General features: G+C 40.4%; 1 gene segment (V, D, J or C); it reads left to right on the top strand.

Moving 5' to 3' along the window:
• The first annotated feature begins 21,938 nt into the window (after positions 1 to 21,938).
• On the top strand, positions 21,939 to 52,785 carry LOC140562781 (T cell receptor alpha variable 3-like). The segment is given in 5 exon segments: positions 21,939 to 21,978; positions 22,059 to 22,357; positions 26,498 to 26,571; positions 52,525 to 52,561; positions 52,657 to 52,785. Coding segments are annotated over 5 exon segments (579 nt in total).
• Positions 52,786 to 72,089: the final 19,304 nt, after the last annotated feature.

The following is a 72,089-nucleotide window of genomic DNA, read 5'->3' on the forward strand; positions in this document are numbered from 1 at the left end:
GGAGTTGCTTGACTACCAGGCAAATCTACTTTCTTCGATAGGGCATAGCTTTTAATTCAGAAATAAAATGTTATCAGAGGTGTCCAAAAACCTTTGTTATTGTTTTAACCTAAATTAAATCCCTGTGTCACTAACCTCCCTAAGTCACTAAGTTTGCATCCCTGCTTAAATCCCATCTAATATCACTGAGCAGATCTGAAGATGGCAAACCACATACACCAAGCACTTGCAATAAAATCAAATAGAGTTTGACAACACATTCCATGGAAAAAGGGATTATTATACAAATCCAAGTGTGCACCGCTTATTAATGTCACCCCTTGTAGTCTCCACCAATACAAATGCAGGTAACACTGCATCTATAATCAGTTGTCACATTATTTAAAAAAAACAACAACTATGTGTTAGTTGTGCAACACAGTTCCATAATATACAGTGTGTTTGTGTCATCTGTATGGTATTGTAATTCATATGAGTTTATTATAGTTAGTAAACACACTTGTCTATTACAGGACAGTGCGCTGAAGTGTACACACCTCACAGCCTCTCTAACACAGTAGGAGGTAGGCAGATAACAGCACATTTGGGTTTCACATTACAAAAAAAAAAAACTCTCAGAGAGCTAAAATTGAAAAAAATATTGTCATACTGTGCAACTATGTACTTCATACAATTAAACTTAGACTTTCGCCTACACTGTACACACCTACACTGGGTGTGTTTTTGCACTTTTACTCACCATCAATGTATAGGAATTCCTTTTTATTGACTTTCCCCTATGTTTTTTTTTTTGAGTGTGGGTGGTGGGTTGTATTCTGCACATTTGGAATATGCTGCTATTTGATGAAAGCTGCTGGGAGTAATAGGATTATTTCTTGAATCCTGGTGTGCAAAGCTTGTTAGTCTCACATTTCACATCAGTGATATTGCAGCTGTAGAAATCATGACTAAACGTCTTAAAGTATTGTTTAAAAGGGCTGGAGATTTGTTATACATTTATAATAAACTACAATGTAATTTTAAACTATATCAGACGTAATGCAGAGCAGTCACATAGCATAGCATAGCAGCCTGCTATACAAGTGTTCGGTATTTGAATGTGGAAAGACAGAGTAGGCAAATAGGTTGTGCCAGGAGCCAATGGGAAAGTTGTGAGTTTTACTAAAATGTTATATTGAACAAATCTTCAGTGCATTACAGACCATCAGTGTGGTTTATTTTTTTGTGTATGCTGTTTTAAAAACAACTTAAGATTAGAGTATATTAAATTATATGTGACATTTGACAAATGCAACCATACAACCATAAGATAATCTACAAACTATTTCACATGAACACATAAACACACAAAAACATCTACAACACTTTATAACTAACTTCTGTACTTTTTAAACACTATTAAATTACTTTTTTTGGACTAGTGCAAAAAAAGCAACCACTTGTTTACAGAAGCTTTGATATCCGAGAAGTACTACACATTGACTACACATTAATGGTGAGTGAAGGGGGAAAGGACATAACCAGTATGCAAATAGGTGGTGCCAGGAGCCAATGAAAAAATTGTAAACTACTTTACTAGTTGTGAACAAACATTAAGTTGGCTTGTCAAAGAGTATGAGGTGCAAATTGCTGCTCTCTCTGCTGCAAAGTTTGGTCTTATGTCATTATGCTACACTGCACACTGTAGGGTAATAAAGTTTACCGTACTTATATCTAATTGTTTCTTCACTAAAATGTGGTCTTTATTTAAGAGGAAAATTATTATGAGCAGGTGTCCCATGTTTGCTTTTTATTGTTTCTACCTAATGTGAATCTCTCCATTTCCCTCCAATAAAGCAACTTCCTGGAATTTGTTTTTTGTATGTGTTATGTTGTTTTTTCTTGTTCTGTTACTGGATTCCTGTAAAGCTGCTTTGTGACAACATCAGTTGTAAAAAGGACTCCTGGTACTACCTATCTGCATACTGGGTGTGTCCTTTTCCCTTTACTCACCATCAATGTGCATCATAATGTTTTTCTGCATCGGTTTTCACATTATTAAAAAAAAACAAAAACAAAAAAACAATCTTGTGGCTGAAGTGTGCTAAACTTTATACGCAACAGTGCACTAAAGTGTCAGCTTAGCAACCACTTAGCAGCAAATTAGCGTTCACCTGAAATATCATAGAAACCCTCCTACCACATTATAGCAACCATGAAACATGTCTTTATGTTTTTTGTATGTTTATATTTTCTCTTGTCCTGTTACTGGATTCCTGTAAAGCTGCTTTGTGACAACATCAGTTGTAAAAAGGCTTCCTCTTGGCTTGTCTTGTTCTTCATTTTAATTTTAATATACATATTAAATACATTATATGTTTGCAAGATTTATTAAAATTGTTTATTTAAAACATTTTAAAAGAAAATTAACTTGATCACAAGAAATTATGCAAGCATGCTGCAATCTCAAAAGTTGTTTCTACCCAATTAAATTAAGTCTGTTGTAAATACAAATTCATATATTCCACAGATTCCTCGCATGAAAGCTTGTGAACAATTTTCTGATCTTTGAGTTCAATCAACTTGTACGAAATTAGTTAATATAGTTGCCATTTGCAGTTGCAATGTGTGTTTGTGTGTGAAATATAATCTATTTGAGTAAAATTTCCAATTTCCCCACTGGTTCCTGGCACCACCTATTTGCATACTGGCTGTGTCTTTCCCCCTTCACTCACCATCAGTGTGAAATCACTTTCCCCAAGCTACCTTCTCCTGTGTTTCACCCAGTAATCTATATAATGTTGTGATTGTTTAAAGCTGTAACAGAAAGTTGCTGTTTTTGTTTATGTTGTGTCTCTTCTGGAGAAAATAAAGTTTAGTGCTGGTTTGGTTATGTAATAGAAATGTTTCAGTACATAATACATGCTTTGTAAAAAAAAAATATATAGTTGCATTTGGTATGTACGGTATGTATAATATTTCTATTTCTAATATTTCTCATTTATAATATGTATATGTTTTGTTATATGGAGCAAACATCATGTAATACCATTTATATTTATTTCACAATTTTTCCTTTAAGATGGATTTGGAAGCTGGAAGCTTTTTTAGTGAACAAAACACTTAAATAAGAATAGATAAATCTTTTAAAACAACAGTATTAAATTTCTTAAAAAATAATTATTCCATTATTTCACACACAGAATACATTTTACTAATGAGATCCTAATGAGAATCTCTGCACCACTCCAAATCCCCCTACAACAAATTCCTCAAAGTCTCCACCAATACAGAAGGAACTATACAGGTACCACTGCATCTTCATTTGGGTGTCACATTATAAGAAATGCTAGTTAAAAGAAACTTATTATTATGCAACAGTGCTATAAAGTGTACTTGTAACCACACTAACAAAGAATGCACTCCGAATGCTACAATGGAACAACTATTATAACTGCATAAAAATTATACAGAAGTATATTTTAACAAAACAAAATACACTCAATACAATTCAAGTTAGACTTTTACTTACATTAATTCAAACATGATTTCATTATATATTTAAAAAGCACCTGCACAAAAAGCTTAGATCAGATTAACATCACCAACAGGTAGCAAGAACCTCACAAAGATTAGAAGAGAAGACATAGGGGAAGGGATCCTGGGAGAAACAACTACACATTGATGGTGAGTCAATGTTCACCTACACTGTACACACTGTACACACCTACACCTTAACTCACTGTCAATGTATAGGCATTCCTTTTTGGCTACCTTCTTCTATGTGTTTTATTTATGTAGTAAAGAGATCAATTTTAATTTATTGCTTTGTGTAATTTACATTGATTTCACCCACCCACTCACAACATTCTGTATGTAATATGATTGTTTCATGTTGTACAAAGCTTGTAAGTATTGGTGACTGTACTGAAGAAAGGTAACTCTATATTATCCCAAATGTCACAATGTCAATCCTATTCTAGCTGTGCTAGTCCAACAATATATAATTTGTGTATGGGTCGCAGCCTACCTAAGCCTAAACCTTTTCACACTTAACTAACCATCACGGTATAGTCTTTTACCCCAGTCTCGTTTCTCCTATGTTGTTACTTCTAAACTTCGTAACGTTTTTAACTGCTTAACTGTGTACTTCACTTAAATTCAAATTATTTGTGTTTAAGTTTGCTGTAACATTAAAACACAGATCAATTAATTGAACCTCAAAAACTTTAGGTGGATTTGCAATACAGTTTGGAATGTTTGGAATGTAACACAATCTATTTAAGCAAAATCTGTAAAAACTGTATTGCAAATGTTTGGTATGTGGAAAGACACTGTTTAGGCAAATATGTTGTGCCAGGAGAAATTGGGAAAGTTGAGTTTTACTTAAATATTGTATTTGTATTAAACAAACCCACAGTACATAATACATGCTTATTGTTTTAAAAAACAACTTTTGCGATTACAATATATTTAATAATATATATTTAATTTTAATAATGTGTAAAATAACATTTAACCTAAAATACACTTTATTTTCAGAAATTATATATACACATTTATAAAACTTCAGTATTGGAAAAAATATATATTACATTTCATACAAGAAAGACTAATGCAATTTTAAAACATTTCATATAAATACATAAACATACTAGACCATCTACAACACACTTTTTTAGAATAGTACAGCCTTTTCCAAAAAAAAAAAAAACACCCCAAAAAACACCCCTCCATTTTAACTAATCTATCTTAAAGGCATGTAAAAAGATATTGGTAAGGGAACTTGACAGAATTGACTACACATTAATGGTAAGTGAAGGGGAAAATAAACACCCAGAATGTAAATAGGTGGTGCCAGGAGCCAATGGAAAAGTTGTGAACTAATTTACTTGGCATGAACTAACAAAGTTGGCTTGTCAAACAATATGAGGTGCGTATAAGTGTATCCAAAAGGTTTGTTTTGGAGCTGCTTTGTGTAGGCATTCCCCCTTGGCTTTTTTTAAAACAATAAAATTATAATAATAATAATGATAATGTTTACAGCTGTAAGAGCACATTGCTGCTCTCTCTGCTGCAGAGTATGGCTTCATGTCATTTTGCTAAACTGCACACTGTAGGTGCTATAAAGTCTTTACTTTAATAAAGTTAACTGTACTTAAATCTATTTTTTTCACTAGGAAGTAGCCTTTATTTCAAGAAAAGTACCTAATAGGAATCTCTGCATTACTCCAAATTTCCCTCCAACAAAGCAACTACCTGGAATATATGTTTATGGTTTTTGTATGTTTTATGTTCTATTCTCTTGTCCTGCTACTAGATTCCTGTAAAGCTGCTTTGAGACCACATCAGTTGTAAAAAGGACCTCTGGCACTACCTATTTGCATACTGGGTGTCACTTTTTTCCTTTCCTTCACTTTACTTTGTATTTAAATTATCATGCAACTTGTCCATCAAGACTGTTTTGTTTTGTTTGTCTGTCCTACATGTTGAAAAAAATGCCAGGACTGAGATATTGCAGCTGTAGAAATCATGACTAAACGTCTTAAAGTATTGTTTAAAAGGGCTGGAGATTTGTTATACATTTATAATAAACTACAATGTAATTTTAAACTATATCAGACTTAATGCAGAGCAGTCACATAGCATAGCAGCCTGCTATACAAGTGTTCGGTATTTGAAGGTGGAAAGAGAGTAGGCAAATAGGTTGTGCCAGGAGCCAATGGGAAAGTTGTGTGTTTTACTAAAATGTTATATTGAACAAATCTTCAGTGCATTACAGACCCAGCACAACTGACTTGAAAAACACCATTTAAATAAACATCACAAAATAATTAAATCCAGCATCAGTGCATCCTATTTTAATGCATGTTGTTTTAAAAAACAACTTTTGGGATTAAGAGGGCGCCATCTTCATTGCAGGGGCCGACATGGAGGGCAGCGTAACCATCGCAGGAGCCTCGAGGGCAATGGGGTAGCAAGCATCACCTTCGTTGGACTTTGGGCAGCTGGTACCGCTCGCTTTGGGGCAGTCCTGGGTACCACCGCCAGACCAGACCTTGAACCTGGGACAGCTGGCCCTGCTTGCCCGACAGGGACACAGCCACTGCCCAGACACGAACAGAGGTGCACGGGGCCGCTGACGTGGCTTGAAAGGCGGATGGGGCCGCCTCCTTGACCCGTGAGGGCGCGCTGGGCCCCTCCTTGAGTTTACTGGGCGCGATGGGCGCCTCCGTGGCTTGATTGGCGGGCTGGGCTGCGTCCTTGACACTTGAGGGCGCGCTGGGCGCCTCCTTGACCCATGAGGGCACGCTGGGTGCCTCCTTGAGTTTACTGGGTGCGATGGGCACCTCCGTGGCTTGATTTGCGGGCTGGGCCACCTCCTTGAGTTTGGAGGGCGCGATGGGCGCCTCCGTGGCTTGACTGGCGGGCTGGGCCACCTCCGTGTCCTGTAAGGGCGCGCTGGGCGCCTCCTTGGCTTGACAGGCGGGCTGGGCCGCCTCCTTGGCTTGACAGGCGGGCCGGGCCGCCTCCTTGGCTTGACAGGCGGGCCGCATGATCCGGGGCCGCGAGCGCCGCCTTGACGTAATCCGGGGCTGCGAGCGCAGCCTTGACGTGATCCGGGGAGCTGGGCACAGTCACCATAGCAGAGACCCTAGGTGTAGGCCTAAGGCCATGCACTTCGGAAGCAGATGTCGGGTTGAGGTGGCACATGCCCACCTCCATGGGCTCGCTGACAGGTACCGCAGACGACGACGCCAACGACCCTGGACCCGTAAACCCACCCGGACCAGTCTGCCTTCCAGGCCCGGCAGCTAAACCCTCTCTCTGTGACTTAGGCTGTGACATGGTGGGGGTAGGGCGACCTGGGAGCTGGTCGAGCCCGATAGCGAGCGTTATGAGCTCATCCAGCTCAAGCGACTCACCTCGGCACGCCAACTCCTGCAGCAAACGGGGGGGCAAGCCCGTTGCGGAACTGGGCAGCAAGCACAGCGTGACTCCACCCACTACACACAGCTAAGGAGCAGAACTCCAGCGCATAGTGGGCCACCGACCTGCTGCCCTGCTCCAGCCACAGCAACAGGTCGCCCGGCATGAGCCCCCCTCGAGGACGCTGAAACACCGCCTTGAAGTGCTTCAGGTACGCCGAGAAGGGCTCCACGCTAAGCTCCTCCCAGGTGGCTATGGCCCAATCCAGAGCTTCTCCAGCGAGACGGGATACAAGAAAGGCGACCTTCGCCTGGTCAGTGCTGGTTCCTTGACTACATAAATAAACCGAGCACTGAAACAAGAACCCCTCGCAAAGCTCTGGATCGCCTGAATACGTATCCGGAATATCCATCGGATACGGACTGGTGACTTGGCTGGGAAGACTAGCAGGCTCCAACGAAGTCTGTAAACGATTCATGAGCCTCTGGATGTCACCCACTAGTTGGGCGACTAGCTGCCGTTGGTTCGCCTGTTGCTGCCTCAGAAACTGTAGAGAGTGCTGCTGCTGCTCCAAGACTTGTCCTTGGGCGCGAGCAGCTAGATCTCTGGCATCCATCCCTGCTGTTCGGGGGTATTCGGCCGAGAATTCTGTCATGATCCACTGGGTCAGACAATGAGGGAGAACACTCGCAGGGGACGGACCAAGGCGAGAGAGTTTATTAACTCAAACAGGGCAGAAAACAAGGAAAAAGCAGCAACAGACTAACAGGGTTAACGATAAACAAAAGACAAACGTGACAACCAAACTGGGCAAACAAAAGAGCACACCTGTGGCTGGTGAGGGACGAGGGCTAGGCTAGCATGCTTCCTCCGGAGCTGAGGGATCCGCTGCCGAACCCAAACAGAACCGATACAATGATGGGGCTAGCTTACCAGAACACAGGCGATAACTAGAGCGCGCACCAGAGCTGACTTCCTTGACGAGAGCTTCACAACCAAAGCGAGGAGAGTCCAGCGCACTCCCATGAACAAGCCCCTGATACTCCTTACGGTGCTCTTATGACCGAGGGTGAGCAGGCAGTAGCGGTTTGGCAGCCACACTTGAGTCCCTAGACCGAGGAGGTTTAGCTGACATTAGCAGAGGCTGTTGGAGAGCCCAACGGATAATGCCAGCACTACGAGACACCAGATCCAACCCAGTGTTGACCTGAGATAACCAGAGCTACTGAAAGTTAAGTCAACTAAAGTCAATTCTCAGCACTGGCTGCTTGCTCTAGCCCTCCTTAAATGCACCAGCCCACAGGTGTAGCACATAAACCAAACGATGAACAGACACATGTCAAACACAACCTAAAACCAAGATGGCGACGATGGGTGTCAACACAAGAGTCCTTTTCAACATAAAAGTCCAGAACATAACTAAACATGACATGCACATGACAAGACTTTGAAGGGGGAGTTCTTGATCTCCTGTGAGCCGCGGCCCGAGACCGCCCCTGGGGCGGGCACGGTGGCGCGGGCGTGACATAAACATACTAGACCATCTACAACACACTTTTTTGGACTAGTACAGCCTGTTCCAAAAAAAACAAACACCCCAAAAACAAACTAAATTTTAACTAATCTATCTTAAAGAGATTAAAAGATATTGGGAAGGGAACTTGACAGAATTGACTACACATTAATGGTAAGTGAAGGGGAAAATAAACACCCAGAATGCAAATAGGTGGTGCCAGGAGCCAATGGAAAAGTTGTGAACTACTTTACTTGGCATGAACTAACAAAGTTGGCTCGTCAAACAATATGAGGTGTGTATAAGAGTGTATCCAAAAGGTTTGTTCTGGAGCTGCTTTGTGTAGGCATTCCCCCTTGGCTTTTAAACAATAAAATTATAATAGTAATAATAATGATGATCATGTTGATCATGCACATTGCTGCTCTCTTTGCTGCAGAGTATGGCTTCATGTCATTATGCTAAACTGCACACTGTAGGTGCTATAAAGTTTTACTTATATAAAGTTTTTACTTTAATAAAGTTTACTGTACTTAAATCTACTTTTTTCACTAGGAAGTAGCCTTTATTTCAAGAAACGTACCTAATAGGAATCTCTGCATTACTCCAAATTTCCCTCCAACAAAGCAACTACCTGGAATATATGTTTATGGTTTATGTTCTATTCTCTTGTCCTGTTACTAGATTCCTGTAAAGCTGCTTTGAGACCACATCAGTTGTAAAAAGGACCTCTGGCTGTGAGCAGGCAGCATGTACCGCCAGCTGCCAGCAGGGGGCCCAGCCAGCAAAGTAGGAAAGCTGGTGGGGTTGGAGCAAAGAACTCCAAGCCCCAGAATTCCTAGCGATAATCAACGCTAACCAGACCCACCTGTGTGGCACGGTATAAATACACCTAGCCAAACACACTTCCCCGTCGCACCTTTGTAGAGGGGCGAATGGTAACAGTGGGTTTATGTTGAGAAGAGAGAAGAGAAAAGAGAAAAGTGAAGTTTAAGCTGTGAACAGAAAAGAGAAAAGTGAACAGCTGTGAAAAAAAAAAGAAAGAAGTGAAAAAGAAAAAAGAGAAGTTTAAGCTGTGAACAGAAAAGAGAAAAGTGAACAGCTGTGAAGAGAAAAGTGAAAAAGAGAAAAGGAAAAAAAGAAGTTCAAGCTGTGAACAGAAAAGAGAAAAGTGAACAGCTGTGAAGAGAAAAGAGAAAAGAATTTGAGTTGTCTTTAGTTTGGTTTTCCTTTGTTTGTTTTCCCGCCTTTTTGTGTTGCTTACGATCAGTGCTTATACTGCCACCCCTCACCGCTGTGGTGGCCCAGTGGAAATACACTGGGCTCCCATTACCAAGGTTGGGAGTTCAAGCCCAACAGTCACCAAGCACACACCACAAAAGGAGTTGTCTCATTTGACAATAATAAAACAAACTTTAACTGCACTTGAGTCCAAACCCCACACCACACCGTAACACTGGCACTACTTATTTGTATACTGGGTGTCACTTTTTTCCTTTACTCACCAATAATGTGAAACCATTCACCATACCTTTCTCCATTTGTGCACAAGGTATACAGGGTTATAGTTTTATCTGTATAAAATGTTGAAAGAAAGAAGTGATTAAAGAAAGAAAAATCAATTGTATTTAAATTATCATGCAACTTGTCCATGTAAGACAGTTTGTGATTAGTCCTGCAGTAGGGAAATCCACAATCACCATAGCAAAGGGAGAGTGTTTTTTTTTTTTATATTTTTTTTTTTACAAAAGGTAGTTTGCAGTGTATATAAACATAAAAGCAAATCTTCTGAAAAACAGTATTAGTTACATGTAATTACACATAGGGGATAGAAAGATATTGCACAATGTAATGTTATATTGAAAGAACTCTTCTTTCCTGTAATTGTGTAGAGTTTTTGTGTGTGTGTGTACATAGATTGCTGGAAGCAGGGCTGGTTAAGTATGATGACAGCAGGAAGGTAAGACCTGCAATACAGTTCCTTCACACAATTGGGGTATAGCAGTCTGTCACTGAAGGAGCTGCACAGTGCTGCCAGAGTCTAATGCATGGAGTGGGAGCTGTTCTCCATCATGGATGCCATGCCAAAACAGTATTAGTTACATGTAATTACACATAGGGGATAGAAAGATATTGCACAATGTAATGTTATATTGAAAGAACTCTTCTTTCCTGTAATTGTGTAGAGTTTGTGTGTGTGTGTGTGTGTGTGTGTGTACATAGATTGCTGGAAGCAGGGCTGGTTAAGTATGATGACAGCAGGAAGGTAAGACCTGCAATACAGTTCCTTCACACAATTGGGGTATAGCAGTCTGTCACTGAAGGAGCTGCACAGTGCTGCCAGAGTCTAATGCATGGAGTGGGAGCTGTTCTCCATCATGGATGCCATGCCAGCTTGGCTATCATCCTCCTGTCTCCCACCACCTGCACTGGGTCTAAGAGGCTTTCGAAGACAGAATCAACCTACAACTATAAAGTTGTTCTGTTTCTTCTTGTCTGCCGTTGCGAGCCACTGCCACAGCAAATCACTCCAAAAAAAAGATGACAGATTTTACCACTGTGTTGAAGAAAGTTCTCAGAAATGACTTAAATTTTCTCAGTAGGTAAAGGTTTCGTTTAGACTGCAGATGGGCATATTGTAATGTTACATTGAAGGAGCTTTATTTCCTGTAAGTGCGTAGAGTTAGTGTGTGTGTGTGTGTGTGTGTATGTGTACATACACTGCTTAAAAAAATAAAGCGAACACTTAAACAACACAATATAACTCCAAGTAAATCAAACTTCACACTGTCCACTTAGGAAGCAACACTGATTCACAATCAATGTCACATGCTGTTGTGCAAATGGAATAGACAACAGGTGGAAATTATTGGCAATTAGCAAGACACACTCAATAAAAGAGTGGACTCTACAACCCACACAAGTGGCTCAGGTAGTGCAGTTCATTCAGATGGCACAGTGATGCAAGCTGTGGCAAGAAGGTTTGCTGTGTCTGTCAGCGTAGTGTCCAGAGGCTGGAGGCGTTACCAGGAGACAGGCCAGTACATCAGGAGACGCAGAGGAGGCTGTAGGAGGGCAACAACCCAGCAGCAGGACCGCTACCTCCGCCTTTGTGCAAGGAGGAACAGGAGGAGCACTGCCAGAGCCCTGCAAAATGACCTCCAGCAGGCCACAAATGTGCATGTGCAACGGTTAGAAACTGACTTCATGAGGATGGTATGAGGGCCCAATGTCCACAGATGGGGGTTGTGCTCACAGCCCAACACCATGCAGGACGCTTGGCATTTGCCAGAGAACACTAGGATTGGCAAATTCGCCACTGGCGCCCTGTGCTCTTCACAGATGAAAGCAGGTTCACACTAAGCACATGTGACAGACGTGACAGAGTCTGGAGACGCCGTGGAGAGCGATCTGCTGCTTGCAGCATCCTTCAGCATGACCGGTTTGGCAGTGGGTCAATAATGGTGTGGGGTGGCATTTCTTTGGAGGGCCGCACAGCCCTCCATGTGCTCGCCAGAGGTAGCCTCACTGCCATTAGGTACCTAGATGAGATCCTCAGACCCCTTGTGAGACCGCTGGTGCGGTTGGCCCAGGGTTCCTCCTAATGCAGGACAATGCTAGACCTCATGTGGCTGGAGTGTGTCAGCAGTTCCTGCAAGATTAAGGCATTGAAGCTATGGACTGGCCCGCCCGTTCCCCAGACCTGAATCCAATTGAGCACATCTGGGACGTCATGTCTCGCTCCATCCACCAACATCACGTTGCACCACAGACTGTTGGATGCTTTAGTCCAGGTCTGGGAGGAGATCCCTCAGAAGACCATCCGCCACCTCATCAGGAGCATGCCCAGGCGTTGTACAGAGGCCATACAGGCAAGTGGAGGCCACACACAATACTGAGCCTCATTTTGACTTGTTTTAAGTACATTACTTCAAAGTTGGATCAGCCTGTAGTGTGTTTTTCCACTTTTATTTTTTTTTATTTTTGTGATTTTGTTGTCAGCACATTCAACTTTGTACAGAACAAAGTATTCAATGAGAATATTTCATTTATTCAGATCTAGGATGTGTTATGAGTGTTCCCTTTATTTTTTTTTGTGCAGTGTATATTGTACATATACTAGAAAATGTATGTATTTACTCAAAGTAAGTGAAACGTGTTAATGTTATGCGTCCATCATAAGCTTGTAAAGAAACTTTGATCACACTCTCAAACAATATAGGTTTATTTTTTAAAATAAATATATTGCTATGAAGTACACTTTTAGTCCAATTAAGTTTATTTTAATTTAATACTTATTATGCCCCTGAGGTGCAGCTCTCAGTCTAAGGGATAGTAGGGACTAGATGAAAGAAGAGCAATAGGTGAGGCGGTGCACAACCCCAAACAAGTATTACACTGCATTTTTAATTTAAATACCCACAAAAACAGAACAAAACCAACACGTGTACATACAACATCAAATAAGTGCATGAACAAGTAATGTGGGAGACAAACCTAAGGAGGGGGAACGTGGACAGTACCAAAGCAAAGAAAAGAAACAAGATATCATTAAGCTGTATTTAAACACCCTACACTAAGGATAATGAACATACATGGGGTGGTACCTACCCTATTAGCTAGTCTGTCTAATGCAGAGAGTAAAGCCTACGTGTGCACAATGTATGTGTGTGCACCTGATCTACCGTCCTAAGGGTCAAACATACAAACTAGCAAGTGATGTATAGGACAACAGCTAGACAAAACGGGTAACTAAAGCCAAAAACAAATATCAAAACAAAAAAGAAGAACAAGGTTACAATAACTAATGAGACAAAAGGCATTAAAACAACAACCAGTACCCAAGAAAACCAAATTCCAAAAAACAACCAAACCGATGAGCACATAAAAAAAGGCCAACAGGGTCAACAACGAATGGCAGACTCCTGCACCTATAGAGAGAGAGAGCACAAGTGGAAAGAAAGACAAAAAGAACAAAAGATTTAAAACAATCAACTTGAGTTTACTTGTTTACCATTGGCAACTTGGTTCACTAGGTTATTTTTAGCCCTAGTAAAAAATAATGTATTTAATTGCATATAAACATACTGACATTTGCTGTAAATATTCCAGTAAGTAAATTTGAATCACACATTAAATCCAGTACTTGAATCAGCTGTTCAACAACAAGTCCAACAACATACATTGGGTTTGTAAAACTCACAACATTCACTCACTGTCTTAAGTAGGTTGTTTCTATACATTAATATTGATTTAAAAAAATATATAAATAAAACAGTAAGTACACTAAAGCATAAAAATGCAAACATGAAGGCTGTCCAAACATTTCTCTAAACATACTATTTAATTTAAGTAACTATGAACAAATATTAAAAGTTTAATTAGTTGCAAATGTTCTGTTTGTCTATATTCTTTCAAAAGCCAACAGGGCTGTCCAAAATTTCTACATGAGTGTTTATATTTAGAATGCCCAGCAAAATCCAAACAAATGACCACTGTAAGAGTTAATTAAACACTTGAGATTTTGCCATGTTGTGTACATTGATAAAAATCTAAATATTTATATAAAACTTCAAAAAAGCTACTCTTCTTTCAGGTGTGTTTGCTGCTGATCAAATTGGACCAGATCAGGAGACTGATATAAAAGAGGTAGAACCGGTTAAAATGCTCTTATGACTCAAATAGTCAATATGTTCTGCTCTACTGGTACAGACAGTATCCTAACAGAGCTCTACAGTATTTACTGTTTGGAAGTGCTCGACAATGAAGTGATAGCCACACTGCAGACCATAGATTTCAGTCTACTACATCCATTTCATCCACTGAGCTCACTGTTAGAGTAAGACTCTCAGACACAGCTCTCTACTACTGTGCTCTTAGAGATATAGTCCAGTAATACAAAGTCTCTAAGAAGCTTTACAAGTGTGTGCATGGGCCCTGCTACAGTGGTCAGTAGGCGTCTGCTCTAAGAATCGGCATGCCACGTTTGACTGATCTACATAGGACCTGTGTGAGTTGTGGCATTATTTGGAGTCAGCCCTAACTAAACTACAGCTAAAAGATCTCAGGACATTAGGCCACATAAGTATTTCTTTAGTAAAAGTAAAAGTGATTGGTGCCTCAATCACTGGAAGTTGAAGGTGGTGAAGATGGTGTTTCTTCTGTTGGTTCTTTCATCTCCAAATAAACTAACAAAGCTCTAGTGTTAGTGTTTTCAATGCAGCAGCGGAGTGAATGAAAGAACGGCAGCATGCATGCGAGTAAAAGTAGAAGTAGGAGAAAAAATAATAATACTCCAGTAGAGTACAGATACAGCATTTTAGTATTTAAGTACAGTAGTAAAGTAGTTTTACTTCGTTACTATACATCTCTGGAACCATTTGATACCTCTTAATGGGGTTGAATACAATAAAGAACTGCATTCGTCTGTCAATATAACAGACACACTGACAAAGGTGGGGTCTTTGCATGTTTGGCAACCAGCACCTAAATCACAGCTAATTATCTACAGTCAACTGGAGTCACCATAATCCCTCTGTGCTCTCTGGCTGTATTCATGATAATACTTGGTAAGTGTAATTAAATTATTATCTATATATAATATATACTGATGTATATTTATTGTTTGTTTTTGACTTTGTGGTGATGTTTGTGCAGATCAGTGATAAATTAGGCTAAAGAAAACATTGAGATCTCTCATTTTTAGTAGCTTTGTCACACTCGCATTTAGCATTTTTTTCCCCACCTAAAATCAATCCAAACAAAAAAAACTGAATGATACTGGAAATTAAATTCAGTTATACATCAACCATAAGATCCACTTACAGGGATCATATTGCTCTGTTACAAATCTTAATTAAATTTCAGATTTTTCTCATTTTCTATTTCCTAATGACATTAATGTAATCCCATAAATTCTATATTGACTTTTTAAAATTACTACAGGGGTTTCCAAGCCAAGATTTTGGACTTGACTGTGGGATCTTCATGCTTAGGGTGCAACACGTTTTATTTAATTAATTTAGTTTCTAAATATCTGAACTACAGCACAGTGTCATGATCCACATGGTCTGACAAGAATGGGTGAACACTCGAAGGGGATGGACCAAAGTGAGAAGTTTATTGTGGGACATAAACCATAAAACAAACAGAAAAAGCAGCAAGAATTACGTGGGGAAAAGAGGAACAGAAACAACAACCGTGACAACCAAGAGGGGCAAAACAAAAGAACACACCTGGGGCTGGCGAGGCACTAGGGCTGTGCTAGCTGCAGGGACTGAGCCTGAACCGCTATACGGAAACATAAACCACCAGGCAGAGCCTGGGAAATACTTTCAACTGAGACAAAAGAGGTGCGCTAGTCAGGCGCGCTGAACTTACATGACATGTGGGAGTGGGGAGTCAGCCGCCAAACCTAGACGACCGAACCGGTCCGACGGAGGGGAAGCTACCTGCCAAAACGAGCGTACGAGTTGCTCACTACCGGAGCTCCTGAACCTGAGCACGCTAAAAATGTGAAGCCTGGCGAGATCGCCTCAAACCTGCAGCAGCCCCCAAACGGACCCTAAGAATACTACTGCCTAGCTAGTTAGCTTACTATGCTCAACTAGCTACGGCCAGAAGAGTCCTCTAGATACAGACGGACTCACAGACTAGACCAGTGAACACTGAGTACCCAAGGGACATGAGTGTCCTGAGTGCATTGGTTGCACTAAGAGTAATTCTCAGCAACTGGCAGTTGACACTAGCCCTACTTAAATACACCAGCCCACAGGTGATACACAGTAACCAAACAATGCACGGACACATGACGCTAACACAAACAAGACACAAGATGGCGACAATGAGTGTCAATGTAAAAGTCTGTGTCAACATAAAAGTCCTGAAACATGACATAACCATGAAGGGGGGCGTGACACACAGTTGTAATATATAATAGAAATGATTCAAATGCTTCATTTGCAGTCTGCCTTTTAACTGGCATTGGATGCTTCTTTTGATTACACCATTGTAAGCACTTATTTAAGGAATTATTAAAGAGGAACAGATGTACAGATCATTTTCAACTGTAGTAAATTTTACTTACTTATTATTAAACATTAAAAATGTTGTGTCTACAGAATAACATGTCCTCTATGCGAAAATGGTGGTGCCTGCTTTTAATGGAAAACTTTTTAGATATGATTTGATAGCTTTAAAAATCTTGGACGGAGCCCATTGGATGGAGGAGTCCAAAGCTGTCCTGCAAGGCCACCATGTGCCGTTCTCCAGACTATAAAAATGCAAGCTGGTGGAAGTCGATCAAGTGCACTACAGAATTTCTGAACTGAATTGCAATTCTATACTATAATACTATAATGGCAACATACTTTGATGTTTGTGAATGGAATTGGTGATTGAGTGATTTGAGTCTTCTGTTTAAAGAGCCAGCAATCGTAAGGGACCCTTTCCATTGCTGTATAGTGGATTGAAAGAAATCACTCCCAGTTCCAGGGGCATATGACCAAGCTAAAATATCTGTCACAGATTGAAGAAGACTGCAAGAATTCCCTCAGTGAGGTCCTGAAGTAAGTTGACCCAGAGGCCAAGGAACCATTCCTGTTCGTATTTGAACACCAAGAATACATGGAATGTTTCTGGCAAGCCTGTGTTGACAAAGAGGGCCTCCATGACAGTTTTGTGATTATAATGGCCTATTTAATATAAAATATACTGCTAAAAAATGCTTATGGTTATAAAGATGGGTGAAAAAAAAATCTGTGAAGATGCACTTGCAGTTTCTCACCTAAAAAAATGTGCAAAATGTAGTCCAAAGGCAGGAAAACAACCTTTCTCTTGACATCAGCAAGGCCAAGGAGCTGGTAGTGGACTTCAGGAAACAGGAGAGAGTGCATCTCTATCAATGGGACCACTGTGGAGAGGGTCAACAGCTTCAAGTTCCTTGGTGTTCACATTACTGAGGAAGTTACATGGACAGAACACAGGTTTGGTCTGAACCCCCGCATATTCAGGATGTTCTACACCTGTACTGTGGAGAGCATTCTGCGGGCTGCATCACCAACTGGTATGGGAACTAAACCGCTCAAGACCAGAAAACTTTGCAGAGGGTGGTGCGCATAGCCCAGCGCACCATCGTGGTTCAGCCGCCAAACCTTCTGGATTTATACACCAGCCGCTGTCTGAGAAAGTCAAGGATGATTATCAAGGACTCCACCCACCCAAGCTGCCCAGTTTGAAGACCAGAAACAGTCGGTTCAGAGACAGCTTCTTTCCTCAAGCAATTAGGCTGCTGAATGAACAATAGCTTGTGGACTATGGACCTCATCTGTATCATCACACCTCCTCCCTGTACAAACACACTCTGCACACTACACTTACAACTGGAAACCCTTTGCACAGTCACACAGCACAACACATCATTATACTTTCCAAAATTAAAGTCATCTAAAAATTAAAGTCCAAAAGTGGATTTTTAATTTGTGTTTTTAGCCGTTTAGCTCAGTTTACCCCTAGTGAGTATTGGTGACATGATGGCAAGATTATTGAGTGTTTAATAGTTAATAATAAAAAAAAAACATTAGTTAGCAAATGCATAAACCGGCTAAGCTAAATTTGAAAGATTATAGTTACATAAGAGTTATTTGGTAATTGAAAGATTTGTCTGTTAAAGATACAATTTCGTCTGTTAAAGCCCTGGGCTAGAATAAAATCTGTACTTATTTATGTATGTATTTTAGATTGTAGCTGCTTCAGTAAGAGCAGAATTGCAGCCGGGATGAGGAATGAGCAGTGGGAATCACACTATGACCAATCAAAGGTGGCTTACCTTAATGTGCAAAAAACACTGGATGGCTGGTTCAAAAGAACAGTATCTATAATCCATTGCAGTTGCAGTGAAAAGTAAAAAATAGCTTACAGTTACATTTTTAAAAGAGTGATTGCAAGCAGGATTACATTACAGTTTAAACTGTAGGCATTACTCTTACTATGTTCGCTTCTAATCAAGGCTTCCCTATGCACTTGGCTGGTCTTTTATACAAATTTGCATTTTACCTTAAATGGTGATGCAGTATCGAATATTAACACCACAATGTAGCTGCTACATCATTTTAAGGTGGAATGTTAAACTAAAACAAGACACTGCCTTCAAACTGCACTTTTCTTTTTATGCTAAATTTTTATTGACTATTCAGGTTTAGTTAATAATATATGCTCAGGGTCAAAAATATTACATTTGATCTGGTCTGAAATGCAAGCCGGAGGCCCCTCACACACTATTTGATGCTGTCACCAACTGCTGATTCCAAGTGGTGTAGTACAATTAGGAAATGAGCCACCAGGAGCATACTGGAACTGAATTTAAGGGGAGCATGGAATGGACACAAATTACGCTTTTCTGCTGTTAGATATTACAAAGATGTTAAGATGTCTGCTGCAAAAGTTAAAAGTTTATTTGTCACATACATAGTGATATGGCATCATTAAAAAAAAATCTTTGGCAATTAACTTGGTCGTCCACATAGCAGGTTTTGCGAATACGTTACATGTACTTGGTGGGGCAGACTTCAGAGAGATCTCTCTTTTGTATCCCTCTGTTATGTTTACCTGGTGCAGGCAAACTCAGAGAGGGAGGTTTGTTGCTTTTCTATCACCTGTGTAGCCACACCCTTTTTATTCTTCTGGTGTTAAACTTGCATTGGGCATTGGGCATGGTGCTGTGGGCAAGGGTACCTACACTTCCAAAAGCTTGAAATCATTAAAAGTAGGCCACTGATTTGTGCTGCTTCAGCAGTGGACGGGCAAGTAGCACAAATGTAAGGAGGGAATTAATTGTGCTCTAAAATGTCAAATTAATAGTTAAGAGTTAAGTACATGGATGTGAGAGTTCGGTACAGGAAATATTTACATATAGTGGGGCCAAAAAGGTATTTAGTCAGCCACTGATTGTGCAAGTTATCCTACTTAGAAAGATGAGAGAGGTCTGTAATTTTCATTATAGGTACACTCCAACTATAAGAGACTAAATGAGGAAAAAAAAATCCAGGAAACCACATGTAGGATTTTTTAAAGAATTTATTTGTAAATTATGGTGGAAAATAAATATTTGGTCACCCACAAACAAGCAAGTTTTCTGTCCCTCACAGACCTGTAACTTCTTCTTTAAGAAGCTCTTCTGTCCTCCACTCTTTACCTGTATGAATGGCACCTGTTTGACCTTGTTATCTGTATAAAAGACACCTGTCCACAGCCTCAAACAGTCAGACTCTAAACTTAACCATGGCCAAGACCAAAGAGCTGTCGAAGGACACCAGGAAGAAAATTGTAGACCTGCACCAGGTTGGTGTGAATAAAGATCTCATCCTGTGGGGTCAAAATGATCATGAGAACGGTGAACAAAAATCCCAGGACATGGATCCCTACACAGAGGGACCTGATGAATGACCTGCAGAGAGCTGGGACCAAAGTAACAAAGGCTACCATCAGTAACACACTATGCCGAGAGGGACTCAAATCCTGTAGTGCCAGGCGTGTCCCCCTGCTTAAGCCAGTACATGTCCAGGCCCGTCTGAAGTTTGCCAGAGAGCATATGGATGATCCAGAAGAGGATTGGGAGAAGAACATGTGGTCAGATGAAACCAGAATAGAACTTTTTGGTAAAAACTCAACTCGTCGTGTTTGGAGGAAGACGAATGCTGAGTTGCATCCGAAGAACACCATACCTACTGTGAAGCATGGGGGTGGAAACATCATGCTTTGGGGCTGTTTTCTGCAAAGGGGACAGGCCGACTGATCAATGTTAAGGGAAGAATGAACGGGCCATGTTTAGTGAGATTTTAAGCCAAAACCTCCTTCCATCAGTGAGAGCATTGAAGACGGAACGTGGCTGGGTCTTCCAGCATGACCATGATCCCAAACACACTGCTTGGGCAACGAAGGAGTGGCTCTGTAAAAAACTTTTCAAGGTCCTGGAGTGGACTAGCCAGTCTCCAGACCTCAACCCCATAGGAAATTTGTGGAGGGAGTTGAAAGTCTGTGTTGCCCAGCGACAGCCCCAAAACATCACTGCTCTAGAGGAGATCTGCATTGCTACAAATCAAGCAAGTTTTGGTCTCTTACCTGGCATATTTTACATGGTAGGGTCTGTCACAGCTCATGATCAGAAATTGACATATGGGGAGAGATAATAATACATTTTAATAATACAATACAACATGTTAATAATGCATTTGGAATTAGTGCAAAATTGCATGTTCAAGACCTTGTATTTTTCAGTTATTTACATGTGAAATTATGTATATCTATACAGATAATATAGAAATCATGTCCACATGGATATTAATACTTTTTAAATATACATATGTTTAACTTGATAAAAACAGGCAGATGATTTATCAATTGAGTTGATGCTGATAATTTCACACATTACACTGAATATTCTTAAATGTATTAAAACTAGAGTGGAGTGGACTAGCCAGTCTCCAGACCTCAACCCCATAGGAAATTTGTGGAGGGAGTTGAAAGTCTGTGTTGCCCAGCGACAGCCCCAAAACATCACTGCTATAGAGGAGATCTGCATGGAGGAATGGGCAAAATTGTGCGTAAACCTGGTGAAGACTTACAGGAAACCTTGACCTCTGTCATTGCCAACAAAGGTTATGTTAGTAGGTATTGAGTTTAACTTTTGTTATTGACCAAATACTTATTTTCCACCATAATTTACAAATAAATTCTTTAAAAATCCTATAATATGATTTTTAAAATCTTTCAATGTAATTATTTTTTTCGCATTTTGTCTCTCATAGTTTAAGTGTACCTATGATGAAAATTACAGACCTTTCCCATCTTTCTAAGTAGAAAACTTGCACAATCAGTGGCTGACTAAATACTTTTTTGCCCCACTGTACACCCATCCCATTTGTTGGCTAGAGACTACATGCAATGACTAATTCCCCTGGAACCCCCCTGGAAACTGCATGTGAGAAGGGTGTCCAAAATGTTGTACATGCCAAAAATACAATGTCATTAACAACAATTTAGTAACTGTGCATCAATATTTGAAGGAATACATTTTATTTTAAAGATAATCAGCTACTGAAGTTTTTTTTTTTTTTTTTTCACATTTGCATATGAGTGTTCATATACAAGATGCTCAGCATAATCCACACAAATGACCACAGTAAGAGATTTTGCTATGTTGTTATACATTTTACAAAATATTGAAACATATCAAAATATTTATATTAAGCTCTGCTTGTTTGTTTCCTTTGTTTCTTTTTAAAACGTTGATTGTTATAATATTGTGCTGTTGACTTTGCTTGTGGTGCATTTATTTTTGCAATGAATTGCACTTCCTCAAAGACATAAAGCGTAGTGGAGCATCTCCACGGATCAGGCGTTTCCTGTTGCAGCTTCTCATATCTGCTCTCACTTCAGAGAGATTAACACTAACACACAGATCAGCTTGAGAGCACTGAGAGCTTAAACACACCACTGATTCTATCTGATCATATTCACAATGAAGAGAAACCTCCTCATCATTCTCATTATGGCATCAGGTACTCACTATGACGATATGCTTAAATATTTGGAAAATTTTCATACTTCAATTGATATTTCAATTCTACTTTTCTTTTAGCTGTCTTGGCTGCCGATCAAATTGCACCAGATCAGGAGACTGATGTTGCTAAAAAAGAGGGAGAATCTGTTACACTAAAATGCTCTTATAATTCAAGCAGTCAAAATGTTCGGCTCTACTGGTACAGACAGTATTCTAACAGAGCTCTACAGTTTTTACTGTATAGAGGTGCTCGAAGTTTAAGTTCTAGCCACACCGCAGACCATAGATTTCAGTCTACTACAACCAGTTCATCCACTGAGCTCACTGTTGGTGAAGTAAAACTGGCAGATACAGCTCTCTACTACTGTGCTCTTAGAGTTGGAACCCAGTGATACAAAGTCTCTGAGAAGCTTTACAAAAACTCACACACCTTCTGTTTGCTTTGAACACAAGAGATCAAAGTAATATTCAAACCACACTGTTTATCTGTTATACTGTCGCTGAAATGACTAGATGCAACAATACAGTTTGCAATACATAAAAAGTGAATACACAGGTAGTAGATAAAGGCTACAAATCAAGCAAGTTTTGGTCTCTTACCTGGCATATTCTACATGGTAGGGTCTGTCACAGCTCATGATCAGAAATTGACATATGGGGAGAAATAATAATACATTTTAATAATACAATACAACATGTTAATAATGCATTTGGAATTAGTGCAAAATTGCATGTTCAAGACCTTGTATTTTTCAGTTATTTACATGTGAAATTATGTATATCTATACAGATGATATAGAAATCATGTCCACATGGATATTCGTACATTTTTAATATACATATGTTTAACTTGAGAAAAACAGGCAGATGATTTATCAATTGATTTGATGCTGATAATTTCACACATTACACTGAATATTCTTAAATGTATTAAAACTAAACATACATGAATATATGTATAATGTATATAAGTTCAAAAAGGGTAAGACAGATCTCCTCTGCTACAATATTAAACACATATTATATCATATATTATATATTTATATATATATATATATATATATATATATATATATATATATATATATATATATATATATATAACATTTGAAATGTTTCATAACACAGAGACAGTGTGGCATTTATGGAGAGCAAAGAATGTTGAGCAGTATCAGTGTCGCTGACGACTTGAAGATCTGACTATAACAGCCTAATTAAAAGGAGAGAGAGCCAGAAGGTAACACAGAGACGGGAACACACTGCAACACTGGTGTTCATCTCCTCCACCATCCACAAACCTGAGTGATTGCGTGCAAGCAGCAAGACTGTGTTCATGAACCCCTGGACCTCCAACCCTTAGCTAAGGGGAAACATTAATGACCAAAACCTAAAGTAAACAGATGAGTTTTCACCCCCAGTTTTCTGAGACCCAAACATTATCTGGACAGTTATTCCAGAGTTGGGGGCTTTATAAGAAAAGGCTCTTCCCCCTGCTGAGGCTTACTGGATTTGGTGATGAGTAAGAAGCCAGCACCCTGAGATCTAAGTACCCTTGATGGTTCATAATATGTAATAAGATCTCACAGATACTCAGGAGCGAGAACATGTAGGGCTTTGTATGTTAATAGAAGAAGCTGCATTAGTCATCAATATCAAAAGCTCTTTTTTAAACTGGTCTGTATGGGAGGGGGTTAGATGAGATACAAAACATTTTGGACAAAATGCAAAACACTGCATATGGCACTAACCTAACACTGCCTATTCCACAATTAACACTAACCTAAACGTGAAGTATGAGGGTAGCAGCATCATATTGAGTCCAAAGCGTAGTGGAATTGCTCAGGGAACCATTGGATATATTTTAATGGGGATGAATACTATAAACAACTGCATTTGTCTGTCCTTAAAACAGACACACTGTCAAATGTAGAAGGAGTCTTTACATGCTTGGGAACTGAATCACTCCTCATTATCTAAACACTGGAGTTGCTGCAACTCCCTCCCAAAGCACAATCAGACACAAGTGGTTTTGAAGACTGAAGACTTCTTCATCAAACCATGATTGGGAAGCCAAATTAATAACACACATAAAATAAAGTACAAATTTAACAAAATACCTTGTTGCTGCTGGCAAGGAAAGGAAATAATCTTGGAGTCTTCTTAACTTTGTATGTACCAATAAAAATACTTTACCTTTTTTCTAAGAGCATCTCTTTTCTCAACCTGCATCTGACAGTGCCAGCTTGCATCTAACTCAGTTACGTTTACCAGACATAAACAGCTCAGTAGAAGTGATAAAATGGCATCAAAATAAAAATGCAGAATATTGCTCATACATTCTGACTTAGAAAATCGCTCTTATATAAACATGTAACCTTAATAGTGGCAACAGTAACACTCATTAAATCTTACAACCTTACTGTGGGATTTTTCACATGTATTAACTGTTGCAGGTATATTTGAAGCCTTTAAACGTTTAACATTACTTTAGAGACAATTACACAGAAACATTGTGAGTACATAAACAAAAATACTTAGCATAAAATGCAAAAAAATATATACTATGGACCATTCTAAATTGAATGCCAAGAAAAACATTAAGCATCTGCAAATGATCTGCTTCAAGTAAAGTGACTAGGTTGTGTACAGGTCTCTCTAGGAATACTAGATGGCATCACATTCTTGTTATTGGAGACGAACTGGTAAAGCCTTAATTTTCTGGTGGAACAAAGTTTCCTTGATTCTTTGATGAGCTGAATGGCTTTCAGTATGAACACTTGCCAGGCTGCGGTCTACGTAGAAATTAATCTGAATGAAGCATATGGTGTCTTTGCTGTATTGACCTTGCCCTGTTTTAGGCCGAAGTTGGCGCAGCCTGGAGACAAAGCTGCTCCAAACAGGTAGACTTTCATTCTGTAGTTTGAGGGTGTGGTTTCCAGATCGCCATACTCCCATAATAGGAATCATAAGTAATACTGGTCTTCCTTTTTAATGTAAAACTGGTGAAATATCTTTTAATCCTTTTATAATATTCTTTAATTCTTTTAATTTAAACTCAGGTGCACAGTCCTACAAGGATTCATTTTTAACCAGAGTGTATGCAACCGCATACATAGCAAAATCTTTATTACTGAATAAACACCTAAATCTACACAAATGAACACAAATGAAAAAAATAATTAAACACTGGAGATTTTTTTTTTACATTACATTCAAATATAAATATTCATTTTGTGTTTGCTTGCTTGTCATTTATTCCTTTGAATGTTTATTTAATTTGCATATTATAAGGACTATGCCTTGAATGAATGTCTTATTTACACTTTGCTCTTCCTCAATCACAGAAAGCACACTGAAGTAGCTCACCAGAGCAGGAGTTTCCTGTTGCAGTCTTTCATAACTGCTCTTACTTCAGAGAGAATCGCACTAACACACAGATCAGCATTAGAGCACTGAGAGCTTAAACACACTACTTATAGTTACTGATATTACATATTAAGAAATGCATTTGCTATACCAATATTATCAGTTTAAACATGTCTATGCTGGCACTGTTCTATCATCCTACTAAATACCTCAATAACACAGAGAAAAATAATTGATGAACATGCATTGATTCATCAGTCTTTTTAACACACTTTAGCAGGACTCAGTAACAGAAACTAGCCCTGGAATAAAAAATAAATAATGACAGTGATTTGTCAGTTTTTACTTGAGCCCAGTAACACTGAGATTAACTTATTCCCACAGTAATTTATCTGTCTGCTCATGCTTTAGTTGAGCACTGCAGAAACACTACATAAACTGTAACATAGCCGAATCTTGTGAAGAAACCATTTTTTAGTTGCTCTTTAAAATCAGTCTAATAAATGCGTGTTTCATGCTCTTTGCTGGTCATAATATGGTCAGTTTGAATATAGTATAATATAATACAGTTATTTTGTTTTTGTAATTGCTGATACAAAAAGTACAAAATGAATACATTTTTATCTGTGTAAAAAAACTCTTGATCTATTTAATTTAGTTCAGTGACAAATTAGGTTGAGTGGCAGTTGACTTTTTGTTGAACATTGGAGCTTTGGAAAACCAACCATCATTATACTGCTTTCAATAAAACATATAATTAAGAACATAAAAGATCATTTTTGAAGCTCTTTCCTCATGCCCAGATTGTTAATACTTCACCAGATTGTTAATACTTCAAACTGACCATGTTTGAAAAATGGAACCTTTTAAAGGTTTATTGCTAACACATTTAAATCAGTTACTAAACTCACTGGATATTACCTTAAACACACTGGCATGTTGGTTTTATTATAATGAAACCAACATGCCAGTGTGTTTAAGGTAATATCCAGTGAGTTTAGTAACTGATTTAAATGTGTTAGCAATAAGCCTTTAAAAGGTTCCATTTTTCAAACATGGTGGATGCAACAGGGATGGCCAGGGACAAAAAATCCCTAGACACTGTCCCAAATTGTCTGACCACAACCAGCATGTTTACACACAGTCCCTAGCAAAATACCAGTCAAAGCATCGATGCCAAATTACTTATAGAAGCACTTCATGTAATTTACTCCACAACGATATGGTATGGGCATATATAGCTGCAGTTGGAACCGGGTCAGTGGTGTTTATTGATGATGTGACTGTTAATATTGGTAACACAATGGATTCTGAAATGTATACAGTTATCATCTCTGCACCGATTCACTTTTGCTGTAAAAACAGATGAGACTGCACTTCACTGTAAAGATGGAAAATAAGTCAGCAGGAGATCGGTACTGTCTTTAATGTATGGAGACTTACTGTAGCGCATTAAGGCACTGTCTAAAATGGCTTGCAGCTTACTGAGAGTCCCTCTTTTTGCCACAACCTCTAGATAGACCAAGGCAAAAGTGTTTTACAGAACTACATTTCTCCTCTGAGCTGCACTTCTTTACGTTAACTGTAAAATATATTGACCTGTTCTTAATTGCTATGATGTGCCTGAGTATGTCAGTGGTTGAGTGGCAGATCATCTCTAATATAAAACTGATAAAGATTTCAATATTTTACTAGAACAGTTCGTTATTGATGCCTCATAGATGCTCATCTGACATTCAACTGATCTATGAACCGACAGTGAACGTCTATGAACTGCAACTAAATAGATTCTAAATGATTGGCTTACTCTAACCTTAACCTAAACTTTAAATTTACATTTACATTTACGGCATTTAGCAGACGCTCTTATCCAGAGCGACTTACAAAGTGCTTTGCTATTTACCCAAGAAAATCTTAGCTAGTTAGAATAGACTAATAATTCAAAAGATACCTCCAAGCTTAGACATTACTAAACACAATACAATAAGGCGACCATAGAACTATTCGTCCAAGTACTCTCTGAAGAGGTGGGTCTTCAGTCTGCGTTTGAAGACAGCGAGTGACTCGGCCGTTCGGACACCCAGGGGCAGCTCGTTCCACCACTTTGGTGCCAGGACAGAAAAAAGCCTGGACACTTGTCTTCCGCGGATTTTGAGGGATGGTGGGTCAAGCCGAGCCGTACTTGAAGCTCGAAGGGCTCTTGGTGCGGATCGGCTTTTGACCATTGCCATCAGATACGGAGGGGCTGGTCCGTTCTTGGCTTTGTAGGCCAGCGTCAGTGTTTTAAATCTGATGCGGGCAGCTACTGGAAGCCAGTGGAGAGAACGCAGCAGTGGAGTGACATGGGTAAATTTTGGGACATTGAAGACGACCCGTGCCGCTGCATTCTGGATGAGTTGCAGGGGCCTGATGGTGCGCAGAGGGAGACCAGCCAGAAGAGAGTTGCAGTAGTCAAGTCTGGAAGTGACGAGAGACTGAACAAGCACCTGGGTGGCCTCTCTAGAGAGGAAGGGTCGAATTCTCCGGATGTTGTACAGGAGGAATCTGCAGGACCGAGTTACGTTTGCAACATGACTTGAGAATGATAACTGATCATCCATCACTACACCAAGGCTTCGGGCTTCAGTAGAAGGAGTGACCAGTGAGTTCTCAAAGGTGATGGCAAGATCGTTTCTTGGTCCAGCAGTTCCCGGGATGTACAGCAGCTCCGTCTTGTAGGGGTTGAGTTTGAGATGGTGAGCCGCCATCCAAGACGAGACGTCGGCGAGGCAGGCTGAGATACGGGCAGAAACCTGTGTGTCAGACGGTGGGAAAGAGAGCATGAGTTGAGTGTCATCGGCGTAGCAGTGGTAAGAGAATCCATGAGAGGATATCACTTTACCAAGAGAGTGAGTGTACAGTGAGAAAAGAAGAGGACCAAGAACTGAGCCTTGTGGAACGCCAGTGGAGAGACTACAAGGAGCGGACGTGTCGCCCTGCCACGTTACCTGGTATGAGCGTCCCTGCAGGTATGATGCAAACCATTGCCATGCAGAGCCGGTAATTCCAAGACCGGCAAGGATAGACAGGAGGATCTTGTGGTCCACCGTGTCAAAAGCTGCGGAGAGGTCGAGAAGGATCAGAACCGAGGACAGTCTGGAAGCTTTAGCTGCATGGAGCTTCTCTGTAACTGCAATGAGAGCAGTTTCAGTAGAGTGTGCAGCTAAATCTGCACACTCAGAGTGTGCAGCTTTAAATCTTATCCTAAACCTATCCCTGAAAGCAAAAGATTAAGGTAAAGGTTAGGGTTAGGTGAATTGTCATTTGTACTTGTAATTTCTTGGAAGGAAATGGAATTTTATTTTAGGTTCCTTATTTGAGCACAGGGGCGGAGTCTGGGGATCGCCCGGGGGGAGAGCCAGACAATGCAGACCTGACACTCGGAGCTCAAGCAATGGCTGTATTTTCTGATGAACTGAGATCAGAAGATGGTATTTAAATCTACTGGTCAAATCACTGAGGCTGTATAACCTCACAAACAACACTCCATCACATTTAATAAGCAGGATAAGTGGACGTTTTTAGTTTCAGTATTTTCAGTTTTATATCACTGATGCAGTGTGTCATGACTTTCAAGCAGAGTTGAGGAATAAATCTAAAAACAGGTACGGGAGTAGCAGTGAATTGAAGTAGGAAAAGTTAGGAACAGCATTAACTAAGTAAATAAAAGAACAATAGATTTTTTTTAGTTTGTTTGTACAGTTTCTACTTGTGCACTAATACAGAATTGTGCCATATGTATTTGTAAAGAAGACTTTCTTTTAATATGTCAGTTGATAGAAGTCTATGACAGTTTTTCAAATGGTGTAAGGACCTCTAAACATTGAAAGACAGAAAAAAGGATGCAGATGTTTCTCTTTTCCTGCTTTATTTGCTAGGGAAACTAGGAGATGGGGAAACGAGAGCTGAGAGATCAGCTGCAGAACCTAAACGGCAAATGCTGAACAGACCTGGTATTGAAGCTTGACCATGAACGGTATCACTGGATAAACAAGCAAACCTCATCAGATGCTAGAACCTTCGTGACGATCAGACGGAGTCAAGCAGAAGCTGACCTAACACTATCCAGATATCGGAAGATAACCTCTCAGACAACCTCGAGGTTCTTGGACTGTAAACATCAAATCCATTTCTCAGCGTGGAGTCTAGGGTGGAAACCCCTTAAGTACCCCCAGCCTCAGGTGAATCGCATCAACTAAACAAGAATCAAACACTGAACATGAATCAAAACACATGAACATGAATCAAAAGACGTGAACCTGAACAAGAACCGAACACTGAACCGACAAATACACAAGTTCTTGTGTGAGCCTGTGGGCGGTGGCTCGGCATCGCCCCGGGGGAGGGCGCGATACCGAGGGGCTGACAGATGCTCAGCAAAATCACAACAAATGAGATTTTGCTGTGTTGTCACACCTTTTAGAAAATACTGATACATATCAAACGTATATATATAAATAAAGCACCTGCTTTTTTGTTTCCTTTTTTATGTTTAAAATATTGAGTTTTATGATTTTCTGCTGTTGACTTTGCTTGTGGTTCATTTATTTCCTCAAACACAGAAAGCACAGTGGAGCATCTCCCCAGAGCAGGAGTTTCCTGTTGTAGTTTCTACTAACTGCACTTCAGAGAGACTCACACTAACACACATCATTAGAGCACTGAGAGCCTAAACACTTCTGATTTCATCTGATCATATACACAATGAAGAGAAACCTCCTCATCATTTTTATCATGGCATCAGGTAGTCACTATCAATCTATCAATCATGTGCTCAAACATTTGGAAAATTTAGTTTTCAAACTTTTCAAATATTTTGATTATATTTTTCTTTCAGGTGTGTTTGCTGCTGATCAAATTGGACCAGATCAGGAGACTGATGTTGCTATAAAAGAGGGAGAACCTGTTACACTAAAATGCTCTTATGATTCAAGCAGTAAATATGTTCTGCTCTACTGGTACAGACAGTATCCTAACAGAGCTCTACAGTTTTTACTGTATAGAGGCGCTCGGTGGTAGCCAGGGGTGGTAGCCACAGGGTGGTAGCCACTCTGCAGACCGTAGATTTCAGTCTACTGCATCCAGCTCATCCACTGAGCTCACTGTTACAGAAATAAGACTCTCGGACATAGCTTTCTACTACTGTGCTCTTAGAGTTGTATCCCGGTGATACAAAGTCTCTGAGAAGCTCACACCTTCTGTTTGCTTTAAACACAGGAGATCAAAGTAATATTCAAACCACACTGCTTATCTGCTCTTACCCTCTCTCTGAAAATAATTTCAGGCAGTAATACAATTTGCACTAAATAAAAAGTGAATACACATATTGCAGACAAAGGATACAAATCAAGCAGGGCACATACATTTTGTATCTTTCCTGGAATATTTTCAAGACTAATGTTCAGACATGGATGTGTATAGAGAGATAGTTACTGATGCAGTGATATAATTCAGTTCCTTATATTTTTCAATCATTTACACATAGAATTTGGTATCGTTCTCAAATGGATTGGAAGTAGTGCAACAATGTAATGTAACAAATTAGGTAAAAACAGGTGAATACTTTTGCAAGGCACTGTATATCTATATATGTGATATGGAAATCATTTTCACATGGATACAAATCATTTTTATTATACATATCTTGTTTTACTTGACCAAAACAGGCTGATAATTTATCAATATTCATGTTAATAATTTCACACAGAAGACTCAATATTCTTAAGTGTATTTGATATAAAAGAAGAAAAAAAACATACATGAATATAACTGAATATACATTATACATCCATATTTTGTCATGACCAGACAAAAGCCCACTCTCTTTGGATATTATGTGAACTGTAATTTAGAAACCCCTATAACATATCATATCCACTGAGATATCCGATTAAATAAGAGAGAGTTGCGAATTGTGCAATGTGAGCTAGAAGTCCAGTATGGTTGTAGTGGTGTTGAAAAACAACCGTGACCTACTTGACGTTTTAAACACTCAGATGTAATGCCTGAAACCTGCCAGAAGAGAGCAGACTTGACTTATGCAGTTACTAGGAGACAGTTTAATAAAATAACATTTTATTAAAATAAAAATACACAAGGTAAATCTTCTCTTTACTTTCTTAATATGTTTGTCCTAAACTAACATTCTTCTTCAAATTAACTGTAAGTGGAAAACAGTGTGTTGGTTGAATTCACTGTCTAACATGGATTTTAGTAACATATCTGAAAATAAATCCATGACATCAAAACTAACTTTGAACCTCCACATTCTCTTCTCAATTGTCTTTCCTCAGCAGCTTCAACAATATTTCAGATGCAGATCACAGCTGCAATGAAGTGACATTGAAATAGAAAATTGTCTTCAAATTCCCACAAAAATAAAAATAAAGAAGGAATTAATCTCAATTGCTGAGATATGATGTGTGATGCTGTAATCATAAAAAAGGATACAAAATACTATGTTAGATTCTTCTTGAAAAGCTTGCGGTTCTCAAGAAAAAGGGTTTAACTAAAAGGACTGTGTAAAACACAGATCTCAATCAATGTCTGTATTATCTGATGAAGTGAGATTAAAGATGAGAGTATGAATGAGTGAGTATTGTTGTGCACTAGGATTGGGTAAATCTAGAAGATGTAAAGTACAGTCCATATACCAACAAAAGAACAAAACTGCTATTATCGTCTAATGTTGGAGATCTGACTCGCTACAACCATCTCACTTTTTACAACTGATGTCACATTCTCCTGAAAATTAAGCTATTCTTTGTTTTAATGTTTATTTAAGATCCAGATAATTCTTTATTAGTCCCACAGTGGGGAAATTCTCTAATTTTCAACACAATACAATAAAAGTCAAAGAGATAAACCATAATGATGATGTATCATATCAATATTAAATCAACTATGATATTTTCTTTTAGGTATAAGGCCATCATACAGAACAAAACCAGGGTGTTTTTGAGGGAAGGCAGCAACGCCATTGTCATGCTGGCTAGACGAGACAATGCAGAGCAATGCAGGGAAACAGTCTTTAATGACAAAACAAAACGACCAAACACAAACAAAACGAGGCAGCAAAGTACAGGGTCCAATAAACAGAAACAGAAAACAAACAGGTGACAACTGAAATGGGGCTTAACCTGGAAAACCTCCAGCACTCAGGTGAAACAAATCAGACATAAACAGAAAACATGGCGTCTTACTGCGACCGCTGTCAACATAAAAGTCCTTAGTGAAAAAAACAACGGGAGGAACAGAAAGTACATGAACATTGAAATCAACCCAACATCGACTGGGGGGGGGCTTCGGGCCGCAGGGCTGACAGCCATGTGCGATGGATCCCCACTGATCCCTACTATTATCGGCAATCTCTTATTAGCCTAGATTATCAGAATTTCTGCTTCTGGATTTTTATCCACCGGTCAAATCACTGGGGCTGTTTCATCTCACAAACAACAATCTGTCATACTTCTTACTTAATTTCCTTCAGACAGGGTAAAATAGTCGATCTCCTCTCCTACAGTATTAGACATATTTAAACATTTGAAATGTTTCATATCACTGATACAATGTGCCATGACTTTCAAGCTGAGTTAAGTGTTGGTTGGACACTGAGTATACTAAATCTAAAACCCTGTTCTGTTGTATGGTTTACTTCATTCACAATGTTCCCCACTGTTACTGGTTGGCAGTTTTCTTTTCTCTTGTTGTCTGTGTTATAATTCTTCTGTTATATGTTTCATGAAGACGTTTGCTCACCTTTTTCAGTTCACTGCTATCCCTGCAGTTCTACAAGCACTTGTCTCATGAACTCTAGAAGTAGAAGTGAAGATGTTTAAGGGACAAAAAGGGACAGATGAATGAAGGGACAAAAACTAGATACTTGTCCTAAGCTTCCTAACTGTAAATGAGTTTACATATTTTGTACTTGTCTGTTATTTTTGGGTAAGATAGGATATTTAGGAAATTAATTTGCTTCATAAGCCGAGGTGTTTCAGTCTCTCGTTGCTGTGAATTAGAGCTGTTGCAACCTCTGTACCACAACGTTCTACAGTCTGTTCAAAAGGGAAGTACATTGATCTTGCTATTTTCATGTTTGGTCTGACTTGACTTGAATGTTGTCCTCGTTTCCTTGTCTGCCCTGTTATTTAGGTCCTGTTTGTTTGTCACCGTTTCTAGCTCTCTTGTTTTGATCTGTTGGCTTGCTCAGTAGTTTTTTTTCCTAAAGCCCTGCTTTACAGTTTTAGTTCATGAGGTTGTTTTGTGTCCCGGTCCCTACCCCTCAGATTCCTGTTCATTCTGTTTTGTGTTCCCTGTTATACTGTTCAGAGCCCTCCCAGTCACAGGTGTCAATGCCCAGATGGTGTTACCAAGTTTAGTTTGTTGTTTTTCGAGTTCTGTCCTTTAGATTGCTGTACCTCTGATTAGGCTGTTTTTGTTACTTTGTTTCTCTGTGTTCTGTTAATCATTAAATTCTTGCATCGTCCAACCCTGCAAGTGTTTCCCTGTGTTTCACTGCCACGCCTGACCCAGCATGACATTGCGATAAATAATGAATCAAGACAATCTAAAAATATGTAGTCAATATTCATATAACATGCCATTAATTTATTCTCTAACAGGTCAATGAAAATACATTAAAAGAGAATGTTATGTCCTGCTGTTTGTGTTTACAGTGCAATGCAGTCCCTTTTTAAATAAAGGTAAGACAGAAATGCTGTATAATACAGAATATTGGCACTATAGCACCAACCAAACTAATGTTGAGCGATAAGCGTCTTCTAATACTGTGTCAATCAAAATGGTACACCCGTAAACACTGTTCAATCAATTGTTAAAAGATGCAACACATCCCACCCAGGCACTGGCAAAGGTAGGTGAACACTTAAAGTCAGTCGACGAAGAAGAAGACGACTTGTAAGAGAAGTCACAAAGAGGCCAATAATCAACCGTTTGACGGAGAAGCAGAGTTCAGAGACTGAACTGGAAAGAACACGCATTAGTCTGCAATGTCAACATCTCCCAAATGTGAAGTATGTGGGTTGCAACATCATGTTGAGGACATGCTTTATACTAAAGAGTGAATGGAGGCAGGGAGATACTGGTAGACATGAGTTTGCTAACACTGAAACTAGAAAGTATCTTCTCCTTTCTGTTAGAAAATGATCCCCACAACAAAGCAATACAGCAGTGGTTGGACAACAAACGTGTGAATGTTCCATGACCACAATCCAAATCTCAATTCAATAAATCTGTAACACTGTTCAAAACCTGCCATCAAAAAGTCTTCCAACCAATCAGAACAACAATTTTAACAATAAAGGTGCTTTAAATACTTCTTTGAGTGATTCCATAGAAGAACCACTTTTGTTTCCTTTAAGAACCATGTTTGTAATAGACAAGTGTAAAGAATCATTTAAATGGATACAGAACAATTACTTCATAAATGTTCCTTATCAATTTTATGGTTTTCCACATCCATATACCTTTATTACAAATATGGTTATTTATGGAACCAAAAGTGGTTCTTCTATGGCATCACTCAAACTATTTGAGACACCTTTATTTAATTCACAAATTCAAATATCTTTTAATCGGGCTGAATACTTTTTTGAGGCAAAAGTGTTTACGGAACTACATTCCTTATAACAGACACACTGACAAATGTAGGAGCACAGAGTGAGACTAGCTATCATAAAAAAATAATACTGTAACATTACTCTGAACTGCATTCCTCTGTCCTTATAACAGAGACACTGACAAACGGAGGAGGAGTCTTTACATGCTTCAGAACTAGCACCCAAATCTCTCCTCGTTATCTGAATTGTAATCACCATGATGTTTCTGTGCTCTCTGGCTGCGTTTATGATAATACTTGGTAAGTGTAATTAACTCTTATATAATGATGATTTCTATATTTGTTCATCAATACAGATTTCTTGTGATTGTTTTTATTTTGTTGCAGATAACTGTTCAGCACTATCAATAACACCACTGAAGAACCAAATGCATGCTTTTAAAGATGAAACAGTTACTCTCTCCTGCAAGTATGATGTCAAAGTGAACAATCTTCAGTGGTATCGTCAGTATCCTGCATCCAGACCAGAGTTTTTGGTGAGGATATTTTCAGGCTCTGTAAGCCAAACAGACCCTTTATTTCCACGACTCAAAGTGAGTGTGACTGAACAAAATGTGAGTCTGGAGATCTTCTCTGCTGAAGTATCATACTCTGCACTCTACTACTGTGCCATAAAACATTTCTTTTTATTCAGAAACGTGCAGAAACACAGGAAGAGGGAGCTGTGTGACTTTTGACACTCAAGTACCTATGCAGATATGGATGAGAATTATAAACATATGTAAGCGATCAATCGCACCTGCACATCACGTCACATTCCAGCAAGGACATAACAGACATATGTTGCCTAGTATGGAAATGTCCTTGGCAGAGACTTAAGATAACTCAAGTGAAATGTCCCAACTAAGCACCACATTCACATTCCAATAAGGTTTTGGAACTGCTTTATTCGGCAGCTCACTGCTCAGAGGTTGTGGTCCTTCTGTGTCTGTAACTCCTTTGCATTAAAAGTTATCAAAAAAGCAGGCAAACTGTTGGCTACATGCCTGTGATCACGGTAGAACTTCACATTTAATCCCGCCCGCCTATAATTTTGCAGATCACACAAAACCTCTAATTACCAGAACAGGTTCTCAACATCTTAGTAGCATTGGTAGGCTGAGAAATGCTTTATCCCTTCAGGTAATTCAAAATGCTGCATTCAGGGTTGTTACTGAAAACAAATAATCAAACTAATAGTTGTGATCATCTATCAGCATTGCACTAGCTTCCATTTAAAGCCCATATTAATGATAAAAAAAAACCTTGATCTCATCACAGGGTGCTGGCTTCTTACTACTTTCCAAAATTCAGAAAGACTCAGTAGGGGAAGAGCCTTTTCTTATAAAGCCCTCTAACTCTGGAATAAGCTTCCAGATAATGTTTGGGACCCAGCCTCAGTAGGTTGTCTAGGTATGTCTAGGCTGAAAATTTGCTTGTTTAGTTTAGGTTTTGGTCTTGCTTAGTTTAGAATTATTGTTCCTCTTACATTAAATTTGTAGGGGTTAATGGACATAGGGAACAATGTGGTAAACTGTGTTGGTGCTGTCATCCCACCATTTGCATGTGACATACGCTTTTAGAGACTGAACCGATTCTCCACAAATGCAACACAAATACATGGTCAAACAGGCATATATCCAACACAAAATGAACATATTACTATGCTTTGTAGACTGAAATATATAAAACATTTCCCAAAGTATTTTATAAGCACCACTGAGCAGAGACAATTCGCACTGGCTTCTGTACATTATTAGACTTGACTTAGTTCACTTTAGTTTGTTAGCTAACATGGTATATGCTCTAGCAAAGTAAACATAGCTATCTGGGACTGGATAGTAATGGATAGTAATGTTTATAATTGTACTGAAATGTTTACCTCGTTAAAAAGTCCATATAACAAATACAGTGCAAGAAATTTGTCCACAGATTTCATACTTGCTTTTTCAAGATGTGTCATGACACAGACAAAAACATTCTGTTGTTAAAAACAACATAAATAAGGTTACATAATTTTTTTTTTTGCATACTGGGTGATCCATTCCATGCTAAATAGCATGTGTATTTGCATGTCTTCACTGTTGATGGGTACCTTATTAAATAACATTACTGGGCTACAGCTGGGAAAAAAAACTTACACATTTTATTTAAAGTAGTTACTGGTTTTGTTGCACAGAGTTAATAACATGTAATACCATTTTTTGTTATTTTAGGATGGATTGTAATACTAATTCTTTTTAGTGAACAAAATGTTTTGATAAGTTAACATTAGTTAAATTTAAAAAGATATTTGGGATAAATCTTTTGAAACAGCAGCATTTACTTTTTAGGAACTTTTTTCCATTGCTGCAATGTAAACGTACAAAGTAGGTCTTATGAATACCTTCCAAAAGTCTAATAAATGTCTGCTGTATTTCAGAATTGCATTTTGTATAATGTGATAACTGATAGACGATGAAGTGTAACCTGCCTAGTTCCTACTGTGGTGATGGAGACTTTGAGGTGTAAGACAAACTTCTTACACAGAGTATGTTTTACTCTTTCTACCTAATGGGAATTTATGCACCACAGCAAATTCCCCTCCAACAAATTCCTCAAAGTTGGCAGCCCTCTTTAAATCCCATCACTGAGGAGACTTTAAGAGGGCAGTTCACAAACACCAAACACTTTGAATAAAATCTGACAAGGCTTGCCAAGACCTGTCATGAATAATGGGATTATAATACAAATCCAGGTCCGCGTCGCCGCGCCCTCCCCGGGGGCAGTCCCAAGCTGTGGCCCGCAGGCTCACATGAGGATCACTTATTTTGACACTCATGTTTATGTTTGGCTTCATGGACTCGTTTCACCTGAGGCTGGGGTATTTAGGGAGCTAGCACGAGTATTCTCACTGCCAAGTATTTACCGTCCTGAGCCAACTTGGTGTGTTGGCATCTACAGTGGGGAGAACAAGTATTTGATACACTGCTGATTTTTCAGGTTTTCCCACTTGCAAAGCATGTAGAAGACTGTAATTTTTATCATAGGTACTCTTCAACTGTGAGTGATGGAATCTAAAACAAAAATCCAGAAAAATACATTGTATGATTTTTAAATAATTAATTTCCATTTTATTGTGGGAAATAAGTATTTGATACACCAGAAAAAGAAACTTAATATTTGGTACAGAAACCTTTGTTTGCAATTACAGAGATGAGACGTTTCCTGTAGTTCTTGACAAGGTTTGCACACACTGCAGCAGGGATTTTGGCCCACTCCTCCATACAGATCTCCTCCAGAGCCTTCAGGTTTCGTGGCTGTCGCTGGGCCACACGGACTTTAAGCTCCCTCCAAAGATTTTCTATTGGATTCAGGTGTGGAGACTTGCTAGGCCACTCCAGGACCTTAAGATGTTTCCTACGGAGCCACTCTTTAGTTGCCCTGGCTGTGTGTTTTGGGTCGTTATCATGCTGGAAGACCCAGCCACGACCCATCTTCAGTGCTCTTCCTGAGGGAAGGAGGTTGTTGGCCAAAATCTCACGATACATGGCCCCATCCATCCTTCCCACAATACGGTGCAGTCGTCCTGTCCCCTTTGCAGAAAAGCATCCCCAAAGAATGATGTTTCCACCGCCATGCTTCACGGTTGGGATGGTGTTCTTGGGGTTGTACTCATCATTCTTCTTCCTCCAAACATGACGAGTGGAGTTTAAACCAAAAAGTTCTATTTTTGTCTCATCAGACCACATGACCTTCTCCCATTCCTCCTTTGGATCATTCAGATGGTCATTTGCAAACTTCAGACGGGCTTTGACATGCGTTGGCTTGAGGAAGGGCACCTTGCGTGCACTGCAGGATTTTAATCCTTGACGAGTGTTACTGATTGTTTTCTTTGAGACTGTGGTCCCAGCTCTATTCAGGTCATTGACCAGGTCCTGCCGTGTAATTCTGGGCTCATTCCTCACCTTCCTCAAGATCATTGATGCTCCACGAGGTGAGATCTTGCATGGCGCCCCAGACCGAGGGAGATTATCCGTTATTTTGCATTTCTTCCATTTTCTAATAATTGCACCAACAGTTGTTGCCTTCTCACCAAGCTGCTTGCCTATTGTCCTGTAGCCCATCCCAGCCTTGTGCAGGTCTACAATTTTATCCCTGATGTCCTTACAAAGCTCTCTGGTCTTGGGCATTGTGAAGATGCTGGAGTCTGACTGATTGAGTGTGTGGACAGGTGTCTTTTATACAGGTAACGAGTTCAAACAGGTGCAGTTAATACAGGTAATGAGTGGAGAACAGGAGGGCTTCTTAAAGAAGAAGTAACATGTCTGTGAGAGCCAAAATTCTTACTGGTTGATAGATGATCAAATACTTATTTCCCACAATAAAATGGAAATTAATTATTTAAAAATCATACAATGTATTTTTCTGGATTTTTGTTTTAGATTCCATCACTCACAGTTGAAGAGTACCTATGATAAAAATTACAGTCTTCTACATGCTTTGCAAGTGGGAAAACCTGAAAAATCAGCAGTGTATCAAATACTTGTTCTCCCCACTGTATGTTTGGTATTCCTAGTCAAGTGTTTCATTAGAAATTCACGAGGACGTCCATAGGAGTCCTTCACGTTTCCATTGTTCTACTGAGTCAAGCATCTCGTTAGAGATTCACGAGGACATCTGTAGGAGTCCTTCACGTTTCCAGTGTTCTACTGAGTCAAGCGTCTTGTTAGAGATTCACGAGGACGTCCGTATGAGCCCTTCATGTTTTCAGTGTTCTACTCGGCTATTACCATTCAAGAGCGTACTGATGCTCTGGTTTGTTCGTGGGTTGCCTCCTGGGTTCAGCAACTGATCTCACAGCTCCGTATTCATGTCAAGTAAGTTCTGTTGCACCTGACGAGCGCTGTTTGTTATCCCCCTTCTTTCCGCTGGCACGGCCAGTAGTTTATGTTCTTAGTTTACCTCCCTGTTAAGTTTCCCCGGTTCAAGCTTAGCTCCCTAGGTTTACACCAGCCTCAGGTGTGTGTTTTGTGTTGCCCACATTCTTTTGTCACGTGTTTGTTTTGTTTCTCAGTTTGCCCTGTATTATTGCTGAGTTTTCTTGTTTTCTTGTTTACCCCTGTTTTGTTGCATTCTTGCATCAAGCCATCCCCTGCAGTGTTCACTTGTCATTGTCTGACCTAGCCAGACTTAGCAGCAAAGCTTGTTAGTCTTGCACCAATACAATAGGAGCTGTGCAGGTAACACTGCATCGGTCTTTCTCTCTTTTCTAAATGGGGTTGTCTAGCCTAGTACAACACTCTATACTGTGTTTGTGTATGAAAATCAACCTACTTAAAGAAAATCCAACTTTTCCAATTGGAAAGTTGGGTTTGTTTTTCCCCTTTTGCTCACCATCAGTGTGTAGCCATTTCCTTCAGGCTCCCTTCCCTGTTTTGACTTGTCATCCATATAGTATTGTAGCTGTCTGTTTTCACTATCGCAGACTGCTTGAACAAAGAAAAAAAAACAGATATGAGTTTAAGGTTAGAAAACATGCTTGTCTAATAAATGTCTGTATGCTAATGTGTATGTACCTCCCAGTCTCCACCAACATAGTATGAGCTAGGCAATTAACACTGCACCTTTTTTTGCATCTCACATAATAAACATATTTAAGGTATTATATATATTATGCTACAGTACATAAAAGCGTACATGTTGCTACACTAACAACGAACACACTCAGAGTGCTAAAATGGACCATTGTACTTACTGTACTGCAACTGTATGCAAATAATGCAAAAGTATATATTTTAGCAAAACATACAATACACTTACTACAATTAATGTAAAGCTTTTGCTCAACTTAATCCAATAATACTTTTATATTACATTTAAGGAGAAATGACTACACATTGATGGTGAGTGAATGTTCACCTACTCTGTACACACGGACAGTGGTCGTGTCTTTCCACTTTTACTTACCATAGTGAGTACGATCTGAGTGAGAAATGGAGTTCTGCAATGATCTATTTTAGGACCACTATTGTTCACAATATACATGTTACCACTGAGCACAGTTATAAGCATATATGGTGTTTACTTCCATTGTTATGCAGATGACTGAAATGAAATACAAATCTTTTTAAGTAAAATTCACAACTTTCGAATTGGCTCCTAGCACCACCTATTTGAAACTGGGCGTGTCTTTCCTTCTACTCTCTCTTCTCTTCTACACCATCAATGCGTAGTCATTTCCCCCAGGATCCCCTTAACTATGCCTTTAGTATCAATTTTTGTAGTGTTATCACAGACTGTTCTCAATGTTAAAAAAAATGCAAGTGCAGAAATATTGCAGCTATTGAAGTCATGATTAAAAGTTAAGTGTTGTTTAAAATGGCCTAAGGTTTGTTGTATGTTCATAACAAACTGCAATATAAATACTTTTTCTTTAAACTAGAGTATCTTTATTAGACTTGATGCAGAGCAGCTAACATAGCATAGCAAATGGCATTGCAAGTGTTTGGTATTTGTATGTGGAAAGACTAAGTTGGCAAATCGGTTGTGCCCAGAGCCAATGGGAAAGTTACAAGTTTTACTTAAATATGTTGAATTGCACAAACCCACAGTACATTATAGACCTAGCACAGCTCACTTGAAAAACACCAATTAAATAAACATCAAATAAATAAATCCAACATCAGTAGAGTTTTTTTGTGTGTGTATGCTGTTTTAAAAACAACATTTGGGATTACATTATATTTAATTATATGTGACATTTCAAGTCATTACAAGACATTTCATTTCACGCCTTTGTTAACGGATCGTCTGCTTTTTCGAAGTGAATATTAAAGTCTCCTACTATTATAACTTTGTCGCTGCACACTGCCAAGTCTGCAGCAAAATTACTAAATTCTTTTAAAAATTCAGAATAGGGCCCTGGGCCCTAGTTAAAAAAAATAAAAATGTACTAACTGAATACAAAACAAACTGAGAGATGCTGTAAATACACTAGTACATGTATTTTATATGGTAATATGCTAAAAAAAAAACAAACAAAAAAAAAAAAAACACTATAATAATATAATACTTCCACTATATCACATTCTTGTTCAAACAGAGTTGGGATTAATTATCCAAATTCAGGTGTGCTGTCATGATCCACTCGGTCTGACAATGACGGGAACACTTGCAGGGGATGGACCAAAGCGAAGAGTTTATTGTGGGACAATAAACCATAAAACAAACAGAAAAAGCAGCAAGAATTACAAGGGGCAAAAAGGAACAGAAACAACAACCGTGACAACCAAAAGGGGCAAAACAAAAGAACACACCTGGGGCTGGCGAGGCACTAGGGCTGTGCTAGCTGCCGGGGCTGAGCCTGAACCGCTATACGGAAACATAAACCACCAGGCAGAGCCCGGGAAAAACTCTCAACTGAGACAAAAGAGGTGCGCTAGTCAGGCGCGCTGAACTTACACGACTCGTGGGAGTGGGGAGTCAGCCACCAAACCTAGACGATCAAACCGGTCCGACGGAGGGGAAGCTAGCTACCTGCCAAAACGAGCGTACGAGTTGCTCACTACCGGAGCTCCTGAACCTGAGCACGCTAGAACTGTGAAGCCTGGCGAGATCGCCACAGACCTGCAATAGCCCCCAAACAGACCCTGAGAATAATACTGCCTAGCTAGTTAGCTTGCTATGCTCAACTAGCTAAGGCCAGAAGAGCCCTCTAGATACAGATGGACTCACAGACTAGACCAGTGAACACTGAGTACCCAAGATTAGCTGAGTATCCTGAGTGCATTGGTTGCACTAAGAGTAATTCTCGGCAACCGGCAGCTGACGCTAGCCCTACTTAAATGCACCAGCCCACAGGTGATACACATTAACCAAAAGATGAACAGATACATGACAAACACAACCTAAAACCAAGATGGCGACAATGGGTGTCAACACAAGAGTCCTTTTCAACATAAAAGTCCAGAGCATAACTAAACATGACATGACTTTGAAGGGGGAGTTCTTGATTGCCTGTGAGCCGCGGCCCGAGACCGCCCCTGGGGCGGGCGCGGCGGCGCGGGCGTGACATGTGCAATGCTTGTAAGTCCAAACTGCCTGTTCTTAATGTTGGGACTGCCCAGTAAATAACATATAATCAACTATGCTCAACTTTATCTTAAGTGTATGGGTATGCTAAGGATTGAAGTAAAATGTACAACTTTCCAATTGGCTCCAGGCACCACATATTTGCATCTGGGTGGGTAAAATGTGTATAAAAATATTCTACTCAAGCATCTGTAACTTTTATACAGTGTCATGCAGTAAATGCCACACTTTGTCTCAGGTATGGATATTTATATGTACTTTTATTAAAATTTATCTGGTGTGTATGCTCTTATTCAAAATGGTGATAAATGATTAATATCACAGTGGTGGCATCAGACATCGCATTCAATATTCTTAAATTAGTTTACATCATTAAAGTGCTAATTAACATTATATGTTTTAAGGAGAGATGATTATTAGATGTTTTAAATTCAGTTTATTATTGAGTCACTGCCCCCATGTTATGTAGTCTAATAATTAGTGCCTAAGCTCTAATGGCCAAATGATGGCGATGCCATTTTTTGGCACTATCAGATGTAATCTGAGACAAGTGAGTATGCAGATAGTGAACACCTTTTGCAAAGTATTGAAGTGAAGTCAAGACTAGTCTTAATTGTTACTTCATCACAAGTAGACATTGGAGAAGAAATATGGACCATGCAACATGGAGCCACACAACATTTCATGACTAAATGAAATGCAATGTGCAAACATTTTCTAGCATGCACTGTGGATGTTAGTCCCCATGCTCCCAAAAACCTGAAATTATTCAAATTAGACTGCTTCAGCAGTGGATGGGCAAGCAGCACAAATGTGAGGTAGGAATCAAAGGTGCTCTAAAGGTCAGATTTACAATGGCCTAGTTGATTAATGAGGTGTTTAGAATATGAACATGAGAGTTTTTTAGAAGAAAAAAAATTTAAGGTTAATTAGCTGCAGATATTTTGTTTATCTATATTATTTCAAAAACCAACATGGGTGCCCAAACATTTACAAACGAGTGTTTATATACAGGCTGCCCAGCCAAATCCAAACAAATTACCTCTGTCAGAGTAACAATGGGGATTTAGCTATGTTGTCACACATTTTTGTATATTGATAAAAAAAATATTTATATAACACTCTGCATGTTTGTATCTTTTGATTTTTAAATAAGAAAAAGAAAAAGCAGCAAGTACAGGGCCAAAGGAAAATCCAAACACAACCGTGAGAACATAAAGTGAGATAAACAAAAGTGGTGGGACTCCGGAAGCTAGGCTAGTTCTAAGGGAATGAATGGGATGAGGAATGATAACCAAAAAATAAGGCTTTATTTTAAAGACTCACTAACTCCACGTTTTATACATCAAAGCCAAACAAATCTACTTCATGATTCATGATAGTAGCCTTAGTTTGAGTAATTCATTCACACTTCCACACAGTGGACTACTAATGTAATGATGGTAAAATGGGTTTTCAGTTGTTCTGATTTGTAAACAGGTTTGCTCAATGTGTATTAATTGTTCCATGTGACATCATTGCGTAGGTAGGTGTGTATGAATTTTTTTTCCCTGATAGAAGTGCGGGAAATGGAGTGAAAAGGAGTGTGTGAACTTTAAGATAATTCTTTATTAATCCCACATCAACAAATGTAATTTTTTTAAGGACTATACAGACAACATAAAAAATATAAACCACTGTCTGAGACTAGATTCTGTCCGAAGGAGTTCCCCAAACAACATGCGGTGGGTTCCTATCCTACTTTAGCGTTTTGTTTTCTCAAGTTAGGTATTTCCCATGCAACAGCTGTACTGAAGACCCATAGTGTAGTCAAAAACAAGATCATACATTTTTATACATACATACATAATACGGTATACAGTAGATTTCCATAAACCAACTGTTGCTCCCAGTCACACGTGAATTGTCCCCACTGTAGGACCTTGGGACATTTTTATAAAATTTTCCCACAGTTTTCCTGTGTGTGTGTATGTGTGTGTATGTGACAGCTGCACCAAAAACCCTGTCCCTTTCTGTAAAACGTGACAAAAACATAATCATAAATTGTCAGGTATGACGTTAGGGGGAAAAAAGTATTTGTACAGAACTGCTTTAAAAAAAACCTCTGAACGAAGCTTTAGTGCACTGAAAATGCTCTGTGTTCTGTGAGTTACTTTCAGAGTTTTACATGGTATGTTGCTACCTGATTTGGAGTCAAACAGTACTTTCAACCATAAGAATTTTTTTTTTAATATTGCGCTCAACACTGGCTATGGGTGAGTGGTGTTGTTGTCTATTTGTGGTCCATTGAACTGCCTTTAAAATGTCCCACTACTGCTAACTTAAGATGAATATCTGTAGTTATCTGCTCTAACACATAATCATAAAAAGTCATAATGAACAGTAAAAAAAAAAAAAAGTTTAAAAAAGGAATGTTTTAACATCTCTTGTTCTTTTACAGGCGGTCATCAGTGATGTCACTGGTAAATTGTACAGTACCAAAAGTTAGTTGCTTAGTCAGTGGGAGGAGCAGAGTTTTTGTAGAGAGTAGAGATATTCAGCAGACTTCCCCCAGTGTTCTTTTCCCCAGTGTGTGCTTTACCACCATGATTGTTTTCACTGCACTGCTGTTCTCAGCTCTTAAAGGTAAACATTTCAGAGATTATTAACTGGATTTTAGTAATGATGATCACTAAAAATATTAAAGGGCATAATATGTTTCCTAATGCTATTAAATAGACACATAATAATTAATCATTAGTTAATTATTAACTCTGTAACTTAAAACTTTGTAGGTAACAGAGCTGAAGACATCACTCCTAGCAGAGACTTTATTTTTGCTGTTGAAGGTCAGAATGTTACCCTCTCTTGTAGCTACACTGTAAGTAGAACTGGTTACAGTCTTTACTGGTATCGACTGTATTCAGGTTCACCTCCACAGTTTCTCATACTGGACTATGCAGGTATCATTACTGAAGCTAAGCCTCCAGTTCCTGGAATTTCAATCAGACATGATAAAGAAATGAAGAAAGTGGATCTGGAGATCACCTCTGCTTCAGTATCAGGCTCTGCATTATACTACTGTGCTCTGCAGCCCACAGCAACAGGAAACCCAGCTACACTGTACAAAAACCCCTTATTATATGAAATGACTATGTTTAGCTAATGTAATAAGCTTTAGGAGCCAAACTATGAATAGTATGATAGTATGATGAATAGTACTATGTAATTAAATCATGAATATCTTGAAGAATGGAGTGTTTTTACAGAATTGTAAACATCAAATAATGTACAAAGGACAATAATGAATATTGAGGTCATCTCAGCGTGTATCTAATATTAAAGAGTATAGACATGTCTGACTCCTTATATCATTGTATAGTCCATATCAGAAGAGATTATATTAATCTCTAATACAATACAGTTTGGCTATATTTTGTGTGTGTTCTCCAACTAAAATACTGTAGTAATTACATACAATGAGAGAAAAATCCACATGAGGGCAGTCTTTTTATAGATTTAACTGAAGCATCTTAACACTAAGACACTTAAATGTCAAGCAAGCATTAAAGTAAACACCCTCCCTACCTATTAATATGATCTTAACTCCAAAATAGGAAATTAGAGGATTAATGTAATTTTAATTAATTTAAAATATAATTTTGTACAGTTTGTACAGGAAAGGTGATGCAACCAGAGCAACTGTTTCAATCATGCGTAAGAAACAATGATAGGTTTTTTAGCCAGATAATACATTAATTAAGACGCAGCACTGCTGCATTTGTCTCCTTTAATAACACTGTATTGGGGTCGTTATAATGTGGCACTGCCATGCGGCACAGTTTCTGAAGGGAGTGGATCATGTTTTGCTTAAGAATGCCACAGTACATGTTGGAATTCATGTTTCACTCTTCTTCAACCTCTGCAGCAATGCTGGCAGCAGTCATGCATCTCTTTTTTTTCGAAGCCAACCTCTGGTTATGACGCCGAACATGTGGACTCAACTTACCACCGTAAGACCTAGTCATACCACCGTATGACCTTGGCCACCATTTGGTCACTCAGTTTTAGGGTGTAAGGAATATTATTATAGCCCAAAACTTTATGGATAGCAATATTTATCTGTTTATCACACATTCAGAGAATTATTTACCATGACGGGCCATGTTGAATATTGGCCAGCATAAGCTTTCATTACATTTTCAAATAACATTTAATCTATACTGCTCTACAAGCTGTACACTGACTACTTTCTAGTACTTTCTAGTGTTGCCACATGAAAAGATTAATTTAATATTGGCAGAATTGTGAGGGGTATACTACATTTTGTAAGACCCTTATACAGTCACCAAAAGAAGATTGATTCAAATGTTGTATACAAACCTTAGTCTTTCTGAACATTTTTTAAACAATCACTGCTGTTCAAGAAATTAAATATATTTTTAAAAACTGCTAAACTGCATGTACTCAAAGCTTCTAAATTAGCTCCTAAATTAGCAGTCATAAAACTTGTATAGTATGACTTAATTAGTGTTAGGGTGCTGTATAACAGCAGAGTCTGCGACATCAAAGTCTGAGTCGGTCAAGCAGATTTCTTCTATTCAACCTTCGAAAAATTCAACCCTTCCTATCTAGAGAGGCCACCCAGGTGTTGTTCAGTCTTTTGTCACTTCAAGACCTAATTACTGCAACTGGTCTCCCTATGCACACCATCAGGCCCCTGCAACAAATCCAGAATGCAAGAATGCAGAATGCCCTTAGAGCTTCAAGTAAGATTTGGCTCAATCCACCATCCCTCAAGGTCCTCGCAAGACAAGCACCCCTCTTACCTCTTCTCTTTGACAAAAACAAGAAGAGACTCAATTCTTTTCTTGCAGTAGAGAACATCTATGGCCTCTGCTGGATGATTTCAAAGACCACATCAGAATCTGAGGGGATCGATTCATATGTTCATAAATCCTCCAGTTTCATTACAAAACCCTTGGCACAATCCAATGTGTCACCATCCAAGGTCATACCTACAATGATGTTATAAAAAGTCTGCAGGAGTCCATCATAGTTGTTTGCCACTGTGCTCACTATCCGTAATGTGAAATTCCATCAAATAGGGCAACCTTGAAAAGCCTACAGAGTCAAGAAAACATGTCCTCTTTGTTGATTTGGAGAAAATGTGGCAAACCTAAAGAGCGATGCAAAATATATTCTACACTCAGACAAGCATTTAGCCCCCTGTGGCAGCACCAGATTAAGTCTATGTGCATAGCAATGCACAAACATTGCACTGATGGCAACTGCCTTCAATTTTGCCTGCAGATCATTGAGGGCTGAAGGCATAACATCTGCCCCATCGTAGGTCTGTGCTACAAGTTTATCCCTGAAATTGTAGCCTTGCTAATTTTCATTTAATACTTCAAAAACAGACTGAAAATGATGCAGGAGAATAAGTACATGCTGTTATTACCTCAAGTTTAGACTGTTGCAATACACTATTGTCAGGATCTTCCAACAGGAACCTCAGTAATCCTCAACTAGTTCAAAATGCTGCAGGGTCCTTACTAATGCTAGAAAAATTCATTAAATCAGCCCAGTTCTGTCAGCACTGCATTGGCTTCCAGTTAAATGATGTATTGATTATAAAATTCTACTACTGACATACAAAGCCCAACATGGCCTTGCTCCTGAGTACCTGCAAGATTTCATTTCCTATAAAGAATCATCACGACTACGAAAATGTTTAGGACTTCAGTCTTCAAGTCCAGGCTGAAAACCCATTTGTTTGGTTTAGCTTTTGGTAATTAATGTTTCCTTTTAGATAAAGGTTGCAGATCCAGGAGTTCACAGGGAATTGTGGTAAACTGAGACGCTGAAGCAGTCCTCTCGTCGATTGCACACAATCACTCAGGTTTGTGTACAGTGGAGCAGATGGATGTCAGTGTTTCCGGGTGCTCCTGTGGCTGTGTTACGTTCTGGCTCTTTCCTTTTAGTTAGGCTGTTATAGTCAGACCTGCCGGAGTCATCAGATCACTCAGCAATTAGAACTAATCTCTTCACCGTCTCTGAGTTAATGACATTCACATTTACATTTACGGCATTTAGCAGACGCTCTTATCCAGAGCGACTTACAAAGTGCTTTGCTTTTTACCCAAGAAAAGCCTTAGCTAGTTAGAATAGACTAATAATTCAAAAGATACCTCTAAGCTTAGACATTGCTAAACACAATACAATAAGGCGACCATAGAACTATTCGTCCAAGTACTCTCGGAAGAGGTGGGTCTTCAGTTTGCATTTGAAGACAGCGAGCGACTTAGCCGTTCGGACACCCAGGGGCAGCTCATTCCACCACTTTGGTGCCAGGACAGAAAAAAGCCTGGACGCTTGTCTTCCGCGGATTTTGAGGGATGGCGGGTCGAGCCGAGCCGTACTTGAAGCTCGAAGGGCTCTTGGTGTGGATCGGCTTTTAACCTTTGCCATCAGGTATGGAGGGGCTGGTCCGTTCTTGGCTTTGTAGGCCAGCGTCAGGGTTTTAAATCTGATGTGGGCAGCTACAGAAAGCCAGTGGAGAGAACGCAGCAGTGGAGTGACATGGCTAAATTTAGGGACATTGAAGACGACCCGTGCCGCTGCATTCTGGATGAGTTGCAGGGGCCTGATGGTGCGCAGAGGGAGACCCAGTCAGAAGAGAGTTGCAGTAGTCAAGTCTGGAAGTGACGAGAGACTGAACAAGCACCTGGGTGGCCTGTGGCATCTGTGACTATGTTAAGGTTTACAGGAACTCTTTGCCACTATTATTGATTTTATCACCATTAACCATCATTATTTTCATAATTGTTTGCAATTGTTACTATGATTATATATATTATATATATATTATATAATTATATTATATTATGATTATATCAACACACCTAAGCAAGTAGAACAGTCTTGGTGGTACAGTCATTTTTAATGATTTTTAAATAGTTTAGACCTGAGAAGTATGGTCCTTGTAAGTCTTGGTTCCAACTTGATCTCCTGTCCTCACAACAGGGACCCATCGTCCTCTGGGTGGAACTATTTATAAATTATTGATTATTGATCATTTGAAAATGCAACAATGCAACAACAAATGATACGCTGATTTGTAAACTTTTGAGTGAGATCCTTCATTGCTGCCATTTTTAGTTGCTGCTTGCTTGTGGGTCTTCAGTTTTTTTAACACTTGAGTTAAACAGACCACAACTGTCCATGGAACTGCTTGTCAATTACTTTTGAGCTTTTGAATATAGAGGGATTATATAAAAATGAGTAATTCCTGTACAGTATATATGCATGTTTTACCTAGGAAAGTATGTCTTCCTATGAAAGAACCGGTGCTCCATTTGATTTAATTAATAAAATTCCCTCTAGATATGTAGATAATCTTTACTGTTAAACTAAAAATTAAATTTTACTGTCTCCATAATGTACAAAATAATGTACTGCCACTATTATTATCATTACCACCACTAACTATCATTATTTTCATTATTTTCTATCTCTACACAAGGGGGACCCTAAACTTTTTATAAATTATTGAAAAAGGTCACTGTACCATCAAGACTGTTCTACTGCTTAAGTGTGGTGATATAATCATAATACAATATAATTAATATAATTGTGGTAGAAATGGTAAAAATTAAGTTAATTATGGTTAATTGTTGTAATAATATGAATAGTGGCAAACAGCTGGAGTTTATGTACACTTTAACACTTCAGTGAGAATTTAGTCATGTGAAGAAATTAAGACACCCACTGAAAACCTTTGTCTCTTAACATATTTAAAGATATGGACAGTGTATCTTCCTTTAGACTATATTGAGAGCTAAAAAGAAAAAGCCAGAAGTGCGGCTGTGATTGGAACACTATTCCAAAAGTGGAGGGCTTTGTATGAAAAAGCTCATACATTTGGGTACTAATAAGAAGCCACCACCTAAATGACATTGGAACTGGACTGGTACTGGAAACACTTGAATTTAGTATATATCATGTAATAGTTACACTGCACGTACATGAAAACACATGCCATACCATCAGAATACTGTCAATAGCTGCATTAACATTGGCATTTCTTGTGTACATGTATGAAATTGGAAATTGGAAATCTGAGGGATACCCTTATGTTTCCTATTAATCTAAATTACAATAATAACAATAATTAAAATAACAATAATACAATAATTTGAACACATGAAAAGCCAATGAAGAGTATGATTCTACTGTGATTGAAATGAATGCATACATTCTAACTGTATGATAATGAGCTAGCGAAGATATGAAAAGACAAACTTCCAGATGAAATGTATGCATTGGCCTGTGTTGGTCATGTTCACTAACTGATCTGGTGTAACATGAAGCTGTCCAGGTACATTTGAAATATTAAGGTCCATTATGATGGATTGGATTTTTATCATAGCTTAGTGACAGAGGGCTCAAATCAAAATCTAGCCATTTGTCTAGCCATTGGAAGAACATGGGACAAGAACATGTAAATAACAATGTCAGAGATTATACACACAAAAAACTTTACATTTAGTTTCAAGTTAACATTCAACGAATTGATTACAAGATAAAGAAAATAAGACAGTATATTTTCAAAGCTGCATTGTGGGTGAAGCTGTGCATCTCAGCAGAAAGCTATACTAATCCCACTGAGCTCTGATTCTGCTCTCACTTACTTCCCAGCAACATGGATCCAAGATGGGGGGATGGATCCAAGATGGCGCCTAGGATGGCAGCCATGGTGACAAGCTCCTCCATGTGGTGTTTGTTTTTGTTTGTTAATGTTGTCTATTGTACATCAAACTTAGCTATCGATGTTCAGGACAGCATTTCTCCTAAATTTATTCCGCAATTTGTTCAAAACTTTCAGAGGTGTTAGACATCCTCACAATGAGCGCACTGGCCCTTTTTGGTCTGGTAAGGAGTTGGTGGAGGGCTCAGCGCAGGGGAAGATGTGCTGGCGCTTGTGCGTCTGAAGCGGCATGGTTTCTGCACACCTTTACCATCATTAATCCTCTCTAACCTCTCTTAGCAACAAAACTGAGGAACTTCTGCTTAACCAAACCAACAAGGACTTTTCAACTGTATCTGCCCTCTGTTTCATGGAGTCCTGGCTGTCTAAACCGACCCCAGACAGCGCAAATACACAAACACAGTGACATCATACATATGTGATTTGGCTGAAATCACAGATGAAGACAGCTGTATTTCAGCCAAATCACATGTGCAATACAGCAATAACAAACCCTGGTTCTCAGCAGAACTCAATGCAGACGGGAGAAAAGGTTTAAAGCAGCTAAGAGAAAATACTCAGATGGTCAAAAAGTGAGAAAGACCCCCCCTTCTCCTGAATGACCAACAGCTCACCAACGATTTAAACACACTAGGCAATCTGCAGCCTGTCTCCCTCACGCTGGCTCTCTTACCTCTGCCCCTTGCTCGTCTTTCCATCAGCTTGGAGGATGTTTGCAGGCTCTTCACCAGACAGAAGGTGAGGAAAGCCCCATGGCCAGACTCAGTCTCTCCATCTACTCTAAAACACTGCTGTGACCAACTAGCACCAGTTTTAACTGGAATCTTGAACAGATCACTGGAATCACTGGACTTAATGACTACAGGCCTGTCGCCCTGACCTCTGTAGTCATGAAGCTCTTTGAACGCCTGGTCTTAGCCCACCTACAGTCCATTATGGACCCCCTGCAGTTTGGATACTGAGCAAACAGGTCTGTAGAAGACGTGGTCAGCATAACCCTTCAATTCATTCTACAGCATCTCGACAGTCCTGGAATCTATGCTAGGGTTCTGTTTGTGGACTTTAACTCGGCTTTTAACACTGTTGTGCTGCGGCTTCTTCAACCCAAACTGTCCTAGCTGTCAGTGCCGGACTCCTGTGTCAGTGGATTGAAGATTTCCTGACAAACAGGAGACAGCATGTGTGGCTGAAAAAACACACAGCAGACCTCTGGACACTCAGTACTTCTCTTCATCTTCTACATCAATGACTGTGTCTCCAGGGAATCAGCTGTAAAGATCCTGCTGGTCGGACTGGTAGGTGACAACTGGTCTGACGCAGGTAGAGGGGACCTCAGCGGGCAGTCTTCCAGCAGGTCGGGCTGGGTGATCAATTACTTGGAGAAGGTTAAGACACAGAGTTAGTTCTGAATGGATTTATTGAGGTTAGAGAATGTTGAGCAGTATCAGAGTGTCTGACTATAGGTCTGACTATCACAGCCTAATTAAAAGGAGAGAGCCAGAAGGTAAAACAGACATGGGAGCACCCTGAAATGCTAGCATCCATCTGCTTCACCGTCCACAAACCTGAGTGATCACATGCAAGCAGCGAGACGACAGCTCCAGCATCTTAGTATACTACAATTCCCTGTGTCTGTGAACCCCTGGACCTACAACCTTTATCTAAGGGGAAACATTTAATTACCAAAGGCTAAACTAAACAGATGAGTTTTCAGCCTAGATTTAAAGATTGAAACTGTGTCCTGAACATTATCTGTAAGGTTATTACAGAGTTGGGGGGCTTTATAAGAAAATGCTCTTCCCCTTTCTGAGGTTTTTAGAATTTTGGGAACTACTTAGAAGCAAGCACCTGAGATCTAAGTATTCTTGATGGTTTACAATAATCTCACAGGTACTCAGGAGCCAGGCCATGCATGGCTTTGTATGTTAATAAAATAATTTTGTAGTCAATATGGAATTTAACTGGGAGTCAATGAAGTGCTGATAGAACTGGACTGATATGGTCAAATTTTCTAGTTTTAGTAAGGACCCTGGTTGCAGTATTTTGAACTAGCTAAAGTTTATTGAGATTCCTGCTGGAACAACCTGACAAAAATGCATTGCAGTAATCTAACCTTGAGGTAATAGGGTGTAGTAGCTTTTCTGCATCCTGTAGAGATAAGAAGTATTTTAGTTTAATGTTTAAGATGCATGAAGGCTGTTCTACTAATATTAGCTATATGTTGCTCAAATGATAGATCTAAGTTGAAAATGACACCAATAATGGAGGCATCAGCCAAGTCTAAAATTATGTCTGATTTTTTATTTCTAGTGTCTTTTGGACCTAAAAGGAGAACCTCGGTTTTGTCACTGTTGAGGAGAAGGAAGTTATGTGGAACTTAACAGTGGAAATTAACGCCATGTCTGCTTATAACTGAGCCCAGTGGTAACATGTATAATGTAAATAATAGCGGCCCTAAAATAGAGCCATGCGGAACTCCATATCTTACCTTTGTGAAATTTGAAGATAAATCTTTTACCTTTATGAACTTATAGCGTTCAGTCAGATATTATTTTAACCACGATTGGGCTGTTCCTGTGATTCCAACCATTTTCTCTAATCTTTCTAGTAATATAGTATGATCTATTGTATCAAAGGCTGCGCTAAGGTCTAGAAGGACCAATAAAGATACATAGCCTTGATTAGAGGCAAGAAGGAGATCATTTGTAATCTTCACTAGGGCTGTCTCTGTGCTATGATTGGGTCTGAAACCCACTTGAAATTTCTCATACATGTCATTTTCACTCAGATATAAGCGTTGTTGGGCCACAGCTTTTTCTAGTATCTTGGATATAAATCTTAGGTTGGAGATGGGTTTGTAAATAGACAATACAATAGGATAGATTTGATTTCTTGATTAAAGGTTTTATGACTGCTAATTTTAAGGGTTTTGGGTACATGCCCTAAGCTAAGGGAAGAGTTTACAAGTATCACATTATTTTAGAGGGAATGGGGTCAAGTGTACAGGTTGTACAATTTGGAAATAATTTTTTCTAGTTCTGGCTGTGGAAGTGGGTAGAAGGCTACCAGCCTTGGTTCTACAACTTACATTTACATTTACGGCATTTAGCAGACGCTCTTATCCAGAGCGACTTACAAGTACTTTGCTATTTACCCAAAAAAGCCTTAGCTAGTTAGAATAGACCAATAATTCAAAGGATACCTGGACAGTCCGACCTACCAGTCCGACCAGCAGGATCTTTACAACAAGTTATGTTCTAAAGCAGACGGCCATGTTTGGTTTAATAAGGGTTGGATATGTTGTGTTATGGAAAATTATATTATAACCACATTATAATTTTATGTTGATTCTAATAGATTCATTTAAAACCCACTCATTCATTGTAATCATGCTTAGCCTGGTGATAGTGTGTACTGGCGGTGCGGCGTCGAGGTCAGGATCGGCTGTGATAGACACACACTGAGAGACACCATTAGTTCCCCTTTTTCCCTCCCCAGCCTGTCTCTGGCGTTTTTCTGCATCTTCAACCCAGAAATCTAACACAGCCAACATTTCCCCATTGTGCTTTGACCAATATTCTAATGCTTCTTTATCAGTTAGGATAGGTTCCTTCCCCAATCTAATCCTAAGTTTCTGTAAGTATTTAACACTTGATGATCCAGTATTTGGAAACCCAAAATATTTAATCCAATAAGGCACAAATTTTGTGACATCTTCCCCATAATCCTTCCGCATTTGGAAAAATAAAGGAGCCGAGTGCTCCTTTGGGTCATATTCAAAAAGATTTTGCTTACTTTGACGGGATCCCATCTTGCTCTCTCAATGCACTGTACCTTCTGCAATTTAGTCCCAAAAAGTTTTACTGTGAGTTTTGCCTCAATTTTTCACTACGTCCCCACCACCTGGACCCGGGTCACTAAATCACTATCGATACGTCTAAAGATAGAGGACCCATCCATCTATCCAATGATAGAGGACTAACGTCCGTCTAATAATAGAGGACTAACATCCGTCTAATAATAGAGGACTAATGTCCGTCTACTAATAGAGGACCAAACCGCAGCAGTCTACTGCGCCTATTTCACAGTACGTCGTGAAATATACACTAAGGTGGTGGCCGACCAAGGCCAAACTCCAGGGATTTTGGAGTATACTGTTATACTCACTGAATGATCCAATTCAGGTTCTGACAGGTCACCACTGGTTCGTTTGGATGAGGCAGGCCTTGCAGGCTGAGGGATGATCAGTCGTGCTCACCCCCACAGTACTTGCCCTTGTTCTGTGGGTCTTCCTCGTTTGGGTCCGGTTTATTTCTCCGGAGAGTGTCCCCGGTGTGCGCACAGATGCTCTACCTCCGCTGCAAGGCCGTGCTCATCCTGTTCGTGACGCCAAGTTTGTCGTGGAATTCTGTCAAGAATCGATAAGGCAGACAAGAATATGCATTGAGTAGCAAAGTTTTATTGAGTCTGTTAGCAGTTCGAAACCACAGTGAAGACTGAGGTAAAAGCATAACATACATATTTATAGTATAGATTAGGGAGTTGAGAAAAGGGAGGAGGAGAGGGTGTGTGCTGACGCCTGAGAGGACACATTGTCCGGGTTGAGAGGTTACTAGCAGGTCAAGATAGGCTGTAAATACATCAGGTGCACTCCCAATGCAGCTGTAATCTATGCTAGGAAAAACAATAGTGTTTCATAGAAAGAGAAGAGTGATTTAACATATGCCATACAGGCAGTTGCAAGGCCAACACATGATTATAGTTAGCACACACTATCACCAGGCTAAGCATGATTACAATGAATTAGTGGGTTTTAAATTAATCTATTATGAATCAACATAAAATTATAATGTGGTTATAATATAATTTTCCATAACACAACATATCCAACCCTTATTAAACCAAACATGGCCGTCTGCTTTAGAACATAACTTGTTGTAAAGATCCTGCTGGTCGGACTGGTATCATGGTGTCATTGGTGTAATTTTTCTGCACATTCTGCGTGGCCCACGGTAAACAACCCCTGTCCGTCATCGAAGATCATGCACGACACCACGAAGCAAGACTGGCCCAACAGAGCAGAAGGAAAGAGCAGAAGCAAAACAACACCATGAACAAGGCAATACTGACGATGGTCCAACAAACAACCCTGCAAAGAGGCAAAGGACGTGGACAAGGTGAAAGCAAGCAAGCAAACAGGGAGGGGAACGACCCAGACTGGGATAATCGCTGTTACAGGTGCGGACAAGAAGGACATTTTGCGCGAAGATGCAGGGTGAAGAAAGGGAAACGACCCCAGCTGACGCTAGATGAGGCGGGTGAAAACTGACATGCGGCAGAGGGGCGGGACGGCGAGGACACGGACGGAGACGCACTGGACAGGGAAGTACTAAATCCATATTACTTTTTAGCCCAGCAACTCAGTAATAACCCCACAGCTTTACCACAAATTGAAATTGTAATAAATGGGAAGAAATTTTGGGTTTTGGTAGATAGTGGGACAGCCCACTCAGTAATACAAAAAGAACAGATTGTGTGTTAACTTCAACCTGACATAACTGTAACTATTATAGGTGTGGGGGTTATACGGTCACAGAAAGGGTGTCCACTCCCCTCCAATGCAAAGTAGAAACTTATGAGTCTGAACATTGTTTCATTGTTTCACCTGTCTGTCCAGTCAACCTCATGGCACGAGATGTTCAATGCAAATTGAATTGCACACTCCAGAGCACCCCAAAGGGGCTCTCCATTTCTTTCAGGGAACCTCAGATGGTTCAGTATGACCCAGGTACACCGGGGTATGCCTATGAGTGGCAGTGTTTGGACAGCACAGGAGAAACAATGAAACACTTCCTCAGAGAGGTGAAAAGCACAGTCTCAACCCATTTGCTTTGGAAAAAGCCGGATGATTTGTATTGTATGGCCCATGTTTCTGATGGACCTGATTTTGACTATGAAACTGAGTTTTCTAGAGTAGACAGAGAAATGCTGAATGTGTGTGCACTCGTGTGGAGTGATCGGTGGGCTGCTGCCCTGGTTCAGTTGTGTGAAGTACAGAGTGAGTTGTTTGATGTGTCAGATTCGACTCCTCACATTGCGTTGGGGAGGTCGGAGGACACAATGCAGTGGGAGGAGGTGGGGCCATGGGCTGCATGGCTCAGTTGACTGTCGGACTGGCAACCCACCAGCTAATGCATGGAAAACAGAGCATGCTTGCGAGCTGCTGGTGAACCGAACTGTGGAGCTGCTCACACAGAATGAGCTCTTCACCGGTGTTGCGCTCACCCCAACCGAGGAGGAGGAGCTGTCATCTGTGCCTCCCACACTCTGGGCATGTGGGAAACATGATGTGGGGTTGGTTAAGAACTGTGAACCAGTCCGTATTGTGCCAAAGTCAGATTACAGGCCCAAAACATCAGTATCCTTTAAAAAAAGGAGGCTTTGGAGGGCATTAGACCCGTGTTTCAGTCTTTGAAAGAAACTGGAGTAATTATTCCATGCCCCTCCTCTCCTGTGCGAACTCCAATCTTCCCAGTTAAGAAACCAGGCAGAGATGAGTTTTGTGCAGGATTTACAAGCTGTAAATGCAGCTGTACACCCACGAGCACTGGAAGTACCGAACCCACACACCATACTCTCTCAGATACCAAGCGATCACGGGTGGTTTTCAGTAGTTGACCTGGCAAATGCTTTTTTCAGCATACCTGTCCACCCAGACAGCCAATTATGGTTTGCATTTTCATTTGAAGGTCACATATACCTTTACAAGGCTTTGTCAAGGGTACTGTGAATCACCCACCATTTACAACTCAGCCTTGCATCAAAGTTTGAGTTCCTTGATCCTACCTGAGCAGGTGACTCTGGTTCAGTACGTGGACGACCTTCTCGTTAGCGCCCCCACATGGAAATTGTGTCAAGCAGGCACCCTGGCACTCCTCACTCATTTAGCCAATGAGGGGCACAAGGCCAGCAAAAACAAATTGCAATATTGCAAACAGGAAGTTACATTCCTGGGTCACATACTTTCCCGAGGCACTCAGGCCTTGTCAGCTGATCGCACACAGGCCATAGTCTCTCTCCCCAAACCCAAAACAAAGAAGCAGCTGCTCTCCTTCTTGGGAATGTGTTCATACTACAGAACATTTATCCTTTCTTATGCAGAAAAAGAGGGCCCTCTGAGAGACATCATTCCCAATAAGGGAAGCAACAGCTCGGTCTTAAAATGGACTCCAGAATCAGAGCAAGCTTTTAATGAGTTAAAAAAGGCCTTGCAAACAATGCCTGCTCATTCACTCAAATGGTAGATGCTAAGGACAAATACATGACATCTGTGCTCACTTAAACACATGGTGATAAACAACGCCCAGTGGTGTATTTCTCAGGCAAGTTAGACACTGTAGCACAGGGTTTACCAATGTGTCTCAGAGCAGTAGCTGCAGCAGAAAAGGCAATTACAGCATCCAGGGACATTGTTGCTTATGCCCTACTGACAGTGATGGTCCCACATGCGGTTCACCGCACCCTGCAGGACCAGAAGGTGTCCCACCTATCTGCACAAAGGTGGTTGAGGTATCACACCACACTCTTAGACATGCCAAACATCACTGTAAAGCGATGCTCCACTCTCTACCCAGCCACCCTCCTCCCAACAGCTGAGGACGGGGAACCTCATGACTGCTAGGCAGTCCTACAACATACATGTAGCCCCCGCATTGACCTCAAAGAGGAACCATTACAAAATGCGGAAATGGAGCTTTTTGTGGATGGCTCTGCTCGCAGAGACAACACAGGTACTAACAGAGTAGCATATGCTGTGGTTTCAGAGACAGAAGTGCTCAAAACACAGCCACTGCCCCCATCATACTCTGCTCAAGCTGCAGAACTTATAGCTCTGACTGAAGCATGCAAATTAGCCGAAGGCAACAGGTACTCTTGGGGTATTCTGCATGACTTCGGGAATATTTGGAAGCACAGGAACTTCCTAACCAGCTCAGGAAGCAAAATCAAACACACAGCCACTACAGCCGCCGTACAAGCTTCACAGCTACCTGACACTACACAGCCTGCAAGCATCACTGAAATTCAGTCCATGGCTACTGCAACAGAAATTAAGCAATAGAGAAAAGCCGGATGCAGCAAACTAAATTCTGTTTGGACACACACACAAACAAATCGCCCCTGCTTTCCTAGAGCATACATGAGGGGCCTAGTTGAAATTGTACATGGGCGTAGCTACATGTCCAAAGGGGGAATAGTTGATAGCATAACAAAACATTGGTATGCACCAGGCATCACTACACTCACCCGAAATTTTTGTTCAAAATGTTTAGTGTGTGCACAAAACACAACTCGTGGCCAGGGACTCACAAGAGCCCCACCTGCTGGTCACCCCCAGCAAGTGGACCATTTCAGCACTGGCAAATTTATTTTGTAGAACTTACTCCGGCTGAAGGGGAAAAATACTTGCTGGTTTTGTGCATGTTCAGTATGTGGTCTGAGGCTTTTCCAACAGAAAAAAACAGGATGGAGCAGCAGTCACAAAGGCGTTCCTGAGAGAAATCATCCCAAGATGGGGGCTGCCAAGCCGAGTTTGAAGTGACAACGGGACCCCATTCGTGCACACAGGTGAAAGCAGTGCTGCCGAGCCCAGCAGAGAGTCCGCTGCACGACTTCCAGCCAGGAGACTGGATCCTCGTGAAGGACCTGCGGAGAAGGAGGTGGAACCTACCAGGGTGGATGGACCGCATCACGTGCTGATGGTCACACACACAGCTGTAAAGATTGAAGGACGAACGACGTGGGTGCACCACACACACTGCAAGAAGGCCCCTCCAACGGAAGACGGCGAAACATGGCACACCCCGTCTTAGGTCAGGACCTGTGCTATATTGCGTTTTCGGCAATGCCGGCCACTATGGGCACTTGGGGACTGTCAAGAACACCGGGGTGGGGTGTGATTGTGTTTCTGCTCATCTACTGTTTCTGGATGGCAACAGCACAAACATATGCAACTGTCACTGTCCAATGGGAGACTGAGGGACCTGCCTCAGGCATTGGACTTGCCAAGATGGGACACAAACACCTAATCTACACATCCAGCAGGCAAGACTACCTGTGGAAACATGCATTTGACAACCCCCTGCGTCATATGATCACAGCACATGTGGATGAGTCACAGGTGCTAATCTGTCGCATCATAAAAGTACCCAGCCATCTTTACAGCTATGCAGATTACCAGAAATATCTCTATGACCCCATTGCCCAGGCAGAGATCAAGAGTGGGGCCAACATCACGCTGATAACACTACCAGAAGATGGCAATCAGCTGGGTATAAATGTGACTGGAAGATGGAATGAAACTCTCCCTAGTGGCAACTACCAATGCTGCATTGAACGAGCAGGGGCTGATTATTGTGCTCCTCTCTCCCTCATCACTCTCCCCCCTGTACCAATGGATGAACAACTGCTGAAGGAAAGACTGCTAAATGCACAGGATGCAGAGGAAGAGGAAGTAGTGGCAGAAGACTTGGAGCCAGGTTTCCAGGGCCGTAGCATGACTGAACAAGAAAGGTTAGCAATCCAATGCCACCACAACACAGCCTGCATGTCTGCGGTACTAAACGCCAGGTCCGCTGAACAGCCACACTGCCTGGTATGTCAGCACAGTCAGTTCCATGGGTCGTCATGCCACTTCGCCGAACGGATCTGGTCTATCACAACGTCACTCCCTCCATGTGCAATGTGATCAGCCAATTGACAACTTGCTCACCCCCCAAAAGATCACAACCCGCCAAAAATTGTGCTTCACGTCTCGTCAAGCAAGAGAGAAACCTGCACTTGCTCTTTAACTGGGACTCGTAGTGTCGGATGGTCAAGATGTGACAGATACATCACTGTGACAGATGGAGGCACCAAATGCAAGGGGAACACCACCAAATACGACTGCACAATGACTAAACCTCAGGGCACCAAAAATCTGTTATGGATCTGTGGGGATAAGGCCTATGGACAGCTCCCCAGGAACTGGACCGGCTGCTGCTATGCTGGGGCTGTTCTTCCCAGGTCCACGGTTTTCAGCCTACACAACGCCGAACAACCTCAAGCTTCTCACACAAGGATGAAGAGGTCACTTCAACAGACACACTACGGCCAGTATCGCCTGATGGAGCCATTCACCACACTCACAGGTACCTTTGGGTGGTCACTTCTGCCCGGGATCGGAGCAGCAGCGACTCTAATGAAGATCAATGGACTGGCGTACGAACTCATGGTAACAGTGAATGACACCGCTGGGGCTGTAGGAGCTCTGAGACAAGAACAACAGGCCATACGAGTGGCCATGGTACAGCATCGTATGGTGTTAGATTTACTTACAGCACACCAAGGGGGGGTCTGTAAAATGATAAATACTTCATGCTGTTTTTTATCTTTCCAATTTCAATACAAACATCACGGACTACATGAGCCACATGCGTAAAGCAGTGATTCCTCCGGACACTATGCAAGGGGGATGGTGGGATTGGTTGTCAGCCCTATTAGGGCATGAGGTACTCAGATTGTGGTCACTGGTAGCTCCAATTGTAATGTTGATATTGACCATTTTGATTCTAGGCCCTTGTTTTTTCTCCTTGGTGGGACGCTGTGTCTCGAAATCCATACAAGTACAAGCTGCAGCCCTTTTCTTAGAGACGTCCAATTCTGAGAATGATGGCCAATTTGAGGGCCTTAGAGAAATGTTTCATAATCAAGTTTAAATGATTTATTAAGAATAAAAGGGGGAAGTGTTATGGAAAATTATATTATAACCACATTATAATTTTATGTTGATTCATAATAGATTCATTTAAAATCCACTCATTCATTGTAATCATGCTTAGCCTGGTGATAGTGTGTGCTAACTATAATCATGTGTTGGCCTTGCAACTGCCTGTACGGCATATGTTAAATCGCTCTTCTCTTTCTATGAAACACTATTGTTTTTCCTAGCATAGATTACAGCTGCATTGGGAGTGCACCTGACGTATTTACAGCCTATCTTGACCTGCTAGTAACCTCTCAACCCGGACAATGTGTCCTCTCAGGCGTCAGCACTCTGATCTATGGGTCACAGCGACCTGAACAATGTATCTCTTCCGACGTCGGTGTGGCACGCACACCCTCTCCTCCTCCCTTTTCTCAACTCCCTAATCTATACTATAAATATGTATGTTAAATGCTTTTACCTCAGTCTGCACTGTGGTTCCGAACTGCTAACAGACTCAATAAAACTTTGCTACTCAGTGCGTATTCTTGTCTGCCTTATCGATTCTTGACAGAATTCCATGACAGTTGTCTAATATTTTCTATTTTATTATTAAAATAGTCCATAAAAAACGTTACTGGTTAAAGATGTTGGAATCTGGGGTTGAGTATCTGCCTGGGTTTTAGTAAGTTTAGAGATCTCACTAAAAAGAACTCTGGGATTGTTTTTGTTTTTCTTGCGAGGCCAAATACGCTGAGCAAGCTTTAATGAGTGTGAAAGGTGAAAGGTGCACGTATTTGTCACTGTACAGTGTACAGCGAAATGTGTCCTCCGTATTTAACCCATCTGGTAGTGAACACACACTCACACACGTGTTAGGGGCAGTGAGTACAGACACACACCCAGAGCGGTGGGCAGCCAACTCCAGCGCCCGGGGAGCAGAGAGGGTAAAGGGCCTTGCTCAAGGGCCCAACAGTGGCAGCTTGCCGAGCCCGGGAATCGAACCCACAACCTTGTTATCGATATCCCGGTGCTCTAACCGCTGAGCCACCACTGCCCCACTGTGTCCTTCTATATTGACTAAGGCTGTCCACGCAGAGTGGAACACCTTCTAGATCTTTTGTTCATTTAATTAGCTCTGTTTCGTCTGACGGAGTGTCAGATAAGGTCCATAGGAGTGGGAGGTTTTTAATAAACTGTACAGCTGTCATTGGGGTTATTGCACGATTTAGACAGTGGTGGGGGGACAAATTAACATTTTGCCTAAGATGTAGCTCAAAGGAGATTAGATAATAGTCTGATATTACTGAGCTTTGAGGGAGAATAAATTATTAATGCTAACACCCAGGGTCAGGACAAAATCTACGTATGATTACAGTAATGTTAGGTCCAGTTATGTTTTGGACGATGCCGACAGAATCTTGATGATCGATGTAAACGCTTCTTTTACATGTCTGCTTTTTCAAAATGAATATTAAAGTCTCCTACTATTATAACTTTGTCGCTGCATAATGACAAGTCTGCAGCACTATAACTAAATTCTTTTAAAAATTCAGAGTAGGGACCTGGAGGCCTATAAATATTAATTAGTGTGAATGCATTATTTGTGCATGGATGTGATATATTAATGTAGAGAATCTCAAAAGAAGTGAAGGTGATACAGTGTTTTTGAATAATATTAAGTGTATTCTGGTAGATTATGCATACTCCACCTTCTCTGCCTGATCTAGGGCTATGTACATACTTATAATATGAAGGGGTTGTGAGCAGGCAGCATGTACCATCAGCCACCAGCAGAAGGCCCGGCCAGCAAAGTATGAAAGCTGGTGGGGTTGGAGTTTGCTCCAACCCCACCAGCTTTCATACTTTGCTGGCCGGGCCTTCTGCTGAATCCCCAGCGGTACTCAACGCTGACCAGACCCACCTGTGTGACACGAATCAAATACACCCAGCCAAACACAATTTCCTGACGCACCTTTGTAGAGGGGCGAACGGTAACAGTGGGTTTAAGTTGCGAACAGTAAAGAGAAGCTGAAGTTAAAAGAGAAAAGCATTTGAGTTGTCTTTTGTTTGAGTAAACATCACTCCTGGTTTTTCCTTTGTTTGTTTTCCCGCCGTTTTCTATATTGCTTATGATCAGTGTTTATACTGCCACCTCTCACAGCTGTGGTGGCACAGTGGAAGTACACTGAGAGTTGGTGCCGAATAAGGAAGCTTTACAACATCAGAGCACGGCCATCGGCCACCATGAGCTACTGCTATCGGCGATCACAGAGCGGTTTTCCAGCGTCTTATCAACAACGTGTTATGGAAGGCCTTGGACCGTTTTGTGCGGAATTTCAGTACAGTGGCAGCTTCCCTCACTGCCCTGACTCGAAAGACCCCAGGCCCATTTTGTTGGTCCACTTAGCCTCAAAGGGCCTTTGAAGAGATTAAAGTGAGATTGACCTCACCCCTGGTTTTACAGCTACCGGACCCCAATGAACCCTTTTGTCGTTGAGGTAGACGCCTCTGATGTAGGTGTAGGTGTGGTCCTGTCCCAACGCCAGGGGCCAGGTAAAAAGCTCCATCCCTGTGCGTTCTACTCCCACAGACTTACCCCGGCGGAACACAACTATCCCTTTGGGGACAGGGAGCTCCTTGCAGTGAAGTTGGCCCTGGTGGAATGGGGGCACTGGCTTGAGGGGGCCAAACACGTGGTCGTGGATGGTTTCTCCAAGGCATGCAAGTTTGTGGCATTGCCCAAACTTCCCTCGGCCCAAGAGACAGCAGAACTGCTGTTGCAGCGCATGGTGAGGGTGCACGGAATGCCTTGCGACCTAGTATCGGATCGGGGACCCCAATTCGCCAGCCGGTTTTGGAGAGCTTTCTGCCAGTTGATGGGAGCCACAGTCAGCCTTACTTCAGGTTTCCACCCCGAATCGAATGGACAGGCTGAACGAACCAACCAAGAATTTGGCCAGCTGCTCCGCTGCTTGACCGCAGGGAACCCAGCCTCTTGGGTGGATCAACTGCCCTGGGTGGAGTATGCTCACAACACACTTTGGCACTCGTCCCTGGGTATGTCTCCCTTCAAGTGCCAATTTGGGTACTCTCCTCCCTTGTTCGCAGAGCAAGAGATGGAGATGGGGGTTCCCTCTGCTGTGCAGCTTGTCTGTCGATGTCATAGGACCTGGCAGAAGGCTCAGGCCACCCTCCTGGTGACCTTGAGGGCTAGAAAGCGGATTGTGGATCACAAGAGACGTTGTGCTCCACCTTTCTGTGTGCGTCAAAGGGTGTGGCTGTCCACCCAAGACCTCCCGCTGCAAAGTCTTGCACAAACTGTCCCCCCTACGTGGGGCCCTTCAAGATACTTCGGCAAGTGAATCCGGTCTCCTTCCAGCTGCAACTACTCACGAATATGAAGGTACATCCCATCTTCCATGTGTCCCGCCTGCGTCTGTTCATATGTGGGGCCCCTGCGCCTTAGGCCTGGCCCCCTCCCCCACGCATGGTGGGGGTGCCTCAGAGTACATTGTCCGGCGTTTGCTGGACATGCGTACGGTCCGGGTTGGTACCCAGTATCTGGTTGACTGGGAGGGCTATAGGCCTGAGAAGCATTCCTGGGTTCCGGCGCACCAAATCCTGGATCCTAGGCTGATCAGGGATTTCAGGTGTGATCGTGCGGCTGGTATGGAGCCGTTAGGTGCCGCCCCTAAGGAGGGGGGGGCTATTGTGAGCAGGCAGCATGTACCATCAGCCACCAGCAGGTATGGTTCGATGTTAATGATCTAAAATGAACTAGACCAAGCTTTAGGTCTGAGGTGGTGCTGTTATCATTTGAATGCGAGAATGTAACACAATTTAAATTATTAAAACAAGTTGATTTAGATATTCTCTGTTTGGGTTTAATTCGAGGCACAGACACAGTCTCAATACAGTAAAACCTGGGTGACTCCTCAAAGCCCTTGGGCCTTTGAGCAAGGCCCTTTACTCTCTCTGCTCCCCGGGCGCTGGAGTTGGATGCCCACCGCTCTGGGTGTGTGTGTACTCACTGCCCCTAGCTCACTAGTGTGTGTGTGAGTGTGTGTTCACTACCACAGATGGGTTAAATGCGAAGGACACATTTACGTGCACCTTTACCTTTTACCTTTACAAAGCAGTTCACAGACGTTTGGTTTAGCCTGTCTGTCTGCAGCCTGGTCCTGGCTCTGGATTGTCAGCAGCCTTTTACAATACTCTGCCGAGTAACTAGCAGATTATGCTCTATGCTGCACGAAAGTCCTCAAACTTTAACCAATTATCTATAAAGCCCACATGATTTTCCGAACACCACGTGGACATTCAGCGAATTAGTGGTGTGAGTCGGCTGTAAGACTCAACGCCATGCCTCATTGGGATGGGGCCAGAGCAAATTACGGCATCGGACATTGTCTGGGCCAGTTTAACCACCTCTTTAATGTTATCCGTGGTTATTTCTGACTACCGCAGACGAATATCATTGGCCCATACATGAGAAACTATCCTCGAATATCTCCTGTTTGCTAGCCGCTTTAGGTTGCTGCTAATGGCCGGTGCTCTGGCTCCTGGTAAACAGAGGTTACTGCTGGAGCCCCTAAAGGACTAGCTATTTTCACGTGTCGAACAAGAGTCTCCTAAGACCAGAGTTGTTTGAACAGGCTCCTCAGCGGGTGTTTCGCTGAGCGGGGCAAACCAGTTTGACATGCGAAGGGGTAGGATTTGGGGGACGTGGTGTTCCAGTGGGCTAGCCTTCGGCCTTGGCGCTAGTATTAGCCTTAGCTTTCCAGCTATGCGCATCCGGGGCAGCTACCAGTAACTCTTGCTCTCTATCCTTTAGTAAACCCATGATGCACACCTCTAACTGGTCAACTTTTTTCACAAAAGAGCTAACTAGCTCACACTTAGCACAAACACTATTATTATCATCAGTGGTGGAAAAAGGGTCTAGACTAAACATGCCACACTTTGCACACTCAGAAAGCCAAGCAACAGCCAAGCTAAGTAGAAACTTACCGCTTGCAGTTGATTTGGGCACTAAAACAAAAAAGTAAGGGGTAAACTGCTACTCCGCTTTTTGTTGTCTTTTGATAAACCTGTGGGAATAGACTGTAAACACAGTAAACAATGTAAACAGAGGCAGTAGATGACTAAACAATATATATAAGCGGTACTAGAAAGCGGGGGAAAAAACAAGCTAAACACAGAGATAGTGATGCTTCCAAGGTCCAGGTCAGGAGTCAGGATCTTTACCTATAAAGGTAGCCAATATAAAGGTGTATGTGATCTGTGACTCATTCCAAGTCCAGTTTAGAGCTGCAGTCACACACCCATGTGCCCTCATATTGCCAAATAAACAGTTAGAAAAATAAAGTTTAAAAAAGGCATGTTTAAACATCTCTTGTTCTGAGTTCAGTCTTTTACAGGTGGTCTTCAATGATGTCACTGGTAAATTATACAGTAACAAAAGTTTCACAGGACATATGACACAACATTTTGCACAAAATACTGTACAAAAGAGCAGGATCATGTGTCGCACGTGGAAAACAGAATTACACTATAATATAGTGTTTGGTCAGTGGGAGGAGCTGAGTGTGTGTAGAGAGTAGAGATAATCAGCACACTGCTGTGCTGGCACACTAAAGAGCTTAAACTCAGTATGTGTTCTTCTCCCAGTGTATGCTTTACCACGATGATTGTTTTCACTGCACTGCTGTTCTCAGCTTTTAAAGATAAATCTTTCAGAGATTATAAAATGGATGAAGATCACTAAAAATATCAAAGTGCAAGTTTCCTCATGATATTTATTACATACATATTAACAAATCCACAAATGATTAGTTAATTCTGTAACTTAATTTGCATATAATATGTTTCCTAATGCTATTAAATAGACACATAATAATGAATCATCAGTTAATCATTAACTCTGTAATTTAATTTGTAGGTAACAGAGCTGAAGACATCATTCCTACCAGAGACTCTATTTTCGCTGTTGAAGGTCTGAATGTTACCCTCTCTTGTAGCCACACTTTAAGTGGAACTAGTTACAGTCTTCACTGGTATCGACTGTATTCAGGTTCACCTCTACAGTTTCTTATACTGGACTATGCAGGGATCATTACTGAAGCTCAACCTCCAGTTCCTGGAATTTTCATCAGACATGATAAAGAAATGAAGAAAGTGGATCTGGAGATCACCTCGGCTTCAGTATCAGACTCTGCACTCTACTACTGTGCTCTGCGGCCCACAGCAACAGGAAACCCAGCTACACTGTACAAAAACTCCTTATTATATGAAATGATATGAAATATAGCTAATAATAATAAATATAAAAATAATATTAATAAGCTTTAGGAGCCAAACTATGAAGATATGTAATACTAATGTAATAGATATGTAATATGTAATACTATCATGAATATCTTGAAGAATGGAGTGTTTTTACAGAATTCTAAACATCAGATAATGTAGGGACAAGAATTAATATTGAGGTCATATCAGTGTGCATCTAATATTAAAATGTAAAAACATGTCTGAGGTTGTAATTACATCATTACATCACAGAGATTACATTCATGTCTAATACAATACAGTTTGGCTGTATGCTGTAATCTTGTGTGTATTCTCCAACTGAAATAATGTAGTAATGACATGCAGAGGTGCAATGAGGGAACATCCAGAGGAGGGCAGTCTTTCTCTAGATTTAACTGAAGCATTTAAACACTAAGAAGGTTCTTAAATGGTTAAGCATCACAGCCTCTCTACTGGTAATATGATCATAACTCCAAGATAGGAAATTAAGAAGATTAACATTTTGTACAGTTTTAAGGGAAATTTGATGCAATCAGAACAAGTGTTTCAAACATGCATAAGGTTGTTTCTGAGCCAGATAAAACATTAGCGTAGATACAGCATTGCTGCATTTTTCCTTTTTAATAACACAGACTTTAAACACAAACTTTAAATTAACATACAGTGGGGCAATAAAAGTATTTAGTCAGCCACTGATTGTGCAAGTTCTCCTACTTAGAAAGATAAGAGGTCTGTAATTTTTATCATTGGTACACTTCAACTGTAAGAGACAAAATAAGAAAAAAATCCAGGACATCATATTGTAGGAATTATAAATAATTTATTTGTAAATTATGGTGGAAAATAAGCATTTGGTCAATAACAAAAGTTCAATTCAATACTTTGTAACATAACCTTTGTTGGTAATTACAGAGGTCACCTTATGTTTCCTGTTTGTTTTTACCTGGTTTGCACACACTGTAGCTGGTATTTTGGCCCATTCCTCCATGCAGATCTCTTCTAGAGCAGTGATGTTTTGGGGCTGTCGCTGGGCAACACAGACTTGCAACTCCCTTCACAAATTTCCTATGGGGTTGAGGTCTGGAGACTTGCTAGGCCACTGCACTGGACCTTGAAATTCTTTTTTACAGAGTAACTCCTTCGTTGCCAGTGTGTTTGGGATCACTGATTGTTGGCTTAAAATCTCACAATAAGGGGGGCTAAGGGAGTGTACTGTCTAATTACTAACTTGTTTCTAACCTAATATTTACATCCAAAATCTTAGAAAGAGCTGTGGCCCAACAACGTATACTTGCATAAGAACTACATGTCTAAGAAAGTTTCAGTTAAAATAACAAACAATCTTTTCACCAAAAGTCACCATACCACCAAGACTGTTCTACTGTAGTTTCATCTTATTTTTTTATATTTTCTCATTTAAAACTGCATCAATGATACATTGATATTTAAAAAATTACTTTTGAGTAAAATTACAGCTTCAGTTACAGCTTCAGTTTAAGGGGTTTACCAAAAACGGTGCATCAACTGTTTATGGAATTATAGTGGTTTTTTACATAGTTCCTTCATATTTAACACTTGGATACAAATTCTTTGTAGTCCATGACTGTCTGAAGTTTGAAACCCATAAACATATAGGAGAGTTTCCACTCTTGAGATGCTTTGGAGCCATCTTCAGTTGCTGCTTGCTTGTGGGTCTTTTTGCTTTTGGTGCACTTGGGTGCAACTTGTCATGAAATGAGGAAACAATCCACAACTGTCCATGAAACTGCTTATCAATTACTTTTGAGCTGTTGAGAATAGAAGGATTATATAAAAATGTCTCATTCCTTAACAGTATTTATGCATGTTTTGCTTATGAAAGTATGTCTTGTTACACAAGTAATAATAGGTAGAATCGGTGCGCCATTTAATTGAATTATTTAAATTCCCTCCAGATATTTGGATAATTTTTACTATTAAACTAAAATGTCTATTTTACCTTCTCCATGGTGTAGACAGTATTATTACCTCTACTATTGTTATTATTATTATTATTATTATTATTATTATATTGTTAAGTTATTAAATATAATACTTTTAGTATACATTTTTATAAAATAATTTACTTTATATTTATAATTTGTTTATGACCTGTATATTAGGCTGTCCCTATACTACGCTACACATTGTAGATCAGATCATACTGGATTCTGATTGGTTAGAAAATGAAAGGCTGGTGTAGCATTCAGAAAAATGCTACAGAGTGACTCCAGAAAAGGAACGTAAAGCACAATTCAAACTTCATTTCTGCTTTTTGCAGCACTGACAGGTAGGCTTTTACTTTCATTTACTCTGTGTGCCTTGTTTAAATGTTCAGTATTTATTACTTGTTGAATCAATATAACTTACTGAAAAACTGTTTCAGGTGTCAGCATTCAGGACAGTATTTCCCCTACATCACCGGCTGTCAGTGGTAAAGAGAAACAAACAATTAAAGTCTCCTGTGAATATAAATACACAGTGAGTTTAAACAATCTACAGTGGTATCGCCAAAGTACCAGTGCTGTGCCAGAGTTTCTGGTTTTACTCATGGAATCAGGCCAGAACCAGACAGCAAATCCTCCTTATCCTCGTTTATTTGCTACAGTTGATAAGAATCTAAAGCGTGTGGATCTAGAGATCTCCTTTGCTGAAGTATCAGACTCTGCACTCTACTACTGTGCCCTGCAGCCCACAGTGACAGAAAGCCCAGCTACACTGTACAAAAACCCATGTAGAACAAGAGGTTACACATGGCCTATAAATGTGATAAACACACTTTATCTATAATCATTACATTTGAATGCTTTATAAATGAATAAATAGACTATGGACAGAAATGGCTGAAGCACAGTAACACCCCCTGAAAAACATTCGGTAACCCTTTATTTCACAGTCCCTTAAGTTCTAGGTATTAACCAGGTAAGTGAGGGGTACAGACTCTAAAGTACTAGGTAATGATGTTGGGTAACATGACTGTAAGTACCAACAGAGTCTAAATGAATGACAATTTCTAGATTTTAATGGTGAAAAGGAACATGGTAAAATACCTGAGAACTGGATGACCATTGCGAGTAACAAGGTGTTGCAGTACTGCATGCAGTACTACATATGTGGCATTGATACTGTTATAGTGAATACAGCTAAAAGTCAATATAGTTATTACAGTTTAACTACAAATATCTACTTCCAATT

The sequence above is a fragment of the Salminus brasiliensis genome, chromosome 9 (genome assembly GCF_030463535.1).
Source record: "Salminus brasiliensis chromosome 9, fSalBra1.hap2, whole genome shotgun sequence".
NCBI classification, from domain to species: domain Eukaryota; kingdom Metazoa; phylum Chordata; class Actinopteri; order Characiformes; family Bryconidae; genus Salminus; species Salminus brasiliensis.